The sequence below is a fragment of the Peromyscus maniculatus genome, chromosome 8, assembly GCF_049852395.1.
Source record: "Peromyscus maniculatus bairdii isolate BWxNUB_F1_BW_parent chromosome 8, HU_Pman_BW_mat_3.1, whole genome shotgun sequence".
NCBI classification, from domain to species: Eukaryota; Metazoa; Chordata; class Mammalia; order Rodentia; family Cricetidae; genus Peromyscus; species Peromyscus maniculatus.
Window position 1 is genome coordinate 86,379,980 of NC_134859.1, and position 71,078 is coordinate 86,451,057.

The 71,078-nt window shown below is 44.5% G+C and overlaps 3 protein-coding genes across 3 annotated transcripts in view; all 3 read right to left on the bottom strand.

Annotated features, from left to right (window-relative positions):
- Window positions 1-5,736: 5,736 nt before the first annotated feature.
- Window positions 5,737-11,981, bottom strand: Krt12 (keratin 12). The gene is made up of 8 exons (XM_042283457.2): window positions 11,442-11,981; window positions 10,514-10,596; window positions 9,300-9,456; window positions 8,214-8,375; window positions 7,997-8,122; window positions 7,639-7,859; window positions 6,425-6,495; window positions 5,737-5,834 (listed from the first exon to the last, which is right to left on the bottom strand). The coding sequence occupies exons 1-8, from the start codon at window positions 11,979-11,981 to the stop codon at window positions 5,737-5,739; spliced, it is 1,458 nt and encodes a 485-aa protein (XP_042139391.2).
- A 5,497-nt stretch (window positions 11,982-17,478) lies between these two features.
- On the bottom strand, window positions 17,479-26,465 carry Krt20 (keratin 20). Its single transcript, XM_006971799.4, has 8 exons — window positions 25,889-26,465; window positions 23,542-23,624; window positions 21,348-21,504; window positions 20,871-21,032; window positions 20,556-20,681; window positions 19,571-19,794; window positions 18,847-18,884; window positions 17,479-18,080 (listed from the first exon to the last, which is right to left on the bottom strand). The coding sequence occupies exons 1-8, from the start codon at window positions 26,297-26,299 to the stop codon at window positions 17,983-17,985; spliced, it is 1,299 nt and encodes a 432-aa protein (XP_006971861.2). The 5' UTR covers window positions 26,300-26,465; the 3' UTR covers window positions 17,479-17,982.
- A 37,498-nt stretch (window positions 26,466-63,963) lies between these two features.
- The window catches only part of Krt23 (keratin 23), a 14,659-nt gene continuing 7,544 nt past the window's right edge, over window positions 63,964-71,078 (bottom strand). Inside the window, exons 4-8 of the mRNA XM_006971798.4 lie at window positions 69,874-70,035; window positions 69,667-69,789; window positions 66,716-66,936; window positions 66,053-66,084; window positions 63,964-64,338 (exon numbers count right to left, since the gene is read on the bottom strand). Of these exons, the coding sequence (XP_006971860.1) occupies window positions 64,244-64,338; window positions 66,053-66,084; window positions 66,716-66,936; window positions 69,667-69,789; window positions 69,874-70,035 (633 nt within the window). The 3' untranslated portion in view covers window positions 63,964-64,243. The remainder of the gene's footprint in view (window positions 64,339-66,052; window positions 66,085-66,715; window positions 66,937-69,666; window positions 69,790-69,873; window positions 70,036-71,078) is intronic.

Consider the following 71,078-nt stretch of genomic DNA (forward strand, 5'->3'; position numbering starts at 1 on the left):
ATGCTTCCACGGCAGCATCATCTTGGAGACAAAGCAACCCCTGTCTGGCTACTATTATTTTAAGATTGTCTTTGCAGAGATCTACATACAAAGCAATGAGCCTACATACAGCTTGTGGTTTGAAGAACCCTGAGAATTAGTTTATACCTATGTCACCATCACCACAGTCAATAGGTCCCTCAGTTCCAAAGGCTGTCTTGGGACACCCGCTCCCAACCCTCCCCCCCCCCCCCCCCCCGCCCACTAAGCCAGTTCATTTATTCCCCTTCACCTTTCATCCCAGGAGGCCACTGACCTGCTGTCATCGGAGAGGAGACTTGTTTTTCCTAGTTTCATATAAATGGGATCATAGAGATGTATTCTTTTGTGTCTGACTTCTTTAGTTTAGTCATTAGGCTGGCCTCAAACTCCTGGGCTGAAATGATCCTCCTGTCTCAGCTTCCTGAGTAGCTGGGACTCTAGTTACCATGTCCCGCTTTCCATGGAGTTTCTGTATCAGCATTTCTAGTCTTTATAAATTGGTGGGTTGTATTCTAGCATGTGGACTGCATCAGGAGATTAGGATTAGGACCATGAATTCTATTTTTTTTTTTTTGAGGCAGGGTTTCTCTGTGTAGCTTTGGCGCCTGTCCTGGATCTCACTCTGTAGACAAGGCTGGCCTCGAACTCACAGAGATCCGCTTGGCTCTGCCTCCTGAGTGCTGGGATTAAAGGCATGCGCCACCACCGCCCGGCTCTAGGACCATAAATTCTGATCTTAACAATCTTTTGTTAATACGTTGCTAGATGCTGCAGCCCCAGCTTTGAAAACCAGCTGCGGCGATGGAAAAGATACAGACAGCACATTGGCTTTTTAATTTGATTTTGAGTTTATGTGGCTACTCCCTCTCTCTTTCCCTGTGGTGTGCATGCACGTATGTGTACAGGTGCATGAGCATACGGATGTGTACCTGTAGAGGTCAGGAATCAACATTCCATGTCATTCTTCAGGTTCTCTCCATCTTGCTTCTTGAGAAAGGGTCTCTCTTGGCTGAGGCTCGCCGTTTATTTAGGGCTGGCTGACCAGTGAGCCCCAAAGATCCACAGGTCTCAGTCTCTGAGATTCTGGGACTCAGACCCAGGTCCTTGTGCTTACGTGGCGAATACACGTTACTGACTGATTCATCTCCCCAGATCATGATATTAATCTTAATAAAATTTAGTCTTATATCCGTGTCTAACATTTAAGAAGTATTTACTCCACGAAAGGTCATTTACTCAGCTTTGCGAATACATTTTCACTTTATTTGATATTTGAGCACATTTGGAAGAGCTCAGGATGATCAGATTACCTGCCTGGTGGTCTAAATGTTAATTACTAACTTGGTTTTCCACAAACTGTCTAGTAGACCTCCCTCCTGCTGGGGAGCGATTACTAGTTAAATCAGACAGTCTTAGCTTACGAAGTTGATAATGAAAGGAAACCTTCTCTTCTTCCCCCTCCCCTTGCTCCTTTTCCCCGTTCTCACCTTCCTTCTTCCTCTCCGATAAAGAAATAATCTGGTGTTCTAATCTCAAGTGGCTTGAACAAAGGAGGTAGTTTTTAAAGTTCCTTTTCTGAAGTTCCAGCAGGTGGCGCTCTCACCAAGCCGAAAGGAGTCTTGCTTTGCCTCCTAAGGGGTTGTCTCTGGCTGGTTTTCCCTCTCCTGTTAACCTCTCCTCCAACATATTTGTTTGGATGACTAAAATCTTTTTTGTCCTTTATTATTAGAGCAATATTCGTGCTTGTTGAACTTTTAAGACACACACAGAAGGGAAAATGGAGCATCCTCTTGAAACCCCTTGCTAGTCCCAAGAGATTACTGTAACAATTCAGCACACATAGCATCTTCCAGACCCACCCTTAGCTTAGATAAAACAATGAATGCATGTATAAACAAGAACTTAAATTTGCAAAATTTTAGACTTTAACATAGTTGTCTTTTGCTGTTTGATCTCTCAGCTTTCCCCTCCTTGAGCAACTTATTTCTTCCCCTAACATTTTCACAATTTGTGTCTTGCAGAGTCGAGGGACCTTTCACAACTGTGCTGAATCAGAGATTGTGATCTGGAGACTCTTGTGAGGTCATTGTTGTGGCCCAGAAGTTTGTGTTCTCCCCTAATAGGTATGTTAAAATCCAGTCACCAGTGTGGTGGCGTCAAGATGTGGGGCATTTGGGAGGTTCTAACGGCGGAGCCCTTGAAGATGGGATCAGTGCCTTATGGAAAACAGGTCCCAGAGTGTGGTTTTAATCCTCTACCATGTGCCCAGGGAGTGGGCCCTGAGCAAGCACCCAGTCTGCCTGTAGAATTGTGAGAAATCAGTTTCTGTCATTTATACTCCCGTCCTCTGGTCTGAAGCATTTTGTCACAGCCGTCCAAGCAGACTAGGATGAATGCTGTGCTAATTGCATCTCTTGTCAGTGAGAATATGGATTTCAGACTTCATTTGCCAAATGGAGACTGGAGAACATCCCACAGAGATAGCGTGGAAAAAAGACTATGATTTGGAACCTGCTGCCATTCCGTGAGATCCCAGTCATTGGAGCTTCAGTGGAAGAATATGTAAAATTGCCGATATTTTTTAGACGCTGCCTTCCATTGTAGTATAACCTTGTAGTCGTCTGGCATTCCCTGAGACCAAAGCACAGCAAACAGCACTTTGACCCCTCTATATTATGTATGTTGACCACCTTCGCTTCCATGGCCTCTCGTCACCTCCCTCCTTCTGCCAAGATGGCTTTGTACTATTTAGGTCAGGGTTAGAGTTAGGTTCAATGTTGGGAAGAGTTAGGGTTGTATTGAGTAACTTTAGGGGTTAGGGTTGTTGTCCATGGGGGCCGTGTTCTGTCACTTCCTTCCACATGAGTGACAGGAGGTATGGATAATTGGGATCATTATGGAGGCCACCCCAAGAAGTAATAGAAGTATAGACAACAGTTGAAAACACAGGACCAGATGAGATTAACCAGCAGGTGAGCATGGAGGGGAGCTGAGAGGATGGAGCCCAAGGCTCACAGAGAAAAGCCTAAGAGGAATCTCTCAGGGGGAGTGGTGTCTCTGAGCCACACTGAGGGGTGGGGATATTTCTAAAAGAAGGAAAGGCTGGCCGGGCGGTGGTGGCGCACGCCTTTAATCCCAGCACTCGGGAGGCAGAGGCAGGCGGATCTCTGTGAGTTCGAGGCCAGCCTGGGCTACCAAGTGAGTTCCAGGAAAAGGCGCAAAGCTACACAGAGAAACCCTGTCTCGAAAAACCAAAAAAAAAAAAAAAAAAAAAAAAAGAAGGAAAGGCTGAGAAACCAAACTATCTCAGGAATGACCATTAGGTTTGCATTTGGTCGTACCCCCATTGGGGTCTCTCAAGTCTCTTATCACTAGGATATTCGGATGTAACTGTAAGGGGAACACATTGTTTAAAGCAATAGCTGTTTACAGGCATTCCAGAAGATCACAGTAGTGACATCATTTATTACTGAGGCTGAGGGATCTTACTCAGGAACAGACCTAGGACATCTCTTTGGGTGTAAAAGGTCAGGTTCATCTATGACAGGTGCTGGAAGGGGATACCCAAACACAGAGAGGTGAGTGCATGCTAGAGGGAGATGAACAGAGGACTCGAAGCCACTAAAAACGTTAAGAGGAAGGTGACTTCAGAAAGCTGAACACAAGCAAACCAGCCGAAAAATGGAGAAACCCTCTGAGGTCTTTCTCAGCTGTAGAAGTCTTCCAGGCTCAATATTTCCTCTCCCCTCTGCCCACTTGGATATTCCTTACTCATCCTTCTCCGGGTTTCTCCGTCCCATTTTGGTTCCAGATTGCAGACAATAACGGGACACCCACACTGAGCACTCTGAGGCTGGGTGCACAGTTCAGTAGTAGATCAGTTACATAGCATACTGAGGCCCTAGGTTTGATCCTGAGCATTCTAACAAAGAAAAAGAAAGAAACCATGCTATTCCCTCCTCTGCCTCAACTGGGTGCTGTCTGGGGCCAACACTTTCTAGGTTCCTGTTGTCTTATGTAGACTACCTCATTTAATCATCCCCAAAGTGGATGCCGGGGAGAAGGTGCGAGGGGTAAAGAGAGCCTTTGCTCTGCAAGCGTGGGGAGTTGAGTTAGAAGCCCCAGCACACACTTAAGAAGCAGGGCAGGCATATGACCCCAGCGTTGTGAGCCAGACATATGACCGCAGCGTTGTGAGCCAGACATATGACCCCAGCGTTGTGAGTCAGACATATGACCCCAGCGTTGTGAGCCAGACATATGACCCCAGCGTTTTGAGTCAGACATATGACCCCAGCGTTGTGAGCCAGACACATGACCCCAGCGTTGTGAGCCAGACACATGACCCCAGCGTTGTGAGCCAGACACATGACCCCAGCGTTGTGAGCCTGAGAAATCCCTGGCCAGCCCGCTCAGCTCAGTGAGAGAGCCGGTCTCAAGGGGGAGAGTGATAGAGGGAGGAGCCCCATGTTCCACTCTGGCCTGCACATGCATGGCTGAGGATGTGTGCACCTGCAAGGCCATGGGCTTGCACTATACATGTGGAGACCGAGGCGTGCAGAGAGAAGCTACCCAAGATTAAGTAACAGAGCTAGGATTTGAACCCAGTCTGTGTCTGGAGTCCTGGGTCTTCCTCACTGAATCCCACTCTTGTTCCCTTTCAGGGGCTGTGGATTTGGCAGCCTACACCAAACCGCTGTCTACTCTGGTTTAGACTTTGGGTGTCTTAGGTCTCAACACAGAACCTGACTTCTGTCATTGCTTTTGGGTCTGACTCATGCTCATAAAGCCCCACCCTAGACCTCACCACTCCCAGATAGGAGGAAGGAGCACAAGGCCAGGGAGGTCTCCACCCTTAGCTCTTGTCACATCTATGTGCTCTGTGCCTTTCGCTCTCCACTGCCTGGTGGATTTCTGAATGAAACATTTAGTTGCCCCTACATAACTTGATCCCCTTTTCCCCCATGCATCCTTGGAATTCCTGTGAGCCCTCTGCCAAGGTGTCACCATGCCTCGTAGATGTCTACCTCTGCCCTCAGACAAGGACCAGGTCTTGTTTACCACTGATTCTCCTATCTTCCATTCTATAGGAACCCACTGAGTGTATGGAATTAAGTGTATAGCACTCACTGACTGTATGAAATAAGGCCCCAGAAAACAAATCGAGCCACAGTCCTCTTCCACAGTGGAAAATGTAACATTTCATCAACCTCGATGACGGGCTGGCACATAGAGGCCAGCCCCTTAAAATAATCTTAATCTCCAGCCTCATTTTTTTTTGTCTGAGTGCTTATGTACTTTATTATCAAGATCTTAAAAGCTTGTGTCTATGCCCTTGGCACTATTACTGTAATCAAGGAGGCACACACTTCTCTTCATTGCCATTAGTCAGTCTTTAATCAAAGTTAGCTCTGTTAAAACAATACCACTCCATCAAAGCTCTTGCATTAAACAGATGATCCAGGTGACCAGGAAAAAAAAAAGAAACAAAAAACAAACCTAGTAGAAAGACTTCTTCAGGCCCAGAAAGATGTAAGGTGATTTGGGTTTATAATGAAGATCAGCACAGCCCCAGGGACTTGTTTCAGACATGCTAACAAGACTGGACATGAACAGAGAATCCAAAGAAGAGGAAAGAGACCAAAACAGATACTGAATTAACACAGCAGGTGGAAGCAATCACGTCAGCTGTCACTTTCGCCTTCCCAAGGAGCTTTACATTGCTTCTTCAAGTTCTTGAACTTGAGATGAGACCACTTCACCATTCACGATCTCCTGCACAACTGTCTTGATTTTTCGAGTTTTACTTGGGTCTAAAGGTAAAAAAACAAAACAGAAAAAGGGGGTAATGATTACTGCTAACCAATTATCAACCCAGAGTTTATTCTTCAACCTAAGCTTTTCGTCAAATTTAGACTTTTGGAAGTGACTTCCATCCCAAACCAAATGAGTTTTCTTCAGTGGAAATGAAATTCATCCAATACTGTCTTGTGTGCAAATCAAAATAATCTCTCCTTCCATCTCTGTGTTCCCCTCTTCCTTTCTTTTTCTTTCAGTTCAGGGTCTTGCTAAGTAGCTCAAGCTGCCCTGGAACTCACTATCCTCTTTTTTCAGCTTTCTAAGGGATGGGATGGCAGGCACCACCAGGCTTGGAGCATTTTAAAGCATTTCGGAAGTGTGTGTGATGCTCACTGCACCTAGAGTAGGATTCCCCTCCCTTAGCCTGCCGAGAGTTTTAATACACTGCACACTGCTCACTTTGCTTCAGGAGAGACACTATGTGTCCCCTGCTCAGAACAGAAATATACCATAAGTTATTTATGCTCAACACTTAATGAGATCTTATAGTTTAGTCATTAATGATGGGATTCTGACCTATTTTTAATGATTCTTCTCTCCATACCTTTAGAAGAATCAACCGATGGTGTCTGAGATTTGGAGACAGCAAGGGATAAGCTTTCATCAAATCCAGTGCTGTAAAGAAAACAGAGGCTGGGCTCATGTGGTTGCTGGGTCAGGAGAATCTACTGTTTGAGTTTAAACATTAGTGATATCTACACAACTACAACGAGAGAGAGAGAAAGAGAGAGAGAGAGAGAGAGAGAGAGAGAGAGAGAGAGAGAGAGAGAGAGAGAGAGAGAGAGATGCTATTACAGATTTCTTGGCTGAATGATGCACCATTAGGGTAACCCATTGGGTCAATAGACATTTGTTTCTAAACCACCTGTGATGGGTTCTGAGGGGATGCAGCCTGGTCTTAGAAATCACCTTTTTTAATTTATGGTTTGGAGTAGCTCTTCCTCTCCTGCTATTGTTTATCACAGGCTTGCTACCATGGGATGGAGGTGGTCCAGATGGCTACTATTGATATGTCATCAGGTAATCAGAGGGATCTTCTGGAACATGTAAATGTTCATTTACAATGAGTCTTTGATCACTGTAGCATTTTATTAATTAGTATCAAGTCATATAATGGCTAGATACATTTTGTATAGTATTTATTAAATTCTAGGCTTGTGTTTTCTAGATTCGTTGTTTTATCCTTCTTCCTCCTCTTTAAAAGAAATCTTTATGTGTGTGTGTGTGTGTGTGCATGTGTGTATGTGTTGTGTGTGTGTGTGTGTGTGTGTTGTGTATTTGAGTGTATGTTCATGTGTGTAAGTGTAAGGATGTGTTTGCAACTTCATACATGGATGCCGGAATCACCTTAGGTTGGTCCTGGACTACAGCTTGTCTGAGACACACTGGGCCTCAAACTTCTGGGGATATGCCTGTTTCTACCTTCCATCTTCAGTAGGAGAGATGAGATAGAGACTTAGGTGGGTTGGGGGTTCTGGACTCAGTCCTTCACATTTGCAAGCTCTTTACCCTCTGAGCTACTCGCCAGCCCACCTCCTCTTCCTGGAGACTGTCTTCCTATGTAGATGTAGCTCAGGTTGGTCTGTACCTTGGGCTTCACGGCCTCAGCCTTCTGCGTGCTGAGATTACTGGCAAGATTTGTTCTTTGTTTAATCCACTACAGACCTCTCTTCCCATAGTCGAAGAAACAGTCTGCATCAGGAGTCTACTGCCTATCAGCCCCTGAGATATTTTCAACCTCACTGTCTGTCTGCTCACCTTTGGCCGTCCCCATCCAGCAGCCGGCGGTAGGTCTCAATCTCCATCTCTAGGCGGGCCTTGACGCCCAGCAGTCGCTGGTGGTCGGCGTTCTGGCGCTCTGCATCTGCGCGCAACTGTTGAAGTTGCTCCTCCAGGCTGCCTATCAGCTGCTGCACCTGAGATAGCTGGCAGCAGTAACCACCCTCCGTTTCAGCCAGTGAGTTTTCCAGAGACTTTTTCTGCAAATGGGAGAGAGACAGAAGAGTGTGGGGGTCTGAAAGCAAGAGGGCAGTCCACGGTCCAGCATACGGTGGGTGCAACATCATCGTCTTTGGAAGCTAAAGGATGCAGTGTCTCGCTCCGCATATTGCCCTACCATGGCGAGCTGGGACTGGAGTTCAATCTCCAGGTTCTGCACCATGCGCCTCAGGTCCGTGATCTCGCTCTTGCTGGACTGAAGCTGCTCCGTGTTGCTGCTGATCTCTTTCCTGAGCTCTCCGCTCTGCAACAGCCAAGTGGGTGGATGGATGAGCTCTGTGCGGACTCAAGGGACTTTCTGGGAATGCACCAAACCTCTGTCTTGGTGGTGTTACCTTTTCAAGGAACCAGGCCTCTGCATCTTTCCGATTTTGGTCAGCCATGACTTCATACTGGGCCCTCATTTCGTTGAGGACCTTGGTGAGGTCCACTCCCGGAGCCGCATCCATTTCTACATTGACCTCACCTGGACCACCTGTCTGGAAACTTTGCATTTCCTAGGGACAGCAATGGAGAGAGAAGGATGTAGAAGTTCACGTGACTAGTGGAGCCCCCAGGTGCTTTTGCCTTCTCGGGTCTCTTCATCCATGGTAATAATAAAATTATATTTTTGACTGAGTTGATATAAAAGCAAAACATTAATGCAAGACATCATCACATTTTTTTTTATCTTGAAAACCCATTTTTCTTCTGATTAAGAAAAACAAACAAAACCCAAGATATTTTCACAGGTTTCTGGAATGACCAGGGGGTCCCATGTTCTGTGCCAGGGTTGCTGGCTCTGCGTCTAGAACATCTACTTCCTATACTTTACGAAAGGGAAGGGGCCTGGTGTGCAGGTTGCTCCAGCAATTGCTGCAGAGCTAGGGCTGCAAGCGGTACCTGGGCTCATCTGCTGTCTCACACCACAGTCACTGAGACTCCATCAGAAACTGCCTTAGACGCCCATCGCCAGCATCCCTTCCTCCTTCCCGTGCCCCAGCCTCTGATGTACAAATCAGAGTTCCATATGATGCCTTATACTGGTTATAGTTCTCTAGCATATGTGGCACACATATTATCTGCAGAGTTTTGTTTTAGTGTTTAAAATACCCCATACTTAAAATATACTTAACGAAGATACTGGAAATTTCTGCCATTACTTAATAATGGGAACAATAAAATCAGAATACTCTTTGCCACCCTGAGTCTATAACCTATTAAACCTTAACAAAGAGTACCATAACACATGCACACACAGAGGGGAGAGAAGTTGGGGTGGGGTGGGGGTTGGGGGTACACATGTAAGAACCCCAGAACTAATAGTCATATAACACAGAGATAACATAGTCTCTAGCTTTGTTAATTCAAAATAGTAATTTTTGGATCTGAGATTAAAAAAAGAAAAAAGAAAAAAAGAAAAAAGTAAAGCTATTTCTGACCTCCTCGTGGTTCTTCTTCATGTAGGCCAGCTCCTCAGTCAGGTTCTCTGTCTGCGCCTCCAGGTCAGCTCTGGCCAGGGTCAGCTCATCCAACACCCTGCGCAGCCCATTGATGTCGGCCTCCACGGTCTGGTGCAGGGCCAGCTCATTCTCATACCTGAAAACCAAGTGCCAACAGTTTAGGAAGTCAACATTAACACAGCATTGTGATGGGGCCCTGGCCATCTTCAGGGCTATTTGTGTATGGATCTGTACAGGGAGAGCCAGACACAGTGGTGCATGTCTCTAATCCCAGTACTTGGGAAGTGGAGGCAGGAGGACCATGATTTCAAGGTTATTCTCAGCTACTTAGTGAGTTCTAGACCAGCCTGAGATGCATGAGACCCTGAAAAAAAAAAGGGGGGGGGGAGGAAAAACAGTGCTTTAAAAGTATTTGATGCAATTTTTGATTTTGTGACTTTTCTCCTGTGTGTGTTTATAATTGCTTCCTGCTCATCTGGAGAGAAGAGACGACAAATGAAGAAATAATGAGGCAATAACTCTCTACCAACAGTGACTCTGGCACCCCAGGGGGAAGGCTCCTTGTGGTTTGACTTTCTAAAGGTAGCCTAAAACTAGTTGGTGGTAAGCTAATAGTCACTCTTTTTTTCTTCCTTGTGAGTAGTTTTAAACCTTGATACTTCATTAGTAACTTTTACTGGGTCTTCACAGGTTCAGGACTATCGCCATTACAACTGCCTGTGGGGACATTTTATAATACGAAAAGGAAATTAGTTTGTATTCCCTCTGTATAGGAGGGCGGGGTATGGGAAAGGAGCTGGGATATAAAAATAAACGCACAGTTAAGCTTTCCATTGTATGTGTCATCAGGGAAACAATCGCACCGCTTAACCCCTTGGCAAAAAATATTATTAATTCATTTTGATACATTGACAATTCAGGTTTAAACATAGGTACAATTATCATGTTGAATTATGAGTCATTGCAAAGAGATGATCCGTAGCTCCAGGTGGAGGCAACTTACACTTTAGAGCTGTATAAGGTGAACTGTTTGACTTTCAGTGCTTTTAAAAATGCCACGTGGATTTAAGGGATCACTGAAGGTGTGGGGCATGCGGACTTGAGGACCACCGACTCCTTTGCCACCAGTGGAGGCAGGAAGTGGGGGAGTGGGATGAGGAATGAGTTATCTGTCATCGGTGTACCAGACTCACTTCATCCTGAAGTCCTCGGCAGCCAGCCTTGCATTGTCAATCTGCAAGATGATCTGGGCATTCCCAACGCTGGCAGAAATGATCTGGAAGAATAGAGGGAGACGCATGAAAACGGAGTCCTAAAGTGCCGGCAGTTCCCAAATGCCATTTTGGACATTAAGAGTAAATGGTGATGCTAAATACTTTTCTTACTCAGTGCAAACTCTTTATTTTAAATCACATTCCTTTCAGCTTTTCAAGTAGTAAGTTTCTCTATGGTTTCTCACGCATCCTTAGTTTTGATGGCTCTTCCCGTCCCACCCCTACCTCTCCCTCCATCTCCACCTCATCCTTGTTTAAAGCTTTCCACGCCAGCATTCCACCTCTACCTTCATATCATGGATGCTTTACACGTCCCCCTTAAGCTCCTCCTCCCCACCATGGCTCCTCTTTTGCTTTCTACCTCTACAGACACTCACTTCCACTCAAACATAGAAATCTAAACATCCCAATCTAGGATCCACATCTGAAAGAGAGCAGATAGCCTTTGCCTTTCTGGGCTCGGGTTGCCTCACTCAGTACAGTGCTCTCCAGTTCCATTTTCCTAAGGCAAAGCCTGTGGATGTAGCTCAACCAGAGAACACTTGGTCACATGTCTTAGCTCCCCAATAAAACAAAACAGATAAGAAAGCAAAAATCCCCCAAGAGTTTAAGACAGCTTTATTTTAAAAGCAAATGTATTGATAAAATAATGTCGAAAAGTTAAGAAATGTACAATAATGTACTGTGGAAGTCCAGCCATTTTATGACGAACAGAGCTGCCCTTCTTGAGAGGAGAAAATTCTCTAAATACAATCTAGTTAGGAAAAAAAAATCTAAGTTAAGGGAATTTATTATTATAAAATATCTTAATATTTTTAAAAAAGGTTTCTTAAGCCTTTCCCCTTACCTTATTCTTTAATTCTTCAATCAGTGGGTAATATTTACTGTAATCACTCTGGGGCCCAGAGTCTCCAGTCCTTCGGGTTTCATACCACTCTCGAATTTTGTGTTCCAGTTCCGCATTAGCCTCCTCTAGAGCGCGAACCTTACCGAGGTAGGAAGCTAGTCTATCGTTCAGATTTTGCATTGTTTCTTTTTCAGAACCGGAAAGAAGCCCTCCATCACTGTCAGAGAGGACACACAGAGAGCCACCACCCGAGCTTCCCCCTATTCCCATGCCCATCCCTCCCAAGCCACCTCCCAGAGGTCCACCACAGGCGGCGCCAAGCCCTGCAAAGGAGGCGGTAGAGCCGCCGCTAAAGCCAGAACCAGAGCCAAACATGGAAGCAGCAGAAATGAGCCCCCCACAACCAACTCCAAAGCCAGAGGCCAGTCCCCCATAGCAGCTTGCAGCACTAGAGGCAGATGCACCCCAAGGTCTGCCTGCCACCCCATTCTGTGAGGAGGACCTCCTGGACAGTCCAGAGGTGCGGACTGAAAGCGACATGGTGTTGCTGGAGAGGGAGCTTGGCAAGGCGGTGACCCCAGAGAGGAAGTGGTGTTGGTATACCAGAAGGGTCATGCCTTTATAGGCTGTGAGGTGGGTGTTGCAGTTAAAGAGTTCACTCTCCGCATTCCAACTAGGATGCTCACCCCCACCCCAGCTGGCCAGCTCAGCGGGCATGTGATTTATCCATCATGAAAATTCACTGATATAGCTATAATTGAATGATCATTTCCAGTAGATGTCTGTCACGCAAGTTAGAAGGCTGGGTGGGGCAGTTAGACTGTCTCAAGGAATCTGTCACCTTCAGCTGTCTCCTTGCTTTTTTCTCAGCACTGCCCGAGTCTTCCAGACACTGGGGAACATAACAGATGGAGTGCTAAGGAATTCTCCCCTCCTCTTCCCTGTCTAGTTCCTTTGGAAACACAATTTAACCCAGCAATCATGCCTGTAGTTCTTTCTGTAGAAACAGTTTCAGAGGCGGATGAGGAGTGCATTAGTGGAAGGTGGAAACAAATACATTTTCTGGGTAGATACTAGAATTTTAGTTTTCAAGATTCTAGAAACAGTTGCTGTTAGGAGGCTTCACGGTTCTTGCTTTTCTGACTTTGGAAAGCAGAACAGTAACACGTGGGAAAGTGCTGTTGGAAGCTGAACGTTAGAGTTATGTAAGAATTGTTCTTAGTAAACCACGGCACGGGGGCTTTAGGCTGCATGTTCACTGCTATCCCTTCAACAGCATGACCCATGGGAATTCTGTAATAAACCTGTTGACTGGAAGGATCACCTAGGTCTTTTCACCATTACCAATATGCACAAAGAAAAAAACACTGTCTAAAATATGAAATGATTAAAATTCTATGCTTCAGAAGGCAGCGAGTCATTTCAGTTGGTTGCTCTGATGAAGAGGTGTGCATTTTTGCAGTGTAGAACAACCCACGGAAGGCTGCCTTATTAAATTTTTGTGAAAAATTTTTGGGGTGTACAACCATAAGAATTCTATCCAGGAGATGGAGAGGTGGCTCAGTGCTTAAGAACACTTGCTATTCTTCCAGAGGACCTGGGTTCAATTCCCCCACACCCACATGGCTGCTCACATCTAAATCCAGCTCCAGGGGATCCAATACTTGCTGTTTCAGTGGGCACCAGCAATCATGTGGACATACCCACCTGTAGATACACACAACTAGACATTACTAAAACTAATAAAAATAATTTTTTAACTTGGTGTCTTTATTTTCTAAAAATTAACATTCCTATTATATTTTCTTCTTTGATAATAATTTTTGCCTCTGAAATAGACACGGCTTATATATGGGGCATGAAAACAATATTCTGATGGGAAGTGTGTTAACTTGAAAGGTGGTCTTGGAGAGAAAATGTCGATGCCTGGAGGAAACCTGTTAGTGTAATTCCAGGGCATGGAGAGTTCTTCCGTAATTTGAGTTTTGGGCATTTCAGTTGGGTGAGAAAGGGAAGGAATTTTTCTTTTACCTTGAGATGGTGGTCCAAGTATCTATATTCCTCATTGTAAAATAATTCTATTCTTGAACTTCAAAAATAACTGTCTGCCTCTCTCTCTCTAGAGAGAGAATATAAGAACTGTTCTGATATAAACAAGATATAGGTGTAGATGACTATATTTTATACATTTTGAACATAATTGGTATTATTTTTTAATTAAGATTACATAACTAGCCAGGCGGTGGTGGCACATGTCTTTAATCCCAGAACTTGGAAGGCAGAGGCAGGTGGATCTCTGTGAGTTCAAGGCTAGCCTGGTCTACAGAACGATATCCAGGACAGGCATCAAAATTACACAGAGAAACCCTGTCTCAAAAAATGAAAAAAAAAAAAAGATTACATAATTAGTTGGTATTACTATTTAATTAAGATTACATAACTAAGCCGGGCGGTGGTGGCGCACGCCTTTAATCCCAGCACTCGGGAGGCAGAGCCAGGTGGATCGCTGTGAGTTCGAGGCCAGCCTGGGCTACCAAGTGAGTCCCAGGAAAGGCGCAAAGCTACACAGAGAAACCCTGTCTTGAAAAACCAAGAAAAAAAAAAAAAAAGAAAAAAAAAAAAAATTACATAACTAACAACCATCCCATACCTGGTCCACTTGCTCAAAGTCTAACAAAATCAGCATTCAAGGTGTATTGGATTGATTTTTCTCTTGATAAGTCAAATGCCGAGTCATGATGTGTATTACAGATTTAGGAAAGTATTGACATAGAGACAAGCAACAGGATTCAAGAGTGTTAACGGACTCCAGCCCAGTATATGGAGGGTGGAGGTGCCACCGTCATCCTAATGATAACATTTGCACGTGCCCAGAAGGCTCTGGTGCACAGCTGCTCCAAACAGAGCCTTTAATGGCAGCTCTGCCTTTCCTGGGAGCCCTGACCCCAGAGAACACTTCTTTCTCTGACCTTTATGTCATCAGAGTTGGCCTTGAGGTCAATACTTGCTTTACAGTGATAGAGTGCAGATCTGAAGCCTAGGTTCTTTCTCATTCAGCATCCATAGCCACCTAAAGATCCAGATAGTATTTGCCATTATCCAGACTCCCTAGAGGGGAAGTCTTAAATCTGGAGTCATACCAAGCCAGAGTTGGAGCTGCCCATTGGGGGCTTAGGGGCAGATGGCAGAGGGTCAAGGCTGAGCTTCATGGCAGTCCTCCATAAGGAATACTCAGGATCAAATAGACTGAGACTTACCTTTTCAAACCACTTTCCCAGGGTCAGGAATGCTGAACCCGTGGTGACATTCAATGACAACTCTCCTTTACCTTGTTAAATAAGGAACACAGATGAGAGACACACTCTCCTTCCAACCTATATGCAGTCACAAAGAACAAGCAGGGCTTCTAAGCATGAAATTTGCAGAAATTATCCATTTACTGTAAACGTGGGAAGGACCAGCAATCTCAGGCAGACAAGGTTTGATGAGAGAATCTGCAACCCACTAGCGTCATTTGTTGGGAGAATGCAAAGTTGTGAATTGGGAATGTCAAGAACTGCAGCCCCAGATGGAGGCCTTTTACCAAGACTTCCTCCAAGCTATGGAAATTCTGCCAATGTATAGACAAACGTGTCTTTAGTTTGAACCCTATTTATCTGGCTTCATGTCCTGACATATTATAAAGCATAAGTGAGTTGACATTGTGGTTAACTATTACTCACAAGCAACACTCTCCCAAAGCTGAGGGCCTCCATTTTACCCCTATAGAAATAAAACAGCAGCTGCTTTCTGCTTACAGAGTCAAAGGATATGCACCCAAACCAAAATCACCACTTAGCAGTAATGAGCCCACAATAGCATGATATGAATAATATGTATTTTTGAACTTGGAGTCAATTTTGTGGTAAAATGTATGCCTTACATCCTTAATGCTTATATGTATATTTTAAATAGTTTTGCTCCATATCCACACATTAAGCTTTCATAATACATGTGTGTTCTACATGTATGTTTCTACATGTGTGTTCTCCTGAACTATAGGCTTCTTAAGGAGAGATCACATGTCTAACTGATGTTTTATCCTGAGTCCCAGACTACTGTCTGGCTAAAAACCTTCACATTATACCCAGAGTTGTTCTGCTTGAAAGAACTTATTTGTAATTTGTCCAAACGTGTCAGGGAAAATGCACTGTCTTGGCTTTCTGGAATGCTTGACTAAACCTTATTCTGAACTCAAGAAAAGAGGAAAACTTCGGAAGTTGTGAAGAGCCACATTTCTTCTTCAACAGCTGTTCTTGAAGGCAGGATGCTGTGTTCGCCAGCCCCCTCCCCCATGGCATGGTCTGTTAGCTTAGTTAGTTGGAGATTGGTACTAGTCATCAGCCTCCATTATTGAGGTTTTAGAGGTGAATGTAATTGTCTTTGACAGCCGTATAGATGGATAAAGAGGTGGAGACGTTTTAAGCAAGAGCAATCCTGGGCTTGTTTATGAAGTGATTGCATGAGTTGAGGCATGAGGAGAAAGGACTAGAGTTAACAAGAATTAGGGTTCCACTGGGTGTGGTGGCCAATGTGCCTATTAACAGCACTTGAGAGGATGAGGCAGGAGGATCATAGGTTGGAGATCAGCCTGAGATACATAGGAAGAGAGAGAGAGAGAGAGAGAGAGAGAGAGAGAGAGAGAGAGAGAGAGAGAGAGAGAGGTGTACAGCATCTGCCTAGCATGTATAAGACCATGGATTTAATTCCCAGCACTGCAAAAATGTGTGTGTATAATATTATATAAAAAACACATAAATATGTATCACATAGCTTCCACTTTTGCATAACCTAGGGAATATTCAACATGGGGAAAATTATGTGTTGTTTTATAAATCTTTAGATTTTTATTAAGCACATGCTCCCCATCTTCATGGTGGCCTGGTCAGTTAGTTCCTGATCTCTGCTTATGCTCTTTATGCTTGAATTCACCTTCCACAAATTAGACTCGACACTTTCTCCAACTCACTGCTCATTTTCACTGTGACACCTCTTACTGTGCATCACACTTTAAAATCCCATGAGGAAGGGACAAATCTGGGGTTGCTTGTGTTTTATATTGTGCTTCTGGGCTAGGGCTGAACATGAATCCCAAGGGATGTGAATGAGGCTGAGTTCTGTTCCCCAGAGCTCAATTGTTCTGGGAAGCAAGGGAGGATTCCAGAGGTGCAGTGAGGTGGGGAGAGGAGCTGATATAGGGATCTTTTAGTGACTTCAGAGGACAGAAAACAAATGCTTGCAGGGGAATCGATACAGTGAAAATCAGCAGCCAGTGTTTATGCTAGAGCTGTTATTGGGGGATGTAGTTAGGTATCTGAGACTGACCTCTAACAAGTAAGGAAGAGGACAGAGGTCTGCAGGGGGTGCCACTGGGCCTGATGTTAGTTCTGACATCGGATACTGTGCCATCCTGTGTTTCAGAGTGGCCAGCTTCCTCTGGGCTGTGTACCCATTGCGGGACTGCGCTGTTCGGTTCTAAGCCTGTACACAAAGTGCAAGCAGACACAGAGACGAACGCTTACTTCTCTTTCACATAGAAATTACTAGCAGAACTGGAAGGAGGAACTGACCATCTGGTTCTACGTGTATGTGTGTGAGATCTCCCTTTATAAAAATACAAACAAAACAAAGATAGACCAAAAAAGAAAAAAAAAAAAGAGGAAGGAAAAAATTCTTCATTTCGTTACACCATAAAGGACAATTCTGGAGCATCTGCTCCCCCCTGCCCCGCCCCCCAATTGTTATATTTTAGTCTCTGGTATTTGTCTGTTAAAGTTTCAGACCACTCTGCACATGTTACCAAGGTGGACTTCTTCAGCGAGTGGTTGTGTCTCATGAAAGCAGTTCCCCAAAAAACCGTGAGAGACACTTCGTACTCCAGGTCCACCAAATAAAGCCGGGCTCAATGAGTTCAGCAGTTTATTATGAAAAGAGGACACAGTCTACCTTCAGTCCAGTTATGCTTTTAACTCACTCCCATTTTAATCGCCGGGTGCCTTGTTCTTATTCTGTTCAGCATTTGGGATTGGAAATTCTTTTAGCTTATTCAAAGAACTAAGTAGAGTGACGAGAGGCAGCAGAGACTATAGGGGAAGGCAAAGACCTGCTTAAGGGAAACACAATCCAGTGAGATTAGCTGGGAAGTTGCCTTCATGGGAACCCATGGGCTCCTTACAGGGGTTTTAGCAATTCAGAAACAAGAACAAGAAAACCCAAACAGAGAGAGGCTTATTTGCCATTTGCTAGACCTCCGCCAATGAGAGCTTTGGTGTAAGTGAACGAGACTGTGAGGAATGTGCCTGGTATTGACGATGGCTTCGATAGTACTGTCTGGGTTCAATCTTGCAAGCGCTTTACAGTTCAGAGCGAGAACATTTATATTTAATTACAGAGATTGATAAATAGACTCCCCATCCCACCGGAATCACTACACAGTGCTGATGGTTCTCTGATGGCCAGTTTCTTTCATTTTCAGCTGGAGCAGCCTCCCCTTGGCAGCTGGTTATACACTTTCCTCCACCTCCTTGATTTCAGAGGACACGACCTTGCCGTCCACCACTTCCTGCACGATGGTCTTAATCTTCCTGGTTTTCTGAGTATCTGTGTGTATATTAAACATCAGAGGTTGATACAGGCCCATGGCTGCCCTGTTATATCTCTCAACTTTCAGTTATTGCTGTTTTCATTTATTTCCTTTTCCTAGAAAAAGAAGAAGGCCATGAACCTCTTCTTTTTCTTATATAATCTTAAGTTGGTTTTATTTTTAAAAAGCTCAGACAATGTATCACTCTCCCCAAATTTATCAATCCCTCACCTTCTCACCTCAGATAGAAATAGACAATCTTGAATGACAGCCACATTTCAGTTGTTCATTTCCTTTCCAGGATCACTATCTTAGCAACAGGCTAAGAAAATTGCGTTGTCACAGGGAGTGTGCCAAGATCCCCACTGGGATGGATTCTGTATATTATGTACAAGCTTTTTAGAATGCTGGTGTCTTGGGAGCTGGTGAGATAGCTCATCTGATAAAATGCTTGCTAAAAAAGTATGGGTATCTGAGTTCTGGTGCGGAAACCTATTTTTTTTTTTTTTAAAGCAAGCTGGCTGTGGTGGTAAGCATAAAGTTGTCCTCTGACCTCCATATGTGCAGTGTGGCATGGGCGCGCTCACATGCATGCATGCATGCACACACACATTAAATAAATAAATGAACAAATAAAAATAAACAAATAAGTAAGTAAGTAGAAACCTGGTTCTTAATTGTGCTTTTGAGGACGCTCCGCCTTTTACCTTTCCTCAGCCGCAGACAGTTCAAGAGAGCTGCTGAGATTTCAGCATTATGGAGTAAGCTCCCAAGACCACTTACCCTTTGCTTCCAAAGTGCTCAGGTGGTACTCCTTAGTTCTGTGTTGTTGTTTTCAAAGGAAAGCGAAGAAACAGAAAGAAAGTGTTATTTCCGTGTCAGAGCCGGGGCGCTTCCCTCCTCATCCTTTTGTTTTTCAAAGTCTGGGTTGATGTGAGGTTAAACGTTATTTTCCTATTTCTGTCCCTCAGACCACGCTTACTCCACTCTGGAGTGTTCTACTTTTTAGCTTGGGAAACACATGGTGTCAAAACCAACCCACTTAGCATCTACTGGAACCATCTGTAGTTCCAGGAGAATACAGTTGGGATGGAAGTTCAAATCTGTGTTCTCCTGATGAGCTTGGATTTACATTTGCAGGCAGCTGCTCCAGTTCTGCTGATTTACAAACTGGCTCCCACGGGCCTTTGCGGCTTGTGGTTTAATTCATGAGCAATCAAAGAGCATTTTCAAAAGGTTATCACGCATCCAATTACACATTCAACATTCACATTCAACATAAGAATTAATACAAGTGCCATTGCTATCACTCACAGAACCATCTTCCGACTCAGGTCTGCCCCAAGACCTTGTTCAAAGGCTATTGATAGTTGGGGTGCTTTATACTATTTGGTGTATTTTCATCTTGTTGTTGTGTGTAAAATAGCCTTTGTGTTGGGGATTGCCTTGACAAGGACAGTGAAAGAGAATTGCAAACAGACACGGACAGGCATCCTAAGGTTCTTACGTTGTTACATCTTCTCCTTCCAGAAGGCGGCGGTAGGTGGCGATCTCCTGCTCAAGCCGGGTCTTTATGTCCAGAAGGATGTTGTGCTCCTGGTTCTGGCGTTCGGCATCACTCCGGATCTGCATCAGTTGGGCCTCCAGGGAGCTCAACATTCCCTGGATGGCTGCCAACTGGCTGGCGTAACGAGCCTTGGTGTCCTCCAGGGTGCGCTCCAGAGACTCTTTCTAGGAGAGCAAGACAAAGAGGGTGTTTCTTATTTGCTGACTTGAAGTGAGCAGCGCAATTTGTTGTACCTCTGGGGAAGAATTTTTGCAGCCTTTGAGCACCCATTTTTCTAGCTCTTTTGTTCTTCCCATCTAGACAGACCCAGCCAGCCAGCTCTGCCTGTCATCTCTCGGATTTTTGTTTAGTTTAGTTGGAGCTTTGTGTCTAGTGTTCGCTCGGTGCCTCATTATCAACATTTGCTTCCTTGCCCTGGGAGAAGGTCATGTTGATAACTTTTTTTTTTCTTTTCTTTCTGAGAATCAACTCTAATAGTTGCCCCACAGCTCAGCTATTTCTCTCTTCTTTCCATCACACTGACATGACCCAGACTAGTCTGTCCCTTTAGCCCTGACCCAGGAAGTAGGATGTCATAGAGTCATCTTGGGAGCGTTGTTGACATAACTTGCTGTGGGCTGATGTTTGCTTGGCCTGCAATGTCTCTTCTCTTTTCCTAACTTAAAGCTCATCTTTGATCTAAGATCTAGGGTAAGTGTGATGTCCCCCGTGGAATGTTCAAGATCTACTCTTTCATCTGCATATGTACAGCTTCTTGCCTTGGCTTCTTTCTGTGGTGTAGTTACTGTTAACCGTTGGACCTGTTTCCTCGTTGGCTCTGCCAGGGGAGAGGTTACTTCTTACAGGGGTCTGTGCTTTCGGAGTTGTGAACATGGGCCTTCGTCAGCACAGACATGGCTGAGCAGGGGAGGCCAGAGGTGCTCACCATGCTGAGGTGGGACTGGAGCTCTATCTCCAGGTTCTGGTAGGTGCGTCTCAGCTCCGTGACTTGAACCTCGGTTCCTTTCAGCTCCTGGGTGTTCACAGTGACTTGTTGCTGCAGAGCCTCGCTCTAAAATTCCAAGAATGAAGAGAAATGAGCAAAGAAAGAGAGGAAGGAAGAGAGGAAGGAAGGCAAGAAGAGGAGAGGGAAGAAGAATGGAGAGAAGAAAGACAGGAGGATGGAAAAAGAGAAAGGAAACATCGGCTCTCTCCTGTAGAATGGAACTGCACTGCACATCTGCTCACACTCTAGAATTACCTGTCTCTCAAACTGTTCTTTGGCTTCTTGAAGGTTCTTCTGGGCCAAGACTTCATATTTCTGCCTCATCTCATTCATGATCTCTCCCAGGTTCAGGCCTGGAGCAGCATCCACCTCTACATTGACATTGTTACCCAGCTGCCGGCGAAGGACGTCAACTTCCTATGAGAGTGAGATTCTGAGTGAGTTTAGCGTGAAACATATTCTCGGGTCAGGCTGGGAGGACAAGATATAACACACATCTTGTGACTTCTTTCGTTGGGCGTGAATAAAGATGAGAGGAAAACAGAAGACGTCTTCCTGTGCTCTGGGCACTGCAAAGAAGTTGGGGTGACTGTCATGATTGACAGTCATCATCATCACTGTCAGCAGCACCACCACCACCATTGCCTCTTCCTGTTTCTCCTCCTCTCGTCTTTGTCATTTTACTATGGGAGCTCCCTCACCGTTCCCCAACCATTCCCACCTATTTCTCACCTCCTGATGCTCTTTCTTGAGGAGGGCCAGGTCTTTGCTCAGCTCTTCAATCTGAAGTTCCAAGTCTGTCTTTTGAAGGGTCAGATCATCAAAGACCTTCCCCAGGCCTTGGAGATCAGCTTCTACAGTGATGCGCATCCCCCTCTCCGTCTCAAACCTGGGGAGGAATTAAGACGCAAATCTAACAGCCCTCCTAAAGCCATTATAGAAGAGATGATTTAATGCATTGAGATAGATCAGCCTCCTGTACTTTATAACAATTCCCTTCACATATTTGTGAAAAATGAATGAGAACCTGGGGACCAGATCATTTGCTCTGTACCATAATCTGTCACTGGGGCTGGAGAGATGGCTCAGTGGTTAAGAGCACTTTGCAGAGGACCTTGGTTCAATTCCCAGCACCCACATGGTGGTTCATAACCATTTTTAACTCCAGTTCCAGGGCATATGATGGCTCCTTCTGGTCTTTGTGGGCACCAGGCACACACATGCAGGCAAATGCTCATTCACATAAGACTCTGTATATCTATATCTAACTTCTGTTCACTTGTGGTCTGAAGTAACTTTTGAAAAGTTTATAAATTCAGGGGCTAGGCATATAGCTGGGTGGTAGAATGTTTGCATATAAGATCCCAGGCTTGATCCCCATCATGATAAAACAACAGGAAACAAAGCTAAAACCCCAACCAAACCAACAACAATAAAAAAAGCAAAAAAAAAAAAAAAAACCCAAACAACTGCCCCCAAACACTGCAGAAACTAACAACCCAAACATAAATTTTACAGAGTGAACTTATTTTGATCATTTTTGTTAAACAGATGCATACACTATGAGTCATCTCAGTCATTTCTTTTCCTCTGCAACCTTGTAGCAGAGACACAAATTAAACACACCAAAGCCAACCAAGGGATAACACAGAAGAACAGCTGCTGACCAAGCGGACCTGGGGTTCACGAATCTAACTGCCTTGCCTTCAGATCTGCCTTTTGATTTCTTTCTTTTTCATCTCTTTCAGCATCAAAACCCGGTCCTTCTAAACTGCAGGGCTGTGGGTGTGGACACACCCTGCAGCCTGGAGCCAGGGAGCCCTACTGGTCAGCAGTTCAGAGGGAGCCTCATAATGTGAGTGTGCACAAGATGGTGAACAGAATTGGAAGTGTATTAATCATAGGTTGGCTCCATTTCTTTGGTTGGCTGGATGAAAGGGGAACACTGAGAGGTACAGGAGTCATCCAGGGAATCTGGCTGTGATGTGGGAGCCACATGTCTCCATGCCATGGGATGATTCTTTGGCGGGTCACCCAGTGGAGACATGTGACTCTCACATCACAGAAGGACATTTGTGCAGACATGGAGTTCTCGGTTGCTTTGTTACTGCTCTGAATGACAGAATTAGGTTTAGTGAGTGAAAAGGCAGAAGCCAGGTTACTAAGAAAGAATATTTTAGGAACCAGAGCTGACAAACCAGAACAATAGCAGTTACCGAGAGGTGTTCAGAAACAACAGAGGGTAAACAAATTCTAGCATTTTGGGAGAGTGATGCCTGTCCCCAAGTGCCGGGCAGGGTCACACAGCTTTTAACAGCCCTTAAGCTCCACGATTCTGTTCTAATGTAATACAAGTTTCTTGTCTCACAATAATATGCTCATCTTAGTGTGATGAAAAGCTACTAGATGGAATTATTTTTCAGGACCTGTGAGTTGGTTCAGCAGGCAAAGACACTCGCTGTCCACCTGACATCTGGAGTTCTGTCCCTGGAACCCATGTGATGGAAGGAGAGAGCTGCAAATTTCCTCTGACCTCCACACGTGTGCTGTGACTTCCCCCGTTTCCCTCCCTCTCCCTCCCCTACCCCTTTCCCTCTCTTCCCACTCTCTCTATCCCCTCCCCGTTCTCACATACACATATACATACTAAATAAATGAGAAAAAGAGCTACTAAAAGGATTTCTTTTTCAGATAAATTTACCATGGTGCTGGGTGTGGTGGCAGACATCTGTAATTCTGAGTAAGGAGGATGCTGGCTTTGGGGTTCATTTGTACCACATAGCAAGGACCTATCTCAAAAACAAAAAACAAAACAACCAACCAACCAACCAACCAGCCAACACACACACACACACACACACACACACACACACACACACACACACACACACCCGCCCCTATTTTTACTGTGATTTAGAGAACTTACTTCAATCTGAAGTCCTCTGCAGCCAGTTTAGCATTGTCAATTTGCAGGACGCATCGGGCATTTTGTATTTTAGCATCTTTAATCTGGAAAACATAGAGAGAGAAAGAATGGCATTTTCATCAGGAGTTTAAAATGGTTTTACTTGTCCTCAGAGACAACTGTAATTCCATCAAAGGTGATGTCCATTTCAGGAACGTCCATGTGAGGATAAGTGGGGGGATGATGACACAGACATTAATGTACTAGTGTTAAACAGGACTCTTGGTCTGGCCCGTTTTCTTGTGATTGTACAACATGGAAGTTGAAATCATCCCCACCACTGAACCTTAGTAAGTGCCTTGTCTGTGGCGCTGTGCGGACCTGGAACATTGCTGTTAGCCAGCCCTTCTCACCTGGCCAGCTCCCATTCCTTCACCTCTCAGCTCAGACACCATGACTTCAAGGGGCCCTCAAGGTTATCCTCCAGTTCTAGTAGTGGGTGTGGCCCTGTTTCTGATGCTCTGCACAGCCTTCCTGCCTTGACCTCTCTGAGTGATAGTTGCCTCTCTGTCCAGGCCTGGTTCCACCCAAAGCACTTTATGTTTGACATATTCCTTTACGTGTGATGCTCAGTTCCCAGCTAGTGTCTATGGAATAGTGGCTGAGTGAGAAGTGGCTGAATGAGAAGTGGTAGGCGTTAGGTACTAAGACAGAAGCATGGAAGCGCGCTCTCTCTCTCTCTCTCTCTCTCTCTCTCTCTCTCTCTCTCTCTCTCTCTCTCTCTGTGTTCATATGTATAGGTGCATGCATGTGGAGTCTTGCATGTCTTTCCTTAGGTGCTGTCCACATTTTTTGGGGGAGGGGCAGGGTCTCTCATTGTCCTGGAACTCAACAAGTAGGTGCGGCTGACTGTTCAGCAAGCCCCAAGGATCTGCTTGTCTCCACTTCTCCACCATTGAGATTATAAGCACATGCCATCATTCTCCATTTTTTTAAAACCTGGGTTCTGGAGGCTGAACTCAGGTTCTTGTGCTTGCCAGGCTAGCACTGTGTTCTTTAAGATGCATGTAGATTGGAAGTCTACATCTAGAAGGCATTAGCTATTCCTGGAGAGCGGTCCCTTAAGAGGCTTCCAGCTAGTAGGTGCTAGTGGCTGCTCCTAGGTATTGTGGATAATCCCAAGTCAATTCAGAAGCACCAACCTTGAGAGACGCGCTGGGGAACAACCGGTTTATTTGGAATGTGTTTTAGTGAAAGCCTGAAGGAAGGCCCTATTGAGGGTGATGTCATCTCCTTAGCCTTGTGAGCTGAGAGTTTCTGTGAAGCTTGAATGACTGATGCCTATAATACAACTCAAGAAAAGAGGCCCACTGGGGAGCCGACGGCCTTTGCTCTAAAGGGGCAATAATTTTAAATATAAGCAAAACAGCCAAGGACACTTTGCTTGATTAGATAAGAATGCTGAAGCAAAGCAAAAGGTGATTGCTGTGCCTGATGTCTTCAGTCAGGAGCAAAGTCTGAGAGAGAGAGTTGAGAGAGAGAGAGAGAGAGAGAGAGAGAGAGAGAGAGAGAGAGAGAGAGAGAACCCCACCTATCTCGGATGACACAGGAACAGATTGTGATATGACTGCAATAAATTTGAATTGGGGCAATAGAACATTTTATTATTGCAGAAGTGCTTTATACAATGCTTGATGATGGTTAGCAGATAATTAAACAGGACATTTAAAAAAATCCAGCTATCAGAACTGTGCATGGTGGCTAATCCCAGTGCTGAGGAGGAAGAGGCAGGAGAAGGGTGAGGTCCAGACTAGCCTAGGATACATAGTGAAATCTTGGTATCAAAAATCGTCCCTTTCATCCACCCAACCACCTGTCATCTACCCATGTATCAGTCAATACAGATGCCATTAATATTTGTATTCTGTCTCCCCTCTGAACCCTTTTTATTATTTATAACCTTAGTAGGATGATACTTGAATTATAACACTTGTAAAAATGAAAAGAGAAAAATCTCTTTAAATTGATTTGAGTCTTCAAAGTTCGTGAAGACTAGTGGGAAACTCACATAAAAACCCTTGAAGTTCTTTTAAAAATAAGATTATTCTCCATGAAGACCTGATATTGTAAGCTATGACAAAGACACAGACTGTAATTTTGGATGATAAAATTAAATTGAAGTTTTAGAAAAAGTGTGGGGTGAACTCGTTTTGTTCACACTAACACCACATGATAAAATACATTTTTTCAGTTATGAATTTCAACCTAATCTGCTTCACGTGTTTGAATTGACCTAGCACCCACCCATCCCTCCTGATCTACTATGCAACTAAACGGTAGGGTAGGAAACACAGGCCCCACGACTCACCTGATTCTGCAGCTCTTTGATTTGGGTGTAGTAGGGACCGTAGTCCTTGATGGTGCTAGGTGCATTGGTTTCATACCACCGCTTGATCTGGGCTTCAAGTGCGAAGTTGGATTGCTCCAGGGACCGCACTTTCTCTAGGTAGCTGGCCAACCGGTCATTGAGGTTCTGCATTGCTAGTTTCTCATTGCCAGCAAACAGATCCCCTCCGCTGGAGAGATCACTCCCATAGCTCGTTACAGATTTGGAGACGGAGATGCGAGTGCCGTGGCCTCCGGCCCCTCCATAGACGCTGGGTGCAGCCCCCAGGCGCTGCACGCTCGTCTTCCTATACAGGGAGCCACTCATGCTGAGGGCAGGGCCTGGTGAGGAGGAACTCAGGCTTCTGTGAAGACTTCGACGACTGAAATCCATCTGGGATTCTGGGAGGCAGCACCTGGAGCCTGGAGTTGGAGCACACAGCCTGTCTGTCTGGTGGAGCTGTGGAGCTGTGGAGCTGACCTTTTATAGAGTTCAGGAGAGACTCCTCCTCTGCTGCCAAGTCACTTCAGGAATGACACAGTCCACTTTTGGGCCTCCCCCTCTTTAGTAGAGCAATATGTTCCATCCCGTTCCAGAAAATGACCACCAGAGGCACTTCTTAAGGGCTTTCCTGGGGTGGGGTGGGGGTGATTTCTTTTTAATAAACAGAGGTAACAAAAAGAATGAGGAAGGGGTGCTCTTTCAGCTCTTGCACCTGCCCTGGCAGGTTCTTTTTTCAATCCCCGTACACAAATAAAGACTATTTGCAATCTATATGAATAATTCAGGCACTGAACAAGACAGCTGTGGGGACACAATGGCAAGTCACACTGGTGAGAACAGACAATGACTTGTTCGATTGATGAATTGCTTTTCAGAGCCTCTGTTTTACTCCCCTCCTCTTTTGCTTTTAAGTTTATCCTTGTCTAGAACTTATATTTTTAGTCTATTGAAATATCTTGTATGAGGCTGGGTGTGCTGGTGAGCACCTGTAATTCCAGCCTTTGGGAAGCAGAGGCAGGAGGATCACTGCAAGTCTGACACCAGCCTGGTTTAAGTTAGGAGGCCTTGGCTAGCCCAGAGCTGTGTAAAAAGCCCTCTCTCAAAGCACGTGAGCACGCATGCCCAGAGTTTGGGAACTGAATATGCAAATGAGCATAGGTGGGTGATGGGTCAGTTGATTTTGGAATTCAAAAATATTTTGAATTGTATTTTTAGGAAATTTCATATTTGTATACAATGTATCTTGATAATATCTACCCTGACTTCACTCTCCAACTGCCCTCAGGAGCCCCCCAACACATCTTTCATCTAATTTCATGCCCCCCTTTTAAAATAACGTATGAGTCTAATTAGTACTTCCTGTGTGCTTATGGGTGTACTGAGATGTGGGCACCCTATCAGTGAGCATACCTCCAAAGAAAATCCAATCCTCTTCTTGGCTCCCAGCAGCCTCCAGGAGCCGGGAACTCCTAGGCCAGGGCTGGAGCCCTGAGAGGCCCTCCTGAGTGTTTTCTTTTTCCTATCTTAAAAAACAAACAAACAAACAAACAAACAAACTCTATTATGAAAGCCTTGCAATTACTAGTACTTTTTTAAATACTAGTGTCTAATGGTTGAAAATGCTTTTGAAAATTTAAATTACTGAGAAACCAGTTTTTATATCTGGTATGTTGCATGCAGGAGCCTGTCTCCCCTGTCTGAGGCCAGCTAGACACCACCAGGCCATGCTTCCTGCTTCTCCCTTCCTGACGCTGTCGGAGCTGCCTCCCAGGATCCCTGAGGGATTCCAGCTGCAGAGCTTGCTCCTCCTTGCTGCTTTACTGCACTGGAGCAAAGTGGTTCCCTGAGAGGTTGCAGACAGCCACAGTGACCCACACCTAAGGTCCCCGAGGCCGCTGATACAAGAGGGCAGCAATTATGAATCTTGACCACTCAGTCTATTGATTTGTTTGAACAGAACATTCCTTCCAGAGCCCGAATCTGCTTCTGCGCAGGAGGATTTGCTGTGTCCTCCATGTACACATGTGGGCACCTTCTCACCAGCCGGGAACTGACAGGGAGCGCTCACTGAGTGCTGAGGAATGAGTTTCCTCAGAGATCGATCCCTTTTTATTCACACTCCCGACGGAACGTATCTCCTCCTTTGACACAACCAATTCCCATCTCAACATTTACTTGACTGGAGATTCGAATATGATTAAAAGCAAGCAAGCACATGTACACGCACAAAAGGAAACCCATTTGGAATCTGCTTATGTTTCTTTTCCAAATAACGTTCTTCTAAAATAGAATAAGATTGTATTGTTTCTGCCTTTTAGATAACATACCTTCCTGTTACAAATTGGTTATAGTTTATCTCAGTTACAAGTTTTATAAAGTAAAAGTGATACAAAATTAAAATCTGACCAAGTTAGCCCTGCTTTAGGAACTGAATGGAATATATATATATATATATATATATATATATATATATATATATATATATATGGTATATGCCATATATATTATATGGTATATGGTAGTTCGTCTATTGCTACCTATTCATATGTCCATCAGCTAATCTTCCCCAAGTATTCACCATGAATGGCTGGACATACAACAAGCAGCTTTTGGTGTTTGTTACGATCCTAAATCAATTTATTAGTAGATGTCACAGCTGAAATTTGCAGTTAGTAAGCTTTTAGAGACACAGACTGCATGCATGCACCAACGTGCCTGTGTGTTGGTGTGTGTGTGTGTGTTGTGTAAATAAATGTAGTTTTTGATGTTGATTAATGGGGTAGAGAGAAAGTTGTTTGATTAAAGCTATTGGACAATTACATCATTAAAATTGTACAAAATGTGAGGTGAGTCTCCACTGAGTTTTACACATTAGAACACATACTGAAGCTGTTTAAAAGCACCACTTAGATCCATGGTTAGTGCTAAGAGTGGGTCTGAGGTGTCCTCCCAGGGCTCCTGTGTTGAAGGCTTGGTCTCTGTCTGAGGTGCTACTGGGAGATGGTGGTACCTTTAGAAGGTGGGATGTAGTGGAAGGAAGGTGTGCCACCAGGGGTATGTTTTTGAAGGGGATGTTCAGACCTTGCTCTTTCTGTCTCTCTTGGCTTCCTGGCTGCCATGCTGAGAACGGGGCTTCTAACAGGCACCTGCCATGATGCACCACGTTACTGCGGGCCCAAACCACTGGAGCCAGCTGACTTTGGACAAAAACCTCTGAAATCATGAACTAAGACAAACAGTTTCTCTGAGTCGTTTACCTCAGATGTTGGTCCAGAAGCAGAAGGCTGATTAACACAGCTTTGTAACAGGAAGGGGTGTAAACATAGTTGTCAAACATCGTAATTTGTATTCTCTTCTTTAGCACAATTCTTACTTGTGGTTGGACCCAGTTATATTTAAGTCAGAGTTAAAAAAAAAATCCCATAGCCGGGCGGTGGTGGCGCACGCCTTTAATCCCAGCACTCAGGAGGCAGAGGCAGGCAGCTCTCTGTGAGTTCGAGGCCAGCCTGGACTACCAAGTGAGTTCCAGGAAAAGGTGCAAAGCTACAAAGAGAAACCCTGTCTCGAAAAACCAAAAAAAAAAAAAAAAAAAAAAAAATCCCATTTTTAGTTGTCCGAAGAAATAACTTCATGCATTATCTCATCTGTTATTGCATAGTATTCACAGATTTGTGATGTTTTAAATTTGAACTAAAATCTGATACTAGAAGGCAATAATTTTGAGGTTCCACCATCGGATCCACTAAACTGCTTGAGGAGAAGAGGAATTTCTATTGTAGCCTCTATCTGTCTCTACTCAGCAGCACTTTGTATAGAATACTGGGTCTTCAATGTGTCAGTGAGATTTGCCTTTTGGCAGGCTATTCTAGCTTATAAAGTGACTACAGGATATCACACTACTGTTTCATAGGAATTCATCTTTTCAACAGTATCGACTGACTTAGGACCTGATTGTCCCTTATTCATACGCATTGGCACAAATTTAGAGTCCTTGCTATTGCAGGCTGTTTGGTGACTGCGTCTGTAAATAGATACCAGATACAACCTCCTGTATGTAATCGAGATGCATTTTGACCTCTGAGACAACTCACCTGAGCGTTAATGATTAATGTTAGGTTTGGACGAGATCGTTTGGAGCAATGTTATAGCTCTCAGAGGACTTCGTACTTTCGTTTTCCCTCAGCAAGGGCAAGCTATTGCAGCGCTGATATGTAGACACAGATTGTGTGGGCTCTAGAGAGGTTGCCTTCTGGAGACCAGGACACGGGGGAGGGAGAAGAGGTGAGGAAACTTGGACCATGAATTCTTCCTCAAAGCTGGGCGATGAGTGGGGGTGTTCAGTGGAGTCAATGTAAACTGCTAGTATTGGCTTTTACAGAGTTAACCCAGCACCTCCAGCTTAGAGCTTACCCTTATTTGGTGCTTCTGCTCAGCTATGACTTGAGGACTTGGTGGATCTGTTATCTCAGTGGCTGTGGGATTTTCAGAGTGAGAATATAATACACAGTCATGAGTCACTTAACAACGGCGATGTTATGAGAAGTATGTTGTTAGATGACTTCCTTGTTGTTTGAATATTGGGGAGTATAGTTACATAAACCGGGATGCTATAGCCTGCTGTGCACCAAGGCACATAGCATAAATGGTAGACACACAGACACACACAGACACACAGACACACACAGACACAGACACACACACACACACACACGCACGCACGCATGCACACACGCACGCACACACAGACACAGACACAGACACACAGACACACAGACACACACACAGACACAGACACACTTTTATGCTATTGTCTGAGTTTACTTTCTGTTCTTCTGATAAATACCATGACTACAACCAACTTGCGGGAGGTCGTTATTTGACATAGCTCCTGAGCACAGTAGATGAGGGAACTCACGCAGAGACTCAAGCAGGAGCAGAGGCAGCGCCTCTCAAGGAATGTTTACTGGCTTGCTCCCTGTGGATTGCTCAGCTTGCCTTTTTTTTTTTTTTTTTTTTTAATAATGTATTTCCACCTATCTAGGGGTAGCACCATCTCCCGTGGGTTGGGCCCTCCCACATCAATCATTATTCAAGAAAATGCCCCATAGACTTCCCTACAGGGAATCTCGTGGAGGCATCTTTTCAGTTGAGGGTCTCTTTTCCCAGATGACACACATATTTATATAGCCTATTCCACGATAAACAAAGCAACACAAGATTAAACCAAGCATAAGAGAAGATGCAATACAGAGATACAGGAGGGACTAGGAAGATGCCTTAGTTTGGTAAAGTGCCTCCCTGGCAAAGATGTGGGCTTTAGTTTAGATTCATAACCCTCATGCTCAAAGACTGGCATTGTATCTATAACCCCAAAGGGTGGATAGTGGAGACAGGAAGATCTTTAGCGTTCATTGGCCAGCTAGCTTAGCCAAATCGATGAGATCCAGGTTCAACGAGAGACCCTGTTTCAAAAATCTTCCTGATTGAGGAAGACACGTGACATCAACCTTTGGCCTCCAAATACATATGCACACAAATGCATGCATGTTTCTAAAATTCCTTCCCAGGGTCCACATAAGCAATGTTCATCCATTCTCTTAAGGTACCAGCAACAAACCCAGGCAATAATTTCACCGAAGTTCACTTTGGGGAACCAATGAGCCTGATCAGGCTTCCTTACAGAGTGTAGGGGAGGGGTTACTTACAAGGGTGTGGGTGTTCCCCCTGCCAACAGGCCATGCTTGAAAAAGCCTTTACCCAGCTTCCCCATAACTGCATAGGTGGAATCCCCATTCCCTAGTCTTCCCTAGCTTAAAAATTTTAGCCCCTCCCTGAGGCCATGAGAAATTATAAGGCAGAGTGGTAGGAAGTGGCTGGATACTCAGGTGAGGGTCTTGTGACCCTCTCTACTCATACACGAGGGGGTATAAATAGTCAAAAAGCCCATCTGGGTTGAAGCTTTTGCAAGAGGGAATTGCTGAACAAATGCCAGGAAGGCATTTGCTTGGCTGCGATGACAGCCGTTCACAGCAACCATGCTCCTTTGTGTATGGAAATGCTGAGTGGAAGATGACTACACTCATATTAAAGCATTTTGCTTATTTATTATTATGTTTTCTTTTCGAGATAGGTATTTCAATTTTAGCCCTGGCTAAATTTTAGACCAGGCTATCTTTGAGCCTACAGTGACCCTCATGCTTTTACCTCCTGAGTGCTAGCATTACAGATATAAGCCACCATACTTGAGTATTTTTGAAAATAAAGTATAAACTTGAAAGTTGGAGTAAGTACTAAGAAATTACAAGATCTGCCAGCATATTTGAAAAATAAAGGAGAAGAAATGAATACGGTAATTAAAGTTTCAATGATGGGAGTAGTCTTGGGACTAACAGCTCAGTGATTCTATTTAGCCGATTACTCAAGGTGAAATTGAATTTCTGAACTACAAAGTTCCGAGAAAAGGCTCAGGATGCAGCTGAATGGCAAAGATGAGTCAAGAGCAGAGTGAGAAGGTCTAAATATGTTGGGAGAAAGTTCCAGAAAAATTCAAGGGAACAGGGAAAGAAAACACCTGACAAAAATGAGAATTTTCTAGAATTGTTTAAAGCAACAAATTCTTAGATTATGGAGATCTCACAAATCTCAAACATAACAGATACAAATAAATCACAGCCATACCAGCAGAACAAAAACCAGATCATAAAGAAAACTTAGAAGTAGATGGAGAGAAAAGAAAGATTACCGTCAAGGTCACAGTATTTAGTGTGACAGTTGATGTCTCAAAAGCAACTTGAGCATGGGGAATGAATAATGTACTCAGTATGCAGGGTGAAAATAACCATCCTTCTGGGAATTTTCTTGTTCAATGATTCTAAGTTTGAAGGAGGGCAATGTAGAGGTATTTTCAGGATAAAAAAACCTGTCATCAGTGTGGTGACATTGTGTTCCCCAATATATTGTGCACCCTAATAAACTTATCTGGGGTCAGAGAACAGAACAGCCACTAGACAGATATAGATGCCAGAAAATGGTGGCACATACGCCTTTAATCCTATCACTTGGGAGGCAGAGATGTGTGAATCTCTGTGAGCTCAAGGCCACACTAGGAACAGAGCCAGGTGTGGTGGCACACACATTTAATCCCAGCACTTGAGATCCCATGTCTTTGCTTGGGAAAGACACATGCCTTTTAATCTCAGAAAATGGTGGCAGGAAGCAGAAAGGTATATAAGGCATGAAGACCAGAAACTAGAGGCTTTTTATGCTTTTAGGCTTTTGAGCAGCAGTTCAGCTGAGATACATTTGGATGAGGACTCAGAGGCCTTCAGTCTGAGGAAATAAGATCAGCTGAGAAGCTGGCAAGGTGAGGTTAGCTGTGGCTTGTTCTGTCTCTCTCTGATCTTTCAGTGTTCACCCCAATACCTGGCTCTGGGCTTGTTTTTGTTAATAAGACCTTCTAACAATTCATGTTACACATCAGCTTCTACATTCTCACTGAAAGTAATCTGAAAGGATATACTGCCTGAAGATCGGAAGTGACCCCAGATGGAAGATCTGGGCTGCAGAAATGGAGGATGGACAATAAAGAGCTAGGTCTATCACTGTGGATGGAACTGACTGGGAAGGATTAGGAGGTGTGGTCTTGTTAGAGGAGGTGTATCACTGGGGGCAGGCTTTGAGGTCTCAAAAGGTGGGAGTCATTCCCAGTGCCACTCTCTCTGCCTCACAGTTGTGTCTCAGGATGTGAGCTCTCTGCTACTGCTCCAGTGCTGTGCCTGCCTACCTGCCGCCGTACTCCCTGCCATGATGGTCATGAATGCTAAGCCTCTGAAACTGTAACCCCAGGCAAATGCTCTCTTTTATTGTAAGTTGCCTTGGTCATGATGTTTTATCATGGTAATAGAAAAGTGAGTAATATAGCCGGGCGGTAGTGGCGCACGCCTTTAATCCCAGCACTTGGGAGGCAGAGTCAGGCGGATCTCTGTGAGTTCAAGGCCAGCCTGGACTACCAAGTGAGTTCCAGGAAAAGGCGCAAAGCTACACAGAGAAACCCTGTCTCGAAAAACCAAAAACCAAAAACCAAAAAACAAAACAAAACAAAACAAAAAAACAAAGAAAAGTGAGTAATACAGACCAAGTCTAAATGAATATTGGTTAAAAATAATATCAAGTAAAAAACAGTGGGTGCCATGCCACCCACCTTCACAATAAAAACAAACAAAATATGAACAACTAAAAAATAAAATCCCCCTCTTTCACAGGCTCACAGTGTATAGTCAGAAAACATTTAATGGAGAGTTTCCAGAAATAAGCAATTCTTCCTACCACAAGAAGAGGAGGGAAGGGTACACCCCACTTTCTAGGTGTGCCTGACCAATCCTAAGACCCCTAATGGCATTGGCCCAAATCCAGGACTTGATTCTTGCCTGCAGCTGCAATTTTGAGTCAGTTTTACACAACCATCCAGAGAGTTGAAAGTTCCTGGGATTAGCAGACAGCCTGGGGTTTGTGTGGAAGAGGGAAGAGTGAACTGGTGTGTACGTGCCCTGCATAGGTCTGAGGAGAGAGCACTAAGTGTGATTCCCTCATACTCATAGAGTGGGGATGCTATGCCAACCCAGTGATACGTGAAGAGAGGAATGAGCAGTCACTCAGTTTTAGAATGTACTTCTGTGATTGTTGAACAACGCAAATTTACTATTTTTTTCTTTAAAACAAGCAATCAAGTGGCAGTTATTCATCACATCTTTGTTGTCTTTCTTGATATTTCTTCTTAACTGCAATGAACTATATCCTAGCTCTCACAGCTGGAAGCGACTGTCTCACAGCCCATCCTCCTCATTTTGCAAAGGAGGCGGCAGAGGCATCTACGGCTTACTGACTTCCCTATAGCAACAATGCAAACATGGAAAGTGGAGAGTAAGTAACACAATATTTGCTCTCTAAATTGATTTTTTGCTCTTTATGTGACTTAGAGAAACTCTTTTGCAAACACCACCCCGCTGACAAACAGCATTCTCAATTAAATCATCAGTTACTAGGCCACTATAAAAGTTCAATATAAGCCCAGGGTCTTCATTTCCCATTCTGATGCTGGAGACCTACTCTTTCTGTGTGCACAACAGCACAAAATTAATCCGGACGCTGTCAGTCATCGTTGGCCCCAAATAGTCCCAAGGCAAAGCATAACATATATGAAAACATTACATGAGATGAATAGATGTATTATTTAGTAGCTTTTCAGAACCCAGTGGCAGATGTGCTCATGTTACCGCGTAGAGGGGGGTGTTTGGTTGTTATTTTTAATTAATCCTTCCACATAGCGTGAAGTTGAGAGTGAGGTGGGAGATGGGTTGGAAAGGGGCTGGGGGAACATGAGGGAGGTTGCAGGGGGGATATATATGATGAAGATACATTATGTGCATGAATGAAATTTTCAAAAGAAGAGATAGTCTACTGTTGTCAATAGTAACAATGGTTTCATTCATTATGTTTCAAGTACAAGGAGAATCTGGGAGAGCAAGAACTGTAGCTGAGCTGTTAGTGTTCTGGGATGTTAAATGTGTCCACCCACTTGCTATTCAAGCCCCTGTAGACATTGCTTTATTACAGCAGGGCGATTGGTTTTGAAAAAGATGACTTGTGTTAACTGCACAAAATCCTGCATCATATTTTGTATATTCTGTTTAATAAAGAAAGGCATAAAATGCATTTTACAAGATTTTTAATAGCATGATTAAGATTGTCAAAAGATGTGAAGGGGAAATATGGTAATATTAGTTACCATTATTGCTTGATATTAGGAAGGAGACATGAAATTACTTTGTACTCTATGAATACTTAACATTGTGAATGTATGTACATTCAGAAGGATGAGCAGGAAAACGATCCACTTCAGAACACCTTATTTTCTAAAAAACAAAGTAGGTCAAAAGTGCTTTGTGGGTGGTCCACCTTTGGAGGAGATGGTGGTCTGTGGAGGAAACACTGCCGTGGGCGTTCATCAGTGGAGAAAGTAAAGGTCTGGAGAAAGTGCTATGGGAACTCAGGAGGAAGCAGAGTCTCTAGGCTGAAGAAGTGGCACTGGAGAGAGACATGAATATGCATAAGATCTGGAATCCCAGACAAGTGAGGGAGAATGGGGCCTTTGTTCACCGAGACCCTCAGTGACCTGTGCCTTGTGTCTGGCAGGGAAGGGTGAGCAGGAGCTCAGGGCCCCCCCTCCCCCAAGTGGGAAAGTGAGCAGAGGTGTGCTGGAAAGGAAGCAGCCTAGGAAGGCCTGGAACACGGCTAAAAAGTCACATTCATTACATCTCTGAATGACACTGAGAGACACAGAGTGTTCCAAATGTAGAGCACTATCTTTTTAATGTGACTGGATACGAGAGAGCAGAAGTGTGGGGCATAAGGACAGAGCTGCTGTCCTGATAAAGAACCGAGTGAGGCAGGTGGATCCGCAAGCTCCGGGGAGTCCAGGTAATAAGTTCATTGTACTCTCTGCACTCTAATAAAGCGAGCAATCCTTAGGTGATCCGGTTTGGGCATCAGAGGGCTGGAAGAACTGCCCTAGGAGGGACCTCATTTGGTGTGGTTGAGAAGAGAGAAGGTTAGGACCCCACAGGAAAGCCAGATTAGCGGCAGCAACGACCTCTTCTGTGGTCTACTCCCATGTCGTCTTTCCTAGCCTTGAAACCAGGGGCTTTAGACTTCCCTGGGGACTCACTAGGTGCCGACGGAGACTCGTCTTACTAATATTTTTTTTTTTCAATGAGTTGCTTCTCTTCAACTCCCGCAACGTAACTAATATTTCTGATGCCTCGGGCTCCACAAAAATTGTTCGTTGTTTTCTATGATTTTGAGCAATGAAAAGGCAGGAAAAGCCGGAACAATTTCTTTTGTGTTTGACACAGATGTCGAGGGGTATCAAATAATTACTGCCTGGGGAGAAATATAAAAGGATTTTATGGCTGAGTCTTAGGTTGATGGAGCCACAGGCTGCTAGCTGGGTATGCTTTTTCAAAGTAAATACATCTCTGTGAAATGAACTGTCTGAAAAACTCCAGGCTTGGGAAGGCTGCAGTAATTAAAGAGTGATATTGGTTCCAAGGTGTTGATGTTAATGGTGACACACAATGTTTCTGGGCAATTTGATCCAAACCCATCACTTCTTGTGTTTCTTGCTGCAGGGTTTATTTTGTTCCTAAATCACTCGAGGGTTTATTAAATATTTACCTCAATCTTTCGAAGTACAGTACTGACTGCAGTGTGTGCTTATTTATATTTTTGGAACATAGTAAATATGACATCCTACCAGAATTCGGGTTTTAGATCTCTAATCCCAATCCTCTTTCTCCACTAATTGTGCTGATACAGTGTTTAAAACTGTCAGGGTTGAAAATTATACAGCAAATTTGACCCGAGAAGCAATGATCAGTTAATTGAAAAGTAACCCTGGAAACCAATTGCTATGGCCAGCCACATTCTTATCTTGATCTGCTGTCCACTTTCAGGCTGGTTCTTCTCCCATCAATGAAGACAGCCAAGACATGCTCACAGGCCAACCTGATCCAGACAGGTCTTCACTTCAATCTCAGAGACTCGTCACTGAGATTCTAGCTTGTATCAGTTGACAATTAAAATGGTTATCAGTCCTTCCTGTGGCACCTCTGCCTGCTTGCTAACAGATGATTCTAAGCACTCTGAGGGATTTCCAGGACTGGGACACAGGCAGAGATCTACCCTTGCTCCTTGCTTGCCACGTGAACTTAGGCGAGGTGCTTCTTTCATTCATGTGGTGGAGGATGGTGTGACTGTCCCGTATAGTGTTGATGCAGGGATTAAATGAGAGTGGATCTTTGAGTTGTGTTGCATGGTACCTGGTCCTAGGAAGTACCCAGTGAACTGTAGCTCCTCATATCAGATATGAGAATAGGAGAAGGATAGGAAATATAAACTTGATGATGGCTACAACCTGGTGAGTGCCAATAACAATCATCATTAAATGTGCATTGGGCTAAATGGATAATATGGACAATGTGAGGCATCCACACAAAGAGTTTTATATAGTTGTAAAGAAAAGTGAAACCATGGCATTTGCTGGAAAGTAGATGGAGCTGGAAATCACCATGTTAAGTGAAATGAGCAAGATTCAGAAAGACAAATATCATATGCTTTTTCTCATACACAGAGCCCAGAGAAAATTTATAAAGATGTATATAAAAATGTATGTACCCATATATGTGTGTGTGTCATGAAACTAGAAAGATGGTAGGAAGAAATATTAGAGGAGAGAAAATAGGGACATGGAAGAAGAGAAGAAGGTTGTCTGAGGTTGGGAGGAAGGCACCATCCAGGGGTGAGGAGGGTAGAGATGGTCCAGGGAGCAGTGGGGAGGGGAAGGAATGAAACCAAAGTATAAAGACACATATGGATGATAATGGTGTACCCAAACCTACTGCTTTGTACACTAACCTAAAAATGCACAGACATAGTATTGTTAGCGTAAATAAATATTATCAGGGCATAGGGGCACATACCTTTAACCTCAGCACTTGGGAGGCAGAAGCAGGCAGACCTCTATGAGTTTGAGGCCATCCTGGTCTACATAATGAGTTCCAGGACAGCCAGTGAGACCATATCTCAAAAAAATTGTATTATCACTGCTTTTGGCTGGGCTCATAAAGGTAATATTAGGTAAGTTGGAGATAGACTTCTGAAGGAGAATGTGACTAAGAACATATTTGATCACTCTGAAACTCATGTACATAGTGACCAGGAAGTATTGCAAGTGGGAGAGTCTAGGGATGATTTGCATAGGACATCAACTTTTCAGATATTCATGGATTACTTAGATGATGGAACATGCTGTGTTTTGAAGATATAGTTGCATATGGTAGCTATATCATAGATGTTTAGTTGTCCTAAAGTCTACTCACTTCTGAGAGAGAGAGAGAGAGAGAGAGAGAGAGAGAGACAGACAGACAGACAGACAGACAGACAGAGACAGAGAGACTGAGAGAGAGTTGGAGCAAAGAGAAGAAGCTTGGCATAGTAAGACCTTTCCAGATGAACTCAGTCATCAGTGTGTCTCTCCCAGGTTGGTCCTGTGAAATCTGGTGTATATTCTACCCCCACAGCCCACCGTACTCAGAGAAGCCCCATCTCAGGTGCTTGGTCTGTCCCTGTCGTCTGTGTGTTCTTCAAGGACAGGGCAGTTCCTGGCTTTGCTGCTCAAAGTGGTTCTCACTCTTATGGTCCCCCGGGTGGGTATGTCCTGGTCTCATCTGGACCTCTCAAGTCTGGAGGATGGCACAGAATGTGTGGGGAGCCACTGCCATTTAGGAAGCACCGTCAGATGACTCGGGAAACTTGTACTTTGAGGAGACCATGCACTCTCCCCTCTAATCATGTTTGTGTAGTACATATCCTTATCGTAGATTAGGCAAAGCATTTTATCACAGTCAGACCAAAGGTAGACTTTGTTTAGCCATCTGGGGACTCAGTGGCCTCTAGAAAGACTTTTCTTGATCAGAAGCTCAAGCTGTTTAGCAAAAAAATGAAGAAAGGCAGGGCAGAGACACACAGAAACAAGTTTTTATTCAACCTTGTAATGAATGACAACACCATTCTAGTTCTAAAAGTAGGGAAGTGGGGGGGGGATAAAGAGTGAGTTTCTAAACCCATCACCTGACTTTCCAGGGCTGGCTTTGTGGGTATGTATGACTTTAGAAGGCTCTGACACTTGACTGACAGCTCTGCTGTCACAGCCTTGAAATTTCTAAATATTTTTGGACAAAGGTTTTGCATTTCTATTTTTGGCCTGGCAAAATACGGACGGAGGTGGCCTGCACTCACCTAACGGCATACTTTCTGTTACCTGCAGGTACAAGAGAGCAATGGATTAGGGAGGCATCTACAGGAGCTTATGTTCTTTTCCACTTCCCCAACACCATAATGTCTTTATAGCCAAGGTATGACAGCATGAAAATGGACCTGTGGGAGACTCAGAGTCAATAATGCATTAGAAGCAGGATGTCAATGGGAGGCTTTATAAATGCAGCAACCGTGGAACAACACCATTCATCACAGGAACAAAAAGTTCCTCAATCGATGTATGAACAACTCCACCCTCCCAGCCATCCTGACTCATTCATTACTCTGTGAGCAAGAGCTTGGGTACTTCTGGGCTATGCTGATGAATCAGCTGGCCCATTCATAATGGAGTTTCATGCGGGTGAAAGTTTACATGCTAACTGCTTTCTCTTTTGTCAGAGGTCTGAACACAGTAGAAGTGTATTAGCCATACTGCTCAGATTAGAAATACAATATCTGAAATCAAAGCTGTGGACCCAGGAATTCATTTTGTTCTAGAACAAATCTCCTTGGTAAATTGTGCCATGTCTTTACTCCGAGGTTGGTCTGCAGACCAGCAACCTTGGTCTCACCAGGAAGCTCTGCACTGACTTTGAGGTTTTCCATCTACTGAGAAAGCATCCATCTTTAACTGGATTGCCAGGTGATCTGTGCCTGTGTTAAGTTTGAGAAGGGATGTAACCCTCTGTTTAATAGCTGGTTATGCTGGTTGAGGGTAGGGGATTTAAAACAGTTTATGGCCGCATCAACTTAGCGCCTGGAAGTGTTGTGGGGAAGCAAGAGACCTCCGAGCCTGGTCCCTAGCCGGGCAGCACCAGCCTCAAATGGATAGGTAGATTCTTAGACTCCTTTCCTGACTCTCCGGATGGGAAACTGGGACCATGAGCCAGCCACCCAAATCTGCCTTAACCAGCCTTCCTGCATTATTTAGATGCTAGACAGAGTCTGGGAACCATTGCTGTGGAGTGCCAGCCACAGGGAACTTTGCAACTGGTTGTATGTTTTCCATTTTGAACGCTTTGTTGTTGTTGTTGCTGTTGTCAAAGGAGGCCAGTGAGAGATCAGATTTCATAAAGCCATTAGCCTAATGTGGAAGAAGCCATGTTGCTCTGACTGTGGTAACTCTAATCTGAAAGTTCTTATACTTATTTGATTTTATGTGTGTGTATGGGTGTCTTGCCTGCATATATATCTGTGCACCACTTGTAAGCCTGGTGCCCAAGGAAGCTAGAATAGGGTAGCGGATCCCCTGAAACTTGAGTTAGCAGGTGCTTGTGAGACACCATGTAGGTGCTGGGAACTGAACCCAGGTCCTCTGGAAGCCAGTGCTCTTAATGGCTGAGCCATCTCTCCATCCACATGCTATGTTTATTTTTTGAGAGAGGCTTAAACGTGGAAGAAAAACTAGTAGAAAAGGTAAGAGTCTGAAATGGCCTGGGATTGCTGAAGCTGAGGAAGGGCAGTGAAGGGAGAGAGAGTGGGGTCATACTTTGACACTGTGATGGTGGCTGGCCACAGGCCTTGCCTACTACAGGAAGGGCATCTCTCTCCCAGCAGCAGGTGGGGCTGTGCGCTCTTTACTCAAAGATGTTGGAGAATCTATTGGAACCAGTCTGATGCTGTGAGAGACATTGGTGCCCTCAGATCCCCCAGACAGCTATGTTATAATGGGGCTACAAACTCATGGGAGAAACTGATTAATAAAGAAACCAGTAAAGCAATATGTGCTAATAAAAAAATGTGAAGACCCAGAGGAGGGATTCCCAAGGAAAGCTTAATGGTTCACATGCCCATTCAGTGTTCAAGGGAGAGTGACTAGCTGGGTGATCAAGAGGGACCTGGGGAAGAGGAACGGGCAATGTAGCATTGGGGATAAATCTCACACCACAGATCTGAGAATGTATCCATTAATTCCATATTATTTACACACACACACACACACACACACACACACACACACACACACGTATAATACACACACACACACCACAGGTGAACTCACACACACTACATACACTATTACACACATACATACACAAACTCATGAACATACACACAGGCACACATACCACACACACATGAACTCACACACATTCTGCTGTGATCATACATGGTTAGGTAGAGAAGGGGCAGCTGGAGGTGTTGGGTGGTTTAAGAATCCTGTATTGTCATCTTCCATGATAAGAATTTAGGTCTTTCATGTCTCCAATTGACAAATCAAGAAATAGCAGTGCAAACATGTTTTCTTAAATACAATGTTAAAACTTATTCTTTGACAATTTACACATGTGTACAATGTATTTTGACCATATCTATACCCCACTTCTTCTAACTCCTCCAACAGATTGCTGAGTCCAATCCAATCAGTGCTGCATGTATATGTATGGACATGCACTGGAGCATGGATGACTTACAAGTGGCCACACCCCTAAGGAAAACTGACTTCCCTTCCCTAACAGCCATCAACTGCCAATAACTTCTCAGCTTGAAGTGGGGACTTGTGAACCTCTCCTACCATTGTAGTGGTTTGAATGAGAATGGTCCCATTAGGGTCATATACTTGAATGCTTGGTTCCCAGTTGGTGGAACTGTTTGGGAAGGATTAGGAGGTGTGGCCTTGTTGGAGGAGGTGTGTCCCTTGGATGGACTTTAAAGTTTCAAAAGTCCGTACCTTTCCCAGTTAGCCCTCACTTTGCCTCATGATTGTGGATCAGACAGATGTAAGCTCTCAGCTACCATACCTGCCTGCCTGTCTGCTGCCACACTCCCCACCATAATAGTCAAGGACTCTCTCTCTGAGATTGTAAGCCCCAATGAATTCTTTCTTCTGCAAGTTGCCTTGGCCATAATACTTTGTCATAGCTATAGAAAAGTAACGAAGATATCCATCCATAATAGAATTTTGACTGGCTTGATCTTGGGCCAGTAACCCCAGCTGCTGTGGATTCCTGAGTCCAGCATTTGCGTCATGCCCAGAATACAGTATTTCCCAGTATGTCCCTCCGCTCCATCCTCCAGTTCATTCATTCTTTATACCCCTCTGCTGCAGTGTTCCCTGAGCCTTGGGGGTGGTGGTGGTGGTGGTGGTGTGTCGATATGGATGCTCCACTTGGGTGAACACTCACAGTCACTTAGTCTCAGTACTTGGATCAGTTATGAGTCTCTGCATTTTCCACCACCCCCTGCATTAAGAAGCTTCTTGACCAAAGTCAGAGACAACACAAATCCACGGACATAAACCTAAGTATTTAGAGGGCCGCTTGACCATATGACCTCTAGCAAAACAGAAACACTTGGTTCCCTCAAGGGCCTATGACCTCCCCAGCCATGGGATTTTGAGAAATTTTATAGTAAAAGGCACAACTTCCTTCCTGTGGATCAGGCCTCAAGTCCAGTCGGAGAGTGATTGGTTACCCTTGCGGCAGTGACACCACTATTACACCTGTGACGCACCTTGCTTAACAGGTTGATATCATAACAAGGAGGGTCCAGCACTGGGGAAGGCTGCTGATTTGTCTTCTCTTCCAGTGGCCTGCACAGCACCCTCTCCCGATGGATCCTAGGTATCAGGGAGGAAATTTTCTTGGTCAGTTCAGGTTGATTTCTCTATGGCCTGCAGCTGACATGTAGGGTGTCCTCGGCAGTGGAGCCTTACCATACAACTAGCATGTATTTTATTTAGGAATATGTGGGTTAGCACCAGAACAACTAAGAGTCTTTGGAGAAGAAGATTCAGGAGTAAGAGACAAGGACCACTCTGTTTTAGGAGCAGCCTGTGGGGCATTTGATGTTCATTCACTCATCATTCACAAACAAGCATAAATAAATATAAGTGTGGATCCTGCTCTGCTGTAGACACAGGAAAAACAGTAGTGAAAAAAAAAAACCCACAGGCGTGTGCCCCGCGGAGCCTAGTTTGGGGACAGGAGGCTGGAAGGGAGGAGAGTGAGTCAGGGGACACATATGGATGGGCCAGTGAGGACATACACTTTTTTTTCCTTTTCTTTTCTTATTTTATTTTATTTTATTTTATTTTATTTTATTTTATTTTATTTTATTTTATTTTATTTTATAATACCATTCAGTTCTACATATCAGCCACGGGTTCCCCTATTCTCCCCGCTCCCACCCTCTCCCCTTACCCCCAGCCTACCCCCCATTCCCACCTCCTCCAGGGCAAATCCTCCCCCGAGGACTGCGATCAACCTGGTAGACTCAGTCCAGGCAGGTCAAGGACATACACTTTTATGAGCAACGAGGCCAGGCCTAACTCTGACAGTAAAAGACATTTGAATGAAAACTGGGCAGGAAGAGCCATAAAGTCTGGGGTCAGGGAAGTTCCTGGTGCAAAGTCTGGAACACGAGTGTGTGGGTGCAGCACCCTGGCTGGAGCTGAGGGAAGTGGGTGGGGTGGGAGGAAAGGCAGACAGGAACGACAGGCAGGTGTGTCCTGTAACCAGTGTGGCGTTTACTGCTGTGACTTTAGAACCTATTGAAATTTGTCCATGCAGGAATTCACCAGCCACAGAGACCACACATGATAGGTACCCGACTGAAAATTCACAGACTGAGCCATGTACCCCCTTTTCAAATATATCATTAATTTTTTTTTCAGTCACTGAAAGGAAGGCAGTGGTATCAGTGGCAAAATACCCACAGATGTGAAAGCAAGTGAAAGCTGAAGGGCATCCTGGTGACAGCTTAGGGTGAGAGCCCCAAGACCTCCCAAGTCAGGCAGGATTTTAGATCTGCTTCACGGACAGGAGTTCCTGCCTGGTTCTTGGTAAAGCAGGAGACGCTGAGAACCCAGTTGATTTACCTTCTTGCATCCACTCTGCCCATCTCCCTCCCATGCAGCCCCTGATCATTAGAGTTTCTTGGCAACACTGAACATAGCAGCTCACGCCTATTAATCCCAATACGTGGAAGGCTGAGGCAGGAGGATAGTAAGTTTGAGGTCAATTTGGGCTATGTAGAGAGGCTTTATTTGGAAGAAATTCTTAGTTCTTCATAAAGGTGTTAATCAGAATTTATTGTGCTTTTTTTTAAATTAATTTTTTTTGTTTGATAATTCCATAATGTATTTGGATTACTCTCTCCCTCAGCCTTTCTTTCTCCCCTCCCATCCCTATCAACAATACCTCCCATCCCTACCAGTCTTTTTTTCAAGCTTTATGGTTTTGGGTTTTATTTTGTGAACCATTTAGTTTAACCAGGGTCATCTTTGTAATCACTGGATGGGAAATGTCTACTGGAGCACACTGAAAGGTACACAACCAAAGGCAGTGATTTCTTTGCTCCCCAAACTACCAGTAGCAAGTAGGTCAACAGTGAGGGGAACCCCTCCTACCCCAGTTCCTCCGTGCCTGACTGTTGCCAGGTCTACTGTGAGCATCTGCAGCTGCTATGAGCGCATGACTGCAGTCTTACCCAGAAGATTAACATTCTGCAACTCTTCTCTCTATCTTCTGGCTCTTTGGTCCTTTCTGCCTCCTCTACTGCAAGGTTCCCTGAGCCTTGGAGTGGGTGGTGGAAAGGTGGAAATGTCTTGATTGGGGCTGAGCATCCATCTGTCACTTACTCTCAACATCTTGTGCATCCACGAGTTTCCGCATTTCCCATTGTTTCCTGGGAGGATAGGCTTCCCTGATTAAGGCTGAGAACAGTGTTTGTCTATGAGCATCAACATAGATGTTTAGATGCCAGCTCAGTACCGTCAAGTTAGCTAAATGACAGCATTCAGTTCCCTCCTAGGTCCTACGCTCTCCCCTGCCATTCATTGGTTTTTGGCCAGATTTACAGAACCAGGCAGGAATTCCCGTCTCTGGAGCAGATCTAAAATCCAATGAAAGAACAGTTGGTTAACCCTCACAGCAATGCAACTATAGAGCATGCCTACACCTCTGCCTCGCAGGTTGGTCTCCCGAATTGTAGGACTGGCAGGTGGGTCAGGGTGCTGATTTCTTCCCCAGTAGCATAGTACCCCTGGGGACTATGAAACTACCAGGTGGGGAGGAAGCTTGCAGCTCAGTTCTAGAGGATTTCTCTGCACCGTGCACACTGTATGTGTGGTGTATATTGCAATAGGGTGACCAAGAAAAAATGGTAAAGGCCTATACTGTTTTGGTGGTCTCTGAGATCTCCTTGATCAACAGCTTATAAGGAAGTATCCCACCATTGGCATTGGAGCTTTTGTTTAAGAGCCCAGAGAAATTAAAAAAAAAAAAATTCAAGGAGACACAAATGTTAAATACTCTGACTTAGTCATGTATTATATACATATATTCTGTTCACAAGAAATGTGTACAGTTAAAATAATAAGAAAAACGAGTCTATAAGAAAAATAGTTTATATCAGTTACATGACTTGTACTTCATTAAAAAAAAATCAGTCTACCCAGGTATGGTGGTACATATTTATCATCCTAGAATGTGGGAAGTAGAGGCAGGAGGATTTAGAACTGAAGGCTATCCTGGGCTACATGTAGAAACATTGTCTCAATGAGCCCCGCACCCCAAGTCAGTCTCTCCCTCTCAAAATTAAAAAAAAAAGTGAAAACAAAATGACAGGAAAAACCGGTAGCCCTGTGTCGTGAGGCACCAGAGTGTCTCCCCTGGGACTCAGGACTGAGGCTGGCTGCACACGGCTAGGAGGATGAGAATGGAATACTGAGCGAAGGAAGGATGAGCAGAGACAAAAGGAGACGGTGAACGAAAATGCCAACAGCCACATCTGCCAGATGTCACAGGAGATTGTTGGTTGATATTTGAGTCATTTTCACAGTCCTTACAAGAATGCCTTGTCAAGTCTTCCCTCCCGTTGAAGGTCCGGTCTTATGTCCCCTGAGTCATTCTACGGCGCACTGTTCCTGAGGTGAGGGTGCGCCGGACAACAGCATAGTGACGAGGCTTCCTCTGCGAGTGAGCTGGAGCCTCTTACCAACGGGGTTTCCCTGGCTCTCTTCTCCTGCTGCAGGGAGTTGGAGGACAGACCTTTGCCCACACAGGTGTTGGCTGGGTAAGAGTATAAAGTGCACTAACTGGAGGAAGTGCCTTGGGTGACATTCCTTCCATCTTACCCTAAGACAGACGGAACACCAACACTACAGGAACACAGCTCAGCACGTTCAAAGACTGCATCCCATAATCACAGGCTAGCTGAAGAATGGGTTAATAGTCTACATTTCAGTAAAGGGGCTCCAGGGGGTCTTGGAGAACTCTGGAGCCTGTGAATGCACAGCCCAAGTGGTGTGTGTGTGTGTGTGTGTGTATGTGTGTGTGTGTGTGTGTGTGTGAGAGAGAGAGAGACAGAGAGACAGAGAGACAGAGAAAGAGAGAGCGAGAGAGCGAGAGCGCGAGCGCGAGCGCGAGCACGAGAGAGAACGAGGAGCTTTATTGATTTGTTTTAAGGAGGGAGCTCCCTCATCCCTCTGCTAAAGAGTCTTTTCTCTGGGGCTAGGGAGATGGCCCAGTGGTGAAGTGTTCGGTTTGCAAGAATGAGGACCTGAGTGTGATCCTCAGCACCCGTCTTTACAAATCCTGGTGTGGTGCACATGCTTGCAATCCCAGTGCTGTGGATGTGGAGACAGCCCATCCCTTTGGCTTACTGGCCAACCACCCTAGCTTAATGGCAAACTCCAGGCCAGTAAGAGATGCCAACTCAAGCAAAAGGGTGCCTGAGGAATGACACCCTCCACATGCGCACGCACGCACGCACATGCATACACTCCAACATCCCTGCACCTGCACACACACACAAATATACACACATGCACACACACACCACGCATGCATACACTCCAACATCCCTGCACCTGCACACGCACACAAATACACACACACACACAAAAGTATTTTTATGTTTTTGCGAAATCTATTACCAATTAAAATCTATCTTGCGTAAGTCCCAGCAGGGAGAACGGGAAGCGAGTACAAGACCCACTCCTAACCAAGAAGCTATTTGCACTTGATACGTGTAGGGAGAAGGAAAAGTGAGTTTTCCCCAATGGAGTGACACTGGGTATACCAAGCACACTCCAGGGCAGGTCTCATGCTCAGGAGTAGTTGGTCAACACACAGTCAACAATGTGTTTGTTATTTATTTATTTATTTATTTATTTATTTATTTATTTATTTATTTATTGGAGTGTGTGCATTCATTTTTATCTTTTTATTTATTTACTTATCAATTTATTTATTTATCTATTTTTCCTATGAGAAAGAAAGAACATAAATCTGAGTGAGTAGGGAGGTAGGAAGGTCTGGGAAAAGTTGAGGGAGCAGAAAGAATATGATCAAAATATATTGTATGAAAAAAGCCAATAAACATACAAAAAATGGATAAAATGTATCTTGTTATGCTCCTTCCTCTAAATAAGACATTTGATTGCTTGTTTTTGCAGACAAAACACGAAACAATGATTCATATCAGATTTGTTTTGGGAAAGAACAGATCTGGAAACATGAGACTTAGGGCCACTCTGTTACTGCGAATCCTTTCCCCTCTCAAGTCTCAAGTCTTGGCTTTGGTACAAGTATAGCTCTGGCTCCCTCTGCTGGCTCCACACTTCTCTGCTTTGCTTTGGGAGCTGGTAGATCTCAGTCCCTGGACTCTTCCCACTCTTTCCAGCCTTCTGTTACACTTTTCCTTAGGTTCACCAGGAATCCCTCATCCGTTGATTCGCAGCTGTCGTTCACACTGGATTCTCTTGGGTAGTGCAGTGGGACGCTTCAGGCTAAAGTCAGATCGATCAGTCACAGACTGTGTGCTGTGTTTCTGTACTGGACAGTGGATTTAGTCAGACTGTTTCCAAATCTGAGGAAGGAGAAACCACACTGCTTTGTGCCCCTGAGCCCAGGAACTGTGGTTTTAAGTCACTGTGGACATTTGAACAAACATGTCAAAATATTGGGTCCATTTAAGTCATAGGCCCCATTTCTCCTCCCCATCTTGTCTCAGATTAGTCTAGGCTAGCCTCCAAAATCCTGCCAAGCTTTTTGAGAATATTGAGTGATTGCTATCCTCTTTTCATTATCTTAGTATCATACTTTAAATGTTTTGTGGGATTGACAGTCCTCTGAAAACGGGCCAGTGGAGATGCTTTTGATGGAGGCTACCAGGATCATGAAATCTAGTCACACGGACTTTGTTGTAGACCTCAGACACACAAATGAGCCCAGGTCTTAGTTTATCTTTTCATCAATATTGGTTTTTGGGTTCCCCCACTTTGAAATTAGAACTCCCTTTCCCTGTAATGCGGTCTTAGGACATTGTCTGTGCCTGTTATGGCTCCAGCCCTCAGCTGGCGCTGACCTGTGTAGCACAGTCACCTGAGAGTCCTCCTGGTTCCAGTCTGTTGCTGGAGGGCTTCTCTCCAGGTTCCCCAAGCCCTGCAGTGCCACAATCCACATATAAAATAATCACTCAGACGCTTATATCACTTATAAACTGTATGGCCATGGCAGGCTTCTTGCTAACTGTTTTTATATCTTAAATTAACCCATTTTTATAAATCTATACCTTGCCACGTGGCTGGTGGCTTACCAGCGTCTTCACATGCTGCTTGTCCTGGCGGTGGCTGCAGTCTCTCTCCCCAGCCTTCCGCTTCCCAGAATTCTCCTCTCTCCTTGTCCCACCTACTTCCTGCCTGGCAACCTACTTCCTGCCTGGTCACTGGCCATCAGTGTTTTATTTATATATAGAGTAATATCCACAGCACCAGTCACTTGTGTTTCATCTCCTCCTGTTAGCAAGCATCATTGTCGACTCTCAGAGAGTGAGAGAATGGTAAGAGTGTGGCTTAAAAATTTCCCTTTTCCAGAAGATTCTTCCTTCCTTCCTTCCTTCCTTCCTTCCTTCCTTCCTTCCTTCCTTCCTTCCTTCCTTCCCTCCCTCCCTCCCCTCCCCTCCCCTCCCCTCCTCCCCTCCCCTCCCCTCCCTCCCTCCCTCCCTCCCTCCCTCCCTCCCTCCCTCCCTCTTTCTTTCTTTCTTTCTTTCTTTCTTTCTTTCTTTCTTTCTTTCTTTCTTTCTTTCTTTCTTTCTTTCTTTCTTTCTTTCTTTCTTCAAGACAGGGTTTCTCTGTGTAGCTTTGTACCTTTCCTGCAACTCACTCTGTAGCCCAGGCTGGCCTTGAACTCACAGAGATCTGCCTGCCTCTGCCTCTCGAGTGCTGGGATTAAAGATGTGCACCACCATCACCGGGCCCAGAAGTTTATTTATTAGGGTACTTGTGCTAAAAGAAAAAAATCTTTATATTTAGTAAGCTTATGGAGCCAGGTGGCCCAAAGTGTGTGTGTGTGTGTGTGTGTGTGTGTGTGTGTGTGTGTGTGTGTTTGTGTGTGTGTGAAAGCCTCTGCAAGCCGACGGTTTATTCTCCAGTGAGATGGGTTCAGAGGAGGCCCTGCACACATTGTGAGACCAGAGGTTCTGTGTCCCATACACTTCGATTTCAATCACTGTGTCCACTAGGAATTAAGGGACGCCTGCCTCTGACGTCACACCTTCCCACTTCCTGGGTAGCTCTGTCCTTTGTTGATGGACTAACTCTGCTGAGGTGGGGCCTTATGAAATTGTCCTCATTATGGCTCAAGGGGCTGGAGCATTTGCTATTTCATGGGGTTCCATTTATTTTGAGAAAGACTTTTGGCCAGAATTCCAGTTCAAATAGGTGATAATGTGTTTGTTCATTATCACAGGTCTTGATGTTCCATGAGGTGGTGTCATGATAGAGATAACAGGAAGCCTGGTGATGTCCTGGTGGCCATTCTTCACCACCACACACATGATACAAGATGCTTAAACTTCAATTCAGTGTAATTGCTTGGGTAGAAAATGCGTTTGATGGTCTTTTACGTGATGACTTGGATATTGGGAAAAGGCATGCACTGCCTCTTGTGGCCAGCAGGGGTCGCTCTCGCTCTTTCTATCTAACAAAGGCTGACCTGACGCAACCCCTTCCAGGCTCGTTGCCAAAAAACAAATCCAGATTCTGACTCACCGCTTCACCTTTTTACTCTGCTCAAATTAGCATCTTGTGAAAAACATCACGATGAGCAACAGTTGACCATGTGTCTGGAAAAGGATTGGAGGAACTGTACAGTTTGAAAAGGAAACCGCAAACGATCTCTTTTGACTTACTAATTTTTTTTGTCACCTGTCGCCGGGATGGGAAGTGGTGGGGTGAGAAGGGATAAGTCAAATTTCAATCTTTTAAGTGATCACACCAATTAAACTCTCCAGCTCGTTTGTAAAGTACCTTTGCTTCCATTTAGTAAGGATCAAAGCCCTCCCTGCTTTACTAAGAGATGGTCCACTTTTCCCAGGGCAGAGCTATTGAGAGAGGCCTAATTATTCCTGCTGTAATTTTAACCCAGTTGGTCCTGCTCTTCCATCCACAACAGAGGTTGGAAATATTTTTCTGCAAAAAGTTAAAGGCATTGTGATAATTTTTCCTTTTCTTTTTCTTTCTTTCTTTCTTCCTTCCTTCCTTCCTTCCTTCCTTCCTTCCTTCCTTCCTTCCTTCCTTTTTTTTTTTTTTTTTTTTTTAAACTATGTAGCCCAGTCTGGTATGGAACTCACGTTGTCACTTTGTAGCCCAGGCTAGCCTCAGGCTGATAGTGATTCTTCTGCCTCAGCCTCCTGAAGACAGGGATTGTAGGCATGAGCCACATGGTCCCTGGTGGTAAATATTATTTTAAAAATCTTTTTTTAAAAAATTTATTTATTTATTATATATACAGGGTTCTGCTGACATATATGTCTGCATACCACCAGAAGAGGGTGCCAGATCTCATTATAGATGGTTGTGAGCCACCATGTGGGTGCTGGGAATTGAACTCAGGTACTCTGGAAGAGCAGCCAGTGCTCTTAACCTCTGAGCCATCTCTCCAGCCCTATTTTAAAATCTTTGAGGTCGAAGAAATAGTGCTGTAACTCGACCCTTGCAGGACCTGTCATGAATGACTTGTAGACAAATAGGTGTCGCTGTGTCTTAGCAAAACTTTATGTTTACTTCGGCCACTCCCTAACCTACAGACATCTACAGATGTTCAAAACCAGTTAGTACCTCCTATCTAGCTATTATTTTACTCTTTGTAAATGGGAACTCTGTTCTAGTTGAAAAGACAGCGATCAGATCCTTCTAGTTCAACCTCTTTCCTGGTGCCAAGTCCCCCTTACAACATCCTGTCAAGTGTCGTTCCTCGGCTTAGAAATCTGAGCTCTGTCTTCCATACACAAGGCATAAAGGATGATAAAAGTTCCCAAGCACAGGAAAACTTAGGAACCAGTGTTGCTGGAAATGTGAATTTATAATCTTTTCATTCACATTGTTTAATCCACATTTGAAAAGAATGATACCATAGTATAGAATAACAGGCACTGACTGGCCTGAAATATCCCAGGAAAATCTGGTGTGAGATTTCTCTAGGAGTCGATCCAAGAACATTTTTCTTTTGCCCTTTGATCTGTTGAAAGAGTAACACAAGCCTTGGACGCCTCCAAGACACAAATGCCAGGATGAAATGCGCTCCCACAAGGGGTCTTACAGCGAGCCAGGACTTAGAGAAGGGTAGCTGTTAGGGTCCTGGGAACCTTCCTGCATACTGTTTGGCTTCAGCAACCCTGCCTTTCTTTTGTACACTGTCTCTGAGCAGACTGTTTCTTTCCGAGTTGAATGGGAAACACCCTCAGCAATCCTTTCTTTCTCTTGGGGAACTTAAGTCCCGCTCGGATGTTGGCAGCAGACAGCTGTTCATTCCTTCCCTTCTAGGGAGCAGGACACAGTCCTGGGGGTGACTATAGAGGGAAGAAAATGAGAAGTGGCCAGAAGAAAACCCTGGAGGTAGCAGATGAGAATTTTGTTCCCTTCGGGAGATTTCATGCAAATGTCAGACTACTGAAGGTACCAGGGGCAGGAAGAGAGTCCCAGGGGTCCTTTCTTTTTTTTTTCTTCTTCTTCTTCTTCTCCTTCTTCTTCTTCTTCTTCTTCTTCTTCTTCTTCTTCTTCTTCTTCTTCTTCTTCTTCTTCTTCTTCTCCTTCTCCTTCTCCTTCTCCTTCTTCCTCTCCTTCTCCTTCTCCTTCTCCTTCCCCTTCTCCTTCTTCTTCTTCTTCTTCTTCTTCTTCTTCTTCTTCTTCTTCTTCTTCTTCTTCTTCTTCTTCTTCTTCTTCTTCTTCTTCATTACTAAGAAACTTCTTATTTATTTTACATACCAACCATAGATTCCCCCTCTCCTCCCTCCTTCTACCCCCCATTGTTGCCCCCCAACCCACCTCCTCCAAGGCAAGGCTTCCCAGAGGAGTCAGCAGAACCTGGTTCACTCAGCTGAGACAGATCTAAGCCCCTCCCCCTGCACCAAGGCTGTGTAAGGTGTCCCACCATAGGCACTGCGCTCCAAAAAGCCCTCTCATGCACCAGGAATGGATCCTGATTCCACTGCCAGGGGCCCCTTAAACAGTTCAAGCTAAACAACTGTCTCCCCTATGCAGAGGGCCTAGTCCAGTCCCATGGGGGCTCCACAGCTGTTGGTCCATGGTGCATGAGTTCCCAATAGCTTGATTTGGTTGTCTCTGTATGTTTCCCCATCATGATCTTGATGTCCCTTGCTCATAGAATCCCTTCTCTCTCTCATTGACTGGACTCCTGGAGGGGACCCATGGATCGCCCTACAAAGGAGAAATAGATGAGATTTCCATGAGCAAACTGGGGAGCCTTCATCCAGTAACTGATGGAAGCAGATGCAGAGATCCAGAGATCTACACCCAGGAGTCCTTGATCTACTCCTCTACTATAGATCCCTAGAAACATGTCACTAGATCACTGGATTTTTTTTAAAGGAAAGTTAGTGAGGTTTTTTATTTATTTATTTATTTATTTATTTTTAGTATAAATGAGAGATAGCACACAATTTAGGTTTAAGCACCAGTATTTAGAAAGAGAGATTTCCTAAGAAAAGAACAGAATATACCCAAGCGTGGTGCGGCCTTCTCAGGAGAGTAACCCTTAGGTGTCTGTACAATGGCTGTATAATGTGACTTTATAGCTGAGTTTCAGTGCTCAAAGGACTTGATTTACAACAAGGATTACCAATGAAGCCAAGGTTTAGAATTATGTACAGAAATGCGAGCTGGTTTGTTGATTTCCTTTATCTCAAGGGATTTCTCCCTATAAATGGAATGGTAAGGTAGTTTTATGCCATATATTGTTTGGGGTTAGGCACGGGAGCAGTGTGAACGTGGTTGAAAACAAGGTTTGAAACAATCTGGCCCTATGTAAGCAGACTTTGCTGCTTTTCACGTTCTTGTTTGATTTAAAAAAAAAACATTTGCTATATGTTTAGGAAAACTAGAATTATCGCTGCATGTAATTCTGGCTTTATCAGTTTGGTTCAAGTTTGTTTTGTTTGTGTTTGACTTCCAGCCAATGGGAAACAGGACTACATGTCCAGGGGAGGGACTTCCTTTCCTTCTCATGTCTCCTTAATTTGTCCTGCCTTTCTACCCTGTCTCTGACCATATCCAGTTTTTACTTACTGCTCAATTAGACGTTAAAACAGCAGTTCTCAAAGTGTGGTCTCGGAGCAATAGCATTGTAAGGGGCATGCCGGGAAGGATCTGGCACTAGCTCACGAGCAGCAGGTACCATGGAAAAACCGTCCTTTCTACAAGTTCAGACAGCTCTGAGTTCCGACCTTTACACACTTCCGGTGGAGCTGATCAGACTCCTACCAGGAAGAGGTGGACAAAGCCTTAGGCTTCCAGACCCATACTCCATGAGTCCCTTCACTTCAGGGGTCTGCAGGTCCTTCTCATCAAGGCTCTAGACACTGAGCGGAGTTCTGGCTTATTGGGAGGTGCAGGCTCCCAGCTCTGCTTGGCCATTGGATGATGGCTGAGCAGGACCTGTCTAGAAGATGTAGTTTCAGCCCTTTGCTGTTTTGGAGATGGTTAGTAGGCAGTGGCTTGTTAACCAGGGGGTTTATCCTCCCCTCTGCTCTAAGTAGTGGGGCATGGACCGACTCTGGACACCTGCCGTGGGCTGGATCAGAGTTGGGTCTTGGGTCTCTCTGGCCTCTGGATGGCTGAGATCCCGTGGGTGGGATGATGCGCAAAGACATGAATGCCGTCATTTATTTCCCTTCCCATACCGATTGAGAACCCTCTAACGACCTCATAGCACAGGGAGAAGGATAGGAGAGTGGATGAGCAGCTCAGTAACCACGTGGCCACAGTAAGGCTTCCTGCGATTACCTCCGCCCTCTGCATCTGCAAGGATGACTAGATGCCCACCTGCCCACACAGCTGCCAGCCCTTAAGTGCCCTGCATTCCCCAACTCTTAGCCCTGTAGCTAAGAGTATTCATCAGATTTTGGGTGTTATTCTTGTGCATTAGACACAAAATAAGCCTATTCTTTAACTGAAAAAAAAAAAGAAAGAAAGAAAAGGAAGAAGTCTAAGCATTTTGCAACAGTGAGTTTTCTCAGGATGCTCTTCTTTGGTTTGTCAGCTGATTATTATTTTCTGAGGACACTAATAACAACCCAGAAGTGGTGTCTGCAAAGGCCACATTAAGGCAGCTTGCGTGGCAAACCTGCTCTTCAGGTCGTGAGTGCAGCTTGCTGGAAAAACAAGCTGGGTCTCGCTAGGGGATGGTGCTGTCTGGATGCCTGGATGTTTGGGAAGGGTGTGAGGTGTGAGGCCAGCCACGGCAGCTGACGTGTAGAACTGGGTGTATAGTCACAGGTCACAGGTCACAGGTGGCTTTCTGCAGTTTTTGTTGAGTGTGGGAAAAGAATTCAAGGGAACGGAAAGAGCTTTATTGAACAGACATGCTGTGTTTCTCCCAGCTTGAAATCCTTTCCTCTTCACGTTATTGGTGAAGGTCGTGGTTATTAGGATGACATCATGGTGGTAGGTGACAGAGATCAGGGACCGGTTTGCGTATTTTAATTTCCTTCTCTGAACTTCAAGAACTTCCTTGTTTTGTCTTCCTAGTAGGGACCGGCTCTATGGGAGGCATGAGGTGGGTGCATAGTAACCTCTCCTCTACAGGTCCTTCATTGCAACTGTACTTGTTCCAGTGTAAACCGTGTGTGTGTGTGTGTGTGTGTGTGTGTGTGTGTGTGTGTGTGTACACGATGTGTACATGCACCAGTGTATACATCTGTGAGGAAGCCACAGGTCAACCTTGCACCATACATTGTGTGTGTGTGTGTGTGTGTGTGTGTGTGTGTGTGTGTGTGTGCGTGCGCGCATTCATGTTCTCAGGTGTGTGGGCATATGCATGTATGAGAGTGTGTGTGGAAAGCAAAGATGGAGGTCAGATGCTTCCCTCGGTTGCCTTCATCGTTACATACTTAAGCAGGGTGTCTTACAGAACTTGGAGCCTGCTGGATATAGCCAGCTTGTCACAGAGGTCTGTCTCTGGCTTCTGAGCTCTGGGGTTACAGGCAGGTCACGTTGTCTGCTCTTTGTTTTTCTTCTGTGAGTGCTGGCTATCCAAACCCTGGTCCTCATGCTTGCTTAGCAAGTGTTTGATCCACTGAGGCATCTCTTTGGTGCCCACTGTCCTTTTTTGAGACGGTGTCTCTGACTGGAACCTGGGACTCATCACTGAGCCCCAGGGATCTTATCTCTGCCTCCCTAGTACTGAGGCTACAAGCATGAAGTTTTACCCAGCACTATTCTGTAGGGTCTGAGGATTGAACTCCGGTCTTTATAAACTGCACAAGTCTGCTGGGTCCTTTGCCCAGTCCCCAGTGTAAGCCTCTTAGAAACAGAAAGGTGACACCAGTAGCCACTGTGAATGCAACCCATCAAGCAGATTTAGGTTAATGTGGGTTAGGATAAGATTTCACAGTTTTTTAAAATTTAATTTTAGGGCTGGAGATCTGGCCCAGTGGCTAAGAGCACTAGCTGCTTTTTCAGAGGAGCTGAGTTCGATTCCCAGCACCCATTTGGCAGCTCATAGTTGTCTGTAACTCCTGTTTCAAGGGATCTGACTCTCTCTTCTGGCTTCCACGGGCACCAGGCATACATGTGGTGCACAGACTTGCGTGCAGACAAAACACCCACACTACACACACAATAAAATAATACAAAGGAAAATTTTATTTATTAATATTAATTATCATTATCGTGTGTGTGAAGTCTGTATGATGTGTACATATGAGTGTGTATGATGTATGTGTATTTGAGTGTGTACGATGTATGATGTGTATGTATGTGACTTGTGTATGATGTCTGTGTATGACATGCCTGCCATAGTCAATGTATGGATATCAGAGAACACCCTTTGGAGCGGCTGTTTTCTTTCCTCCATGGGTTCTGGGGTCAAATTCAGGTCATCAGGTTTGCATGGCAAGTGCTTTTACTGAATGAACCAAACACTTTAAGAGTTGTTGTTGTTGTTGTTTTTTCTTTCTCCTTAGAACTTCAGCCAATTTGGCTACCTGGGTAAAGACATGATTCTGAAAAGAATTCAGGGGATTCTTGGGAGCGCACAGCCTCCCGGATGTACGCTTTTTAGTGCTTACTCTGCTGGCTGACCCAGTAGACAAGCGAGGACATACGCTTTCCATCCTCTCCACTAGACCTAAACTGTGGTGTGCCACGCATCACACCCAGGAATGCCTGGGACAAGACGCTCAACCATCTTCTGCTCTCGGTGAGAACCTAAGGGACCCCCTCCTTCAGGGCCTGCCTTAACCAGGACTATAGAAAGGTTAGCTTGGGTTGAGCAAGACTGTGTGAATGGGATTCTCATGATGGCCACCAATCATGCTGTGTGTCCAGCCAGCTCAGTCTAAACCCCACCACTTTAGAAACTGGCTCACAGATACGATGTTTAGTGGTGGAGACCCATCAAATGGCTGACGGACTGAAATCATCCATAACCGTCACTTTGCTACTCAAAGTGTGGTGCCTGGGTCACCATTCCCAGCAACATCCAGGCCCTTGTTAGCAATGCAGACTCTCAGGCCCCACCCAGAGCTAGTAAGTCATAATCTGCATTTTAATAAGCTTTACAGGTTATAGGCAAGTTAAAGGACTCGAGAAGTGATTGGTTCCCCAGGCTGGTGGCTGGGTGGTGACTCGAAACCAGTGTTTCTTAAGCTGCTGGAGATGATGGATGGAAATCTTCAGAATGTCTTTGTGATAAGACTCTGAGTAAAGTATTTCTGCCTAATGGCTGTTGGAAGTATCTGGTACAACAGTGGTCTGTCATCATTTCTTCCTTCTCTTCACGTTTCTTGTCCTTTGGTGTTCTCTGAGGTGTGGCAGAGAGGATTTCAAAAACTAGGAGTGGGGTGTGGTCTAGCCTGGTAGACTTCTGGGTTTGACATTTGCCAACTTTCAGGGAGTAAATCTCTTGTGCAAATTGATACGATTTTAGGGGCGGTTTCAAGTGAAGAAAGCCTGTCTGTAGACACAGCCTTGAATGAATGCTTCAAGTTTTGGGCAATGAGAAGGCCATAAAATCCTGTTGCTCTCTGGTCCTGATTGTCGACTCACACATGCTGTGCTGGCACCATGTAAATGAGATCAGGTCTAATTGTCCCTGGAAAAATGTGAGTTCTGCCTTCAAAACTGAAAATTCAGGTTTTTCATTCCTGGTTTCACACCTTTGATAAAACATTTAGCGCATGTCTATTAAACTGTAATGTGTATGTTTAGATTTTTCATAACTCTCTGGCATCCATTTTTAGCTCTTGTGGCATAAAGCAGAAACACATTGGCTACAAATTCAGGATCCATCATTTTATGGCTGCATGATCACAGGCAAGTCAATGTGCTCCATTTGAGCCTTGGTTCCATAAATTTGCAAAATGCAGATTATGAAATCTTGCATGGCTATGGCCATGTTAAATGAAGTCATGGATGAAGGGCTCACAGGTTTTTAAAGGCTTGTGTGTGTGAGTGCATGTGTGTGTGTGCAACTGTGTGCAAGTGCACACACCCACATTCATCTGTCTGGGTTTGGGCATGTGTGTGCATGCAGGTGTGCTTATGTGTTTATGTATGTACATGTGTGTAGAAGCTGGAAGACAACAGTGAGTTTTGTCCTCTGGAACACCATCCACATCCTTTGAGACAGGGTCTCTCACTGGCCTGGAGCTCACTAATGAGGCTTAGATTAGCTAGACACAGAGGCCCTGGGACCCCATTGTTTCTTCTTCCCCAGAGTAGTGATTAAAGCATGTGCCACCACACTTGACATTTTTGTACGGGTCCTTGTGTTGTACAGCAGGTACTTTACCAAATGAGTCATCCTCCCAGTTCACAAATAGTTATTTAAAAGTGTTTTTCTAGTATGAATATTTTTATGTCACATGCATGAGTGTTATGTTGTATACATGTCTCTTGAAATCAGCATACACTTGTAGTCTTCATAAATGACTCATAATTCCATTAGATGAATTCTCATTTAGAATTCTAAGAGAGATTTTGGTGAGCATTAGGATGATTAAATAGCCATGAGGATGGACAGATAGACACATGCACAGAGATTTTAGATAAAACTAAGTGGAGTTAGCCAGCTCCTTACGTTATGTCAGGGGCATGCCATTTTTCTTTTTTGCATGATCTCACTGAAAATTCTGGAAACTTTTTAATCCTCCTTAGAACAATGTGGCAGGTAGTGGTTATGAGAGCAAGAATGAGATGGATGAGTCATACCCAGGGATGAACTCAGACATGTAGTCAAGTCAGAAAATCAACATGGTCAGGAAACAGAAGCACTCCTGGGCATGTGTTCACACCAAAAATCCCAAAAGCATTTATTGATTAAAGACCATAAGAGTCTAGCATTTGAAGCAGGCTACTGTGAAAAGTCATGCCTAGAATGAATAGTTTTTAATCCCAAGGTCTTAACAACTGATTAACATTGTAACTGGGAGCCATTGATGCTCATGATCATCTTAACCTTGAATGGTATTATCCTCCTGGTGAAGGAGGGCCTTGGCTGCCTGTGTTGAAATGGATCCCCTGGCAACAAAGCTCCATTTGTGTGACATTGTGAACATGAATATTTATAGGGAAATTGTTAATGTCTGTGGAATGAGGAAGGTGAACACAGTCAAAAGGAATTGAAACTCAAAATTAAGAATCTGTTTGGACATCCTAGCATGCTCTGGGAGGAGCAGGGTTTCTCTCTCCTGTTCAGGCTGGTGTCTACACTGTGACAGGCAGAGAGGGCATCTGTGAACACATGGAGGAAGTGACTTTATTCTCTGCAGTCTTTGAGGAGGGCCGAACTTATCTTCTCTTCGAAGCTTGGATGCTTCACCTATGGCTACTGAACCAAGACTTCTGGAAAGGTCCATTCAAGGGTTAAAATGACTAAAGGTCATCCTCAGTCTGAACGGGATGCAAATGCGCTTTTTAGCCTTTCATCAGCTATTGTCACTGGGCAAATAATACTAAAGTACAAAATACAGAAGCATTTAAGGTACTCTGCTTTGCTTATCCGCTTTGTTTATTTCTATAGAAGAAACAACTCAAACTTTACTGGCTTGAACAACTATTTTACTAGTTCTCAATCTAATTTTGTGCTGAGACTAACTTGTTTGTCTCTGCTCCATGATGCCTAGGTCCTCAGTTGATTGGTTGAGGTCTAACTGGAATAGGGGGACCCAAGGCCATGGCTTTTGGCTGTTCCCTAAGAGACCTCTCCATGAGGCTAGACTTTAATTTCCTAATCTCTTAAACAGGAAGGTTTTCTTTTCTTTTCTTTTTTTTAAAACCTGGTCAGGAGGTGTTTCCCCTTGAGTTTCTTATTTTCATAGGTTATATTTACTCTGTTGTAAAAACAAACAAACAAACAAATAAACAAACAAGCCATAACAGAAATGAAGAGGTTGAAGCCACAGCCATGTTTTATCATAGAAATTATGACAAGAGTCTATCTAACACCTTGGCCAAATACTTGATCACGTAGGTGGGGGTGTGTTTGCAGAGTTTGGGAAAGCATTCTTTGAAATCGAGTGTCATCTCTCTGGTATGTTTTTCCTCAGTGGTGGTTTCCGGAAGTTCTTCCTTTGAACTTTGCCAATGGAACTGGAACCACAAGCATTTAAAGGTGACATGAAGGAGGTTTTTACTTTTCTAGTTTTTGTTGCTAACTCGTATGGCGCTTATTAAAAATTCATGATATGGGAAATGTACCAGGTAAAACAACTGCATTTCCCCGAAGTTGCTATGGCAGCAGAATTGCTCACTGTCTGGTCATAATTTGGAAAAGGTATGGAGGCCTGAGTCCACGCATCCCGGATCTTGATTTAGCTGGTGGAGAGTGTTCCCCAAGCATTAGGATTTTCAAGTCTCTGGAGAGCCTGAGGGTGGCCACCCTTGAGAGCTCTGGGGGTCAGGGGAAAGCTGCCCACCCCCCCACCCCAGCCACCCTGACTTTGGGGCAACTTCCTTCAGAGTACAGTTGCTGCATTCCTGGCCAATGAATTTTTATGAAGCACTTTTTAATGGAGTCTCACTATGTAGCCCAGCTGGCCTCACATTTGTGGTCCTCCTGCCTCAGCCTTCTAAGGGCTAGGACTACAGGCATATGCCCACCATACCCTGCTGACATTTTGTGAAATTTAGTTGCCGGTTTCGACATCCGTATTGGATTGAACAATATCAAATAGATCTATGTATTCAAACATTTTATGATACTATAGGTTAACATAAATATTAATTCCAAAACAATCCTTCCCACATCTCTGGATTAGGCAACTATTTGTTCAGTTGGGTTGTGGTAGCAGTATAATAATTGCTACTTATTCCAAGTGTTTCTGGAATGAAAACAGCAGAATTTATTTCCTCCTCCTTCATGTGGGTTGGGCGTGTGTTTGTCCAGACCAAAATGTAAACAGAAACTTCTCTGGTTGACAGCTTGCCTCAATACACAAGAATTAATCGATTTGTAATGGGTATTTTGCAATAGCTTTGGACTGATTTAAATTCAGGATAAAGGTTAGTCTATGTGACTTAGAGCCCAAAATTATGCAACTGTCTCTTTATTTAGACAGTTTAATTTTTCTCTACTTGCCTCTTAGTGAAAGAGATTCGGTTCTTCACCAATGTATGACTATCCTTCCTGTTTGCTTGGGATTGAGAAGTTTTCCTGGGAAAACTGGGGTACACAGGCTACTTTAAGTGATAGCATTAAAATGAATAAGATTTTAGTTCACCATATGAAGATTATTTACAGTCAGTTCCCAAATTATGTATAAACTATGGTTGTAAGGTTAGCAATTGTTTTCTGGGTTTAGTTTTTGTGAGTTTTACTCGGCCTTGGCATGTGCCTTTCTTCCAGGAGGTCTTTTTTTCTGTTGGTGCTGAGGCTTGAACCCACAGCCTTGTATGTGGGATGCAGGCACTCTAGAACCGAGTTACGCCACCCCCCCCATCTCTCCCAGGAACTTTTGAAGGAACATTCCAGCTTCATTTTGAGAAGAACACGTGTAGTGGTCCCTTGGTGTTTGAAGAGGATTAGATTGGGATGAGTTCTAAAATCCATGGATGTTCGAGTTCATTATACACAATGTTAAAGCATTTTAATATAACCTATACTCTTTAAGCCAGCTCTACATGAGTTATAATACATATTGCAAAGCAAATTTTATGAACTATTGTTCAAGGAATTGAGACAAAGAAAAATGTCTGTACACATTCAATACAAATCCAATTAGTTTTCAAATAATTATGACATGTGGTTAGCTGGATCTGTGGATGTAGACCTGAATGGCATGGGAGACAGATAAAAATTTTGTGGACATTTTTTATATTTAAGGAATAATGCCAGTGTAGCATAATGATGAATATAGAACACAGAAAAGTCTTTGGGAAGGCTTGTGTGTTTGCTGTCTTTCAGCCTCTCTGAAAACAGTCAAATCACAAATATAAACTTAAAATTTTACCCCTGGATTCATGGAATTTAGTTAAACTAATATTTTTTTATTCCTAGTGATACGGATAGCCTCTTTTCTTTATTCTGTTTTTCTTCCAATCTAGATGGTTAGATTTTTTTTTATTCCTGAGGGATTACAGATCAGAAATACTAATTGTTGCATTAAAGGGAAAAAACAAAATCAGGTTTAACAGATTCTCAGTTTAGAAATCATCAAAAGTAATCCTTTCAAAGAGGCTATTAAGGGCTTGAGAGATGGCACAGTGGCTAATATCACTGGCTACTTTTTCAGAGGACCCGGGTCCAGTGCCCAGCACCCACAAGGTGGCTCACAAACGCTTGCAACTCCAGTTCCTAGAGCTCTGACAACCACTGGCCTCCTCAGCCACCGCATGCACATGATGCACAGATGTACATGCAGATGTAACAGTCAGACACATTAAAAAATTTAAAAAGAGAGTATGAAAACAATAATAAAAATGAGATGCAGCCAATGTAACAGATGACAAAGTCACTCAGTCACATCCACTTTTAGCTTAACAAGTGAAGTTGTTGGAAGGACCGTGAGACATAGACCTTCGTCCAGCAGTGCCAGCCTAGCGAGCATTTGGTTCAACACCTTCACCTCTCTGAGCATCAGGTTGTTTGTGAAAGGGGTGACGTTGTCCATCCTATGCTTGTTGTCTCTTAAGTTGCTGATATCTCATCATTCCGTGTTCCCACCTTCTGATGATGTCTTCAGAGACACGTCGCTTTCTAACTCTTTGCCCCCAGCCGAGGCCCTCTGAACCAGTCATACAACAATGGCTTACTCTCCTAGAACCTGAGAAAATGGCCTCTTCTCAAGAGGACAGAGGTCATCATCCCAGTAGGTTAGCCACCAGCCATAGATCACGGGCAGTCTCTGGATCCCGACATTTGTAATTTGGGTTTTTAGCATTCCTGTGTGATGACATTTCCCCCACAAAATCTCCTTTCTTGATTTTAGCTCTCATTTTCACACTCAGCTACTTTCTTACATACATTTGGCTACCTCAGGAGAGCTTTTAGAGCTTCTTTCCTCTATGTCCTCCACCTGCTTTTCTCCTAGCAGGGTCTAGAGGACCTCAAGAACCACACCTCATCCCTGGGTGGCATAGCTTCAGGGTGACCATTCTGCCAAGTGCATGTCTGATGCTTGAAGATCCCTCTGGATCTTTCATGGAAGTGCTCCACAAACATCTCAGTAGAAAGATAAATGAGGCCCTGTCTTGCCTGATGACGTAAGAAAAGACGGGATGCAACCTGTATGGAGGTTTATTGGCTACAAACCATATGCACATTGATGGGCCCCTGGGAGAGCAGGAGAGTAGAGCTTTAATTCATAAACTTCTTCTTTGACTAAAATATTCCAGCAATATATTAAGAGCATCATGGGAAGTCTGGTGAGGCCATTACAGAGAAAAGTTTCTGAATCTGACTACTCCAAGGATCCCCAGTGAGACTCACCCATTAGCGTCTAGGCAAGGACTTTCCATTGGGGAACATGGTTTTTACAACGGCCAGAGACTTATTGGGCTCACACATGCTTTTGGATCTCATTCACTTGAGAAAGAACTATTCTTCCATTGACGCTCTCTTGAGTGATGGCCTTGATCGTTGAAGCTGTAGATCCTGTGGGAAAGAGTATGGAAGAGGACGTCACTCCCAGGCTTCCCCACCATGGGAACTGTGCTCATGTTCAATCATGCTCCCAGACCCTGCAGGTTTCCTGCGTCTTGTAAAAGCTCTCACCAAGCTATATGGTGGGCTCTGCTGCAGGGGGAAAGGGTCTTAGCATGGAGGAAATCTCTACTTCCTCCAGAAAGCAAAGGTCTCTTAACACGGAGTTTCTGGAGATCTGGACCCTGGTGCAGATCTCCGGCCACCAGCTCTGGAGGGGTGCTTTCTCCTCACGAGGACCCTGTGGCTCATCACCACAGATTGTGAGTTTACAGGACACCACATGCCATTCAGGACATCTTGTTTTAGGTTCTAGAAGCATGACATGGTTGGGGGAGAAGCCAGGGATGCTTACTGTTCTCAAAGACATCATCCCTTATTTGAGTAAGTGCTTTGCTGATACATCAGTAAACTGGTTCTAGGCCACAGGGAAGAATGGAAACCATTAATATGAGTATAAGGGGAAATGTATAAATGTAAAAATGTCAAGCTACCTGCACAGCACACAGCAGGTTGCACATCAAGTATTGGGCTACCCACCCCTGGATGTAGCTAAGGAAGAGTTTTGTGCCATCTGTCCAATTTTGCAGAAACATGGCAGTTAGGCCAATTGCTCTGGAATGGTTAGCTTAACTTAGAGTCTCTGAATCTCTAATGCCTTAGAATAATTTTATAAAAAAAATGAGTCAGAAAGTGATGCATAGTCTACACTCTCGTGTGCTAAACTTTTCTGTCATATATTCATGGTAATCTGAGGAAGTATGGTTCCTGGGTCAAAGATGTGAGACTATTGAGTTGGACAAAGTAAAAACTTGGGTAATCTTTTCTCTTTCTGGTCCCCCTTCCTCCTTGTAGAAGGGCTTGCTCTGTCTTTAGCATGCTACATGAAAGCGTGTCTGTTTGAGAGAAGGATGCATTGTGTTGAATTGCCAACTGCATCTGGCCTCAGAACTCATTAGTCACGATTCTCTACTCAAATCTCATGGAAACCCCTACTGTTCAACAAAGTCAGGTTTGGGAGCTGATGTGATGTAACTTCCTGAAAGTCTAGTTAGCAGACTTCATTATTCAAGAAAGAGAGAACACTGTCAATCACCACTTTATGTTCTGTTGCAAAGAGCTTGCATACACAAGAGGGGCCTCCCTTATTCAAAATCCCCAAGTCCCAGATGGTCCAAATTCTCAAGCTTTTGGAGCTCTGACATAATGCTACAAGAGGGACATTATACACTTCAAGACTCCATATTTAAGATATTATTATTATATATGATATATTATATATATTACAATGTGGTCGTATATAGGCTACATATACATGAAACATAACTGAATTTTATGTTTAGCATTATGTTCCATCCTCAAGATTCATCAGCACATATGTGAAAATATGTAAGAAAAACCCCCTTCAAACCCCTAACTCATTTATTCCTAAGGTCTTTGAATAAGAACTACTCAGTCCTCTACTGCTAAAACAACCAGGGCCCACTTTGCTCTGTGGTACCTTGAATTGAAAATTTCTTTCTGATTATCTGGAAGGAAAATAAAAATTGAGCTCAGGACATTTGGGAGCAGAGTAAGGATTATGGCTAATACGGATGGGTAGACAGGCAGGCGGATTAACCAGAACAATACATAGACTCAGACAACAAAACAGAGTCTCTTTTACCTTTCATTCTCGACTCAGACTCATCCATTGTCCTAGGAAGGCAAGAGAGAAAAATGGAAAGTCACTTTGGCGGCCAGCAGCCCTTCCTTTGCTTGTCGGGCAGATGCAGTAAGATCGTGAGTTTGTGGAGGCTAACTGGATCCCTCGGAAGAGAGGACCACCTCCTATAAGGTCTGGAGTCAGGGAATCCTCCCCGTTCTTCCTGTTCTTCCTTCCAGCACCCAGCAGGCTTTGCCTCTCCTAACATCCCTTCCAGAGTCAGGGTCCCAAGGCTGGACCCCTGAGATACTCTGGCCATAGTTTGACCCAACCACATTTTATTTATATAAAATGTTAGTCTAAAACATTTCCCTTGACGTTTCTTCTTATTTTTGAACTCAAATTACTTGCCCTCTATTGGAGAAACAATAGTCAAACCCTTTTGATCTCCCCATCCCTGCTTTGAGCCAATACTTCATTCAACTGTTCTGAGTGCAAGCCTTCACATGCAAGGAGAACCAGCCTTTTAGCTCAGACTCAATGAGACACCTGATTGAGGAATATTCCAGAGAAAATGAGCCTTTCTCTTTCTTTAAAGCCACTGTGGCCATACCCTGGGGACACACACACATTCCCATGCATGGGGGCATCATGGCCAGCATGTTCCAGCCACTACTGCCTCACCCTTCAATGTCTCCCTCCAGGAGCTGGCGGTAGGTGGCGATTTCCTTCTCTAGGTGGCTTTTGATGCCCAGCAGCACTTTGTGTTCACTGTTCTGCCGCTCCAGGTCTTGGCGTAGCTGCATCAGCTCCTCTTCATAGTGGGAGATGATCTGCTGCATGTCCTGGAGGCGGCAGGAGTACCGAGTCTGGGTCTCAGTCAGCATGTTTTCCAAAGCCGATTTCTGAAAGAGGGAATGATAGCCCGTTCACTAGTCCACTGGGGCCTTCGGCAGCACGGTCTTGATCAGGGTTAGCTTACCCCCACCTCTCTGATAGGTATCTTGGGAAGAAATAGGCTGACAGAGTTGGGACTTGGGCTCAGTGCCGGGTCTTCTGATGCCATGTTTTGGGCGTAAAGTCATCGTGTCAGGGAGCTCCTGACAACTCCACTGCATCCTCCTAGCTAGTGTAGTGTACTCACGGGGGATTGAATACAAGCTCCCTGGCTCTGAACCATCCCTAATGTTTCCATTTTATCTCTGGCTCAATGCAAAGCTCCAGGAAGGAGAGAGGCTGCATCCCCAGAGAATGATCTGATATAGGGGATGCCATGTGTAATAGGGAATTGCGTGGTTACCCCTGAATTAAGATGAGCAATGAGTAACTCTTTAGGATAATTATGCTCACAACCATAATCCTGCTACAACACTGGACATCCCTATATACTCAAAGATGACTTAGATGTTAATCTTAAATTCAAATGATAACTGAGTGTCCAGTCGTTTGGTGAATCTAGTCTTGTTCTTAAATGATGGTCTCTTAAATGATGGCAGCCATTTTTGAGGAGATTCTGAAACTTCAAAATGAAGCTTCTCAGCTAGGGTTGAGATCCAGTCCTCACGTTGAATGGACTTACCACCAGATTTTCCGTACCGTGTAACTTCAATTTGAAGGAGAAAAATCCTGATTGTATCAGCTATTCACACTTGAATGGCTGCTTAGCTTTCAGGAGCCCTTACTAACGCTGCCTGCCTGTTAAAGCTCATCCCTCTGGTGCGGGTACACTCTCACTCTTCCGGAGACCCATTTTGTTCCTTCTCTTTTGTCCTCAAGCCTCATCTTCCCATGCCTCCTCTCAGCCCTTTGTCTCACTGAGGCATGGAAGCAATCTGGAGAACTCCAGCAATGCCCCACCCTTATTTCCTCCATGGACTTGATCTGTGTCCAGGTACCCAATGCCTCCAACGACATGAGCAGTCTGCCGCCATCACCCCCACTGCCTCCTGCCTTCACCATCATTGCCCTTTCTCCTAGATAGTCCTACCTTGATTTTCTGTCTTAAATCTATACTCACCCTCAGCCACCATCCAGCTTCTGTTTCCTTCAACAGATAGCAGAGTTCCTAGAAGAGTAGGCTACACAGGTTGCTCCACATCGCCCCTCCAAGACAGCCTACAGCACGCCACACTGTCTGGCTCCATTGTGACCTGACCCCACCATGCCCCTTCCATTCCTCTTCCCCCCTTGCCCTTCTCCCCTCTCCCCTTCTCTCTGTTCTTTCTCTTTGTTACTGGATGTTGCACAGGACACACTTGTGCCTCCTGGCGTTGGCAGTCACTGTCCCCTCTACCTGGAACTCCCCCTCCTCTCCAGCCCACAGCCACATTAAAGCCCCTCCTCATCTCTCTCAGACCTTTCCTCAGCTGCCTCGTGCTCACTGTGTTTAGGGTGGCAGCTCTTCCCTCTACCGTGTCTTCCTGTCTCCCGTGCAGTCTTTCCCAGCTGACACACACATATTTTGATGATTCACACAATTGTGGTTTGTCCTCCTTACTCTTTCATCACTGAATTCTCAGGGCTAAGCATAGTGCCAGACAGGGGAACACATGAACACAGGTATCAGAGCCTTATTGACCCCAGGACTATTGTGAAATAGAGTAGTTGAAATACACTGAACACAGAAGAGCATCACACTGTGGACCATTTCAGTGGCCCTCGTCGCCACCTTAACACTGCTTATTCTTATGGGAGACAGGGTCTTCACTACACAGCCCGGGATGGTGTGCAACTAGTGATCTTCCTTCTGCAACCTCCCAAGTGCAGGGATTATAGACATGCATCCCCATGCCTAGCTGACAGTGCACATTTTAATGTCTGATCTCTATCAGTAATTCATAAAACAAGGTTATTTACCGTATGGTCTTGCAACACAAATGAACTAATTATGCTCTCTCAAAATGCAGGGAAGAGCAGTGCTCAGGAGCTGCATTGATGAATGGTCAGAAGGCTTGGTAGACATGAAGGGAATGAGGTGATAGATTACACAGAGAGCTCTGGGAGCAGCGTTCATGCACACATCTTATCAAACCACAATGAAGACAGAAATGGCTTAGACTCAGAACATGTGCAGGATAATGGGAGATATGTCACCAGCATAATGAACAGAGCAGTGCATTGGAGTCAGCCAGGGCTAAATTTGTCACCCATCATGCTAGTGCCAGAATTTCCTTCTATTGGAGTTTGAGGAACATGCTGGTTATAAGTGGAGTGAAGACTGACAGACAATATGTGTGTGTGTGTGTGTGTGTGTGTGTGTGTGTGTGTGTGTGTATCTAGCATCCACCATCCTTGAAATCACACAGCTTCACCTCCAGTAACGCACTAGTTGTATGACCTTTGCCAAATTCATTAGCTGTCTGAAGTGTTGGTTTCCTTCTCTTTAGAATGAGAGGGCTAAGCCCTACCTGGGAAAGTCAATATGACGATCACCAGCACTGGCTGTAATGAGCCACTCACTCAAAGTCTAGCTGTGTCTCCACAGATTTCTCCTCATCCTCATCATGAACAATTGGAATGGAAAGTGGAGAGTGACAGAAGTCCCATGGAGACCGGTGAGCCGGGGCCAGGGGACAAGGTCAAAGAATGCTCTGCGGAGACTGTACAGGGTCTAGGGTCTCTCTAGCTCAACTCACCCTGTTGTGCTGTGCCTGCAGGTCAATCTCTAGGGCCTGGAATGTTCGCCTCAGCTCGTGGACATCACTTTGGTTGCCTTGTACAGGTGCCGGGCTGGCCGCCTCCTGGGACATGGCTGCTGACTGTGAACCGAACAGAAGCGGGGACGTCAGTGCTGTGACGTGTGGCAAAGGAAGAGTCGGCAGGTCTGGTCACTTTCCTTTTACCTGCTCTCTAAACCAGGTGTCCAACTCTTGATGTTTCTTCTTTATGATTAGCTCATATTCCTGCCTCATATCTTCCAAGACCTTAATCAGATCTTCCCCTGGAGTTGTGTCCACCTTCACATTGACCTTGAAGTCACTTGGCAGATGACTCTCCTCCATTTCCTGTTTAATGACAGAGGAAGACAGTGATGCGGCCCGTGACAGCCAGAAGACTGGATCCCTGTGTTGATTGGCACTGGTAAATGGTTCTATTTATGTGGTTACCACTCTCACTGGCGTGGCGGTTTCGTAGTTATTACGAACTGACTAACCATCGTGGGCATATTCTCTAAAACTTTGAAATAAAGACTGACATAACACATGTGCTATGGTTTGGGTATAAAGTGTCTCCCCCCCGAAAGGGTCATGTGCCAAGGGCTTGGTTCTCAGCCAATAGCATTTTCTTGGTTGGCTTGGGAAGATTCAGGAGTGGGAGTTTGCTGGTGGGTCCCTGTGGGTGGATCCATGGGGAGATCTTATCCCTGGCCCCTCCTTGTCTGTCTAGTTCCTGTGAGCTATGAAGTGAAGACACTCTTTTGTCCTATGCTCCTGCTGCTGTGGAACACTGCCCAAGTACATGGGCCATGTGGCCATGGACTGAGCCTCAAAAACTGAGGAAAAATTATTTCTCCCTCCCCAAAAAAGACATTAAGCTGGGTGGTGGTTGTGCATGCCTTCAATCCTAGCGCTTGGGAGGCAGAGGCAGGCAGATCTCTGTGAGTTCAAGGCCAGCCTGGGCTACAGAATGAGTTCCAGGAAAGGTGCCAAAGCTATGCAGAGAAACCCTCTCTTGAAAAAAGTTCTGTAATACCAGAACTTGGGAGGCAGAGATTACAGGAAGCACCACATCTCCCTAGTGAGCTCTGGGGATCCAAACTGTGGTCTTTATAATTAAATGAACACTATACCCACTGAGGCATCTTCCCAGTCCTGATTCTTATAGTATTATACTAACAAGTTGGGGAAACCAGTGTGTGACAACAAATTATTATTATTATTGTTGTTGTTGTTGCCAATAACTGTTAATATTGTACTCAGTCATGTTTGACATCTGAGTAGATAACCTTGACATTAGAAGAAAACAGATGTTTCTGTGGTTCCTTATGAGGGACACTGGGGTGAGCACTCAGGTGGTGGCCCCTTCTGTTACTATGGGGTCACCCTGG

What these genes read in the sequence shown, in the direction of transcription:
- Krt12 (XM_042283457.2), bottom strand. Translation starts at nt 11,981, where the DNA reads ATGTCGCTTTCAGTCCGCACCTCTGGACTGTCCAGGAGGTCCTCCTCA. An exon ending in TGAAGAAGAACCACGAGGAG is followed by an intron (nt 8,376 to 9,299) that starts GTCAGAAATAGC and finishes TGCTGTCCCTAG; the next exon opens with GAAATGCAAAGTTTCCAGAC. An exon ending in AGGCCTGGTTCCTTGAAAAG is followed by an intron (nt 8,123 to 8,213) that starts GTAACACCACCA and finishes TGGCTGTTGCAG; the next exon opens with AGCGGAGAGCTCAGGAAAGA.
- Krt20 (XM_006971799.4), bottom strand. Translation starts at nt 26,299, where the DNA reads ATGGATTTCAGTCGTCGAAGTCTTCACAGAAGCCTGAGTTCCTCCTCA. An exon ending in TCAAAGAGCTGCAGAATCAG is followed by an intron (nt 23,625 to 25,888) that starts GTGAGTCGTGGG and finishes TATGTTTTCCAG; the next exon opens with ATTAAAGATGCTAAAATACA. An exon ending in TCCAGTCCCACCTCAGCATG is followed by an intron (nt 19,795 to 20,555) that starts GTGAGCACCTCT and finishes TTGCTCTCCTAG; the next exon opens with AAAGAGTCTCTGGAGCGCAC.